General features: G+C 42.0%; 1 protein-coding gene across 1 annotated transcript; it reads left to right on the top strand.

The window, feature by feature from the left end:
* Nucleotides 1–5,034: 5,034 nt before the first annotated feature.
* LOC309354752 (vomeronasal type-2 receptor 26-like) lies at nucleotides 5,035–23,237 on the top strand (the record flags this gene model as incomplete). The annotated part of the gene is made up of 6 exons (XM_081885023.1): nucleotides 5,035–5,213; nucleotides 14,807–15,098; nucleotides 16,530–17,384; nucleotides 19,280–19,495; nucleotides 19,969–20,095; nucleotides 22,336–23,237. Exons 1-6 carry the CDS (start codon nucleotides 5,182–5,184, stop codon nucleotides 23,235–23,237), a joined length of 2,424 nt encoding a protein of 807 aa, XP_081741149.1. The 5' UTR covers nucleotides 5,035–5,181.
* Between the last annotated feature and the right edge of the window lie 38,660 nt (nucleotides 23,238–61,897).

Below are 61,897 nucleotides of genomic sequence, written 5' to 3'. Positions count from 1 at the left end.
TTATGTAGGCCACCTTATCAATATACCCACCTTATATATAAATACAGTAATAATTGATTGTTAATAAAAGAGGCACAGAACACATTGGTAATAACTAAACTAAGTATGGAATATCCTTCTGAAAAAGAATCTCACACTTCTTTCAGCATAGTCCCTAAGCATTACCAACACATCTTAGCTTTGGCATTCACAGTCAAAGAGATCAATGAAAACCCTCACCTCTTACCCAATCTCACTTTGGGCTTCCACATCTATGACAGCTATTTCAATGCAAGGAGGACTTACCATGCTACCATGCTACTTTTATCCACAAAGGAGAGATTTATCCCTAACTACATATGTGAGCAACAGAAAAATCTAATAGCAGTCATTGGGGGAGTGGATGCCCCAATTTCCATGAATGTGGCGACGCTCTTGAAAAACTATAAGGTTCCACAGGTAGGTCAACTCTGCTTTCTCTTTCCCTCCCTCCCTCCCTCCCTCTATGTGACCCCCACATTTCCTATTCTATTATTTCAAAACGATATTAATGTGTGCCTTAAAAATACTGAGACTTCCTTTTTTATGAATCTCACATGCAAACTGAGTTTTATGATCCTGTTTCTGATAAGGTTTTTAAGATGCTGTGAGTGCTGCTGTTTCTTTGTGTTACTTTATTTATTTCAGGAGTTTAAATATGCAATTTTGGGTTGCTAGTTGACATGGATGGAAATGATTTTTTTCTCTCAACCTGATTGGCCTTTGGTTGGGGTTTGTTTCATATTTCCTTATTTCACTGCTGTCATTTGTCAAATAACGTGCCTAACTGGGCATTAAGAATTTTGCTCTGAGATGTTGCTGTAATCTAGCAATTATAGATGCAAAGTTTGAGCCAGGAAAACCTCAGTGCATTTTCCTCTCAGTCATAAATCCACTTGATGGATTTATTCTTTCAGCTATGAATCCCTAACTTGAGCATTGGAATAGTCAAATTTAGTTTCCTGACGTTGTATTTCTAAGGGCTGCTAATATAATATTTGGGTGGAATTCACTGACAAAATCCATTCATCAGAGGAAATTAGAGGGGAATGTTTGGTTTTTCTTTTCTTTTTGCATTTCCTTGCTTCCTTATGCCCCCAAACTAGAAAATATCTGCTAGGGGGTGGTCCCCAATCCTCTGCAAAAGATATATTTCATTCTTCCTGGAGATGGAATTCATGCTCTGGTGGATGGCTATCTGTCCTTAGCAGAGGTTCTTGCTTTGCAAAGGGCTTGGACTAGATGACTCTTGGGGTCCCTTCCAGCTCTACAATTCTATGAGATTCTATAGTTGGCTTCCATCAGCAGAGGTGAAAGCACTGACTACCAGTTTCCATGAATGGTTTTGAAAACTTCAATCTGCAACATGCATTCTATTTTTACAACCTTTCTTTCTCTCCCCTAAAATCCCTTTAGCTCATATATGGCTCTGCTCCATTGAAGACAGATGGAATCCCAGGAATTCCTTTCTATCAGATGGTACCTAATCAAGCACTTCAATACAAAGGAATTCTCTCTTTGCTTCTTTATTTCAAATGGATATGGATTGGAGTACTAGTAATGGATAATGAAAATGGTGAAATATTTTTGCAAACTGCTTTGCCAAAATTTTCCCAGAGGGGTATCTGCTTTGACTTTATAAAAAGAATCCCTATGTTTAGGTCCACTTCTGAATTGGATAAAATTCTTGAAGATGGATTAAAAATACATAATGAACTTATGAATCGTACAGCCAGTGTGGTTGTGTTTTATGGTGACTCTTATTCCATGATGACTTTGAGATGGATTCCATATTTTGCAGAACATCCACCAAGTCTACCAAATGGTATAGTGTGGATAACAACAGCTGCAATGGAGCTCACTTCACAGCTCTATCAAAAGAATTGGGACACAGAAATATTCCATGGTGTCCTGTCCTTCACAGTCCATTCCAATGACATGCCAACATTCAAAGCATTTGTTGAGAGCCAAAATCCTTTAAGCACAAAAGGAGATGGTTTCATCAGAGACTTCTGGCAACAGGCCTTTGACTGTGTATTTGCAGATCCAAATATGGAAGATGTGATGGGGAATATTTGTACTGGGGAGGAGAAACTAGCGAGTCTTCCTGCTCCATTCTTTGAGATGAGCATGAATGGCCACAGCTACAGCATCTACAATGCTGTCTGTGCTGTAGCCTATGCTTTACATTACATGTCTTCAACTAGATTCAAATATCAAGCAATGGAAAGAAGAGGTGGATGGAAGTATCAGAATCAACAGTTGTGGCAGGTAACATGCTCAACATTATCAAGAGGCACAGCACCATAAGTGTGCTACAATAGTCATTAATTTGCATAAATACTGTGTCCCCAATTCCTTCCCATCCTATGGTATGTAACATAAATCTCTTGAATAACTCTTCTTCCTTTCCATCCTTAAATTCCTGGATGTTTTCCAAATCACATTTGATTCTCTCAATTCACCAAGTCCACCCAACTGGTCATGCCCTCCAGATGTTGTTGGACTACAATTCCCATCACCCCAGACCACTTTGTACACAGACTGGGGCTAATGGCAGTTTTAGTGAAAGCCCTGCTCCATATTTTGTGATAGGTAGAAATTCTGTTATGAATTTGGTGCAACTAATACATTCTGTTGAATAATTCATCCTGAACCAGGCCTTCAGGGAGCAGATATATATGAATATGTTTGCCGTTTGAAGTCACATATTTTATTTAAAAATAATAATACATAGAAAAAGAAGTTTCAGAAACTAACATGTTTTAAAGTCAGTTTCTAAGAATTCCCCCTACCTTCTTCATTATCAGCTTTATTAAAATTTACTACCCTTGGTATAATTTACTACCCTTGGTATCTTATATATTTGTGTTTTATTTTGCAATCCTACCTTCCGAGTGGGTTCATATACATGAAGAAGTTAGGCACTTGAATCACATTTTTATTTATTTTTTAAAAATACATTCTGGTGTCTGAAGTCGGCTCATTTTCTAAAATGGTGTTGGCCTTATTGACTATAAAAACATTAACAGTGTTTCAACACTCTCTAAAAATAGAAACAGAAGCTTCAGGACCTAACACACTTTAAATTCAATTCATTAGAATTTGCTCCTCCTTTTCTGAATTATAAAGAGTGAGCTTCTTTATCATGAATACTTTCTCACTCAGAAACCATAAACAACGTATGACTTTACTATCAACGATCCAACTGCAGCCTTTTCTCAACTCTTCCCTTCTCCTCTTCAAACCAGCTACATAATTTTCTCAGACGTGTCTCTTTTAACAACAGTTGTGGGGACAAGATTTCCTTTGATGAGAATGGAGAATTAGTGGCTGGATTTGATGTGATCAACTGGATTGTTTCCTCAAACCAATCATTTCATAGAGTGAAGGTCGGGAATGTTGATCGCAACCAAGGGCTGACCATCAATGGGCATGCCATAACTTGGCCCAACCATTTTAACCAGGTAAGCCTCAATGGTCTGGTTTTTAACTTTTTAGAAAATAGAAAAATTACAATGAATGTATGGGGGGAAAGGGGGCTGCTAGGAAAGGGGGCCGCTAGGGGTGCCTTGGAAGATGGCCGACAATACCATCCATCCAGCTTGCACGAGGTAATTAGAGGCTGGTTATGGGGAGTAAATCAGTCTCCCTCGTCTTCTCAGGGGTTTGGGAAGATGCTGCCTTGCTCGTGGTTGCCATAAATCACCCCCAAGTTCGGAAGGAGGGGGTGAGAGGCACTGGGCGGAAAGCCCTCAGGTAGGCTTTGGAACTTTCCGATGCTGCTTCCAAGAGCAAAACTGGTTGTGTTGCTTAAGAGAGAAAAAAATTGGAGAAGTAAACACACATGCTTCGAGTGAGGTCAGGAGTATTTTATCTGCTAAATAATTCCACCACTGAAACGATGAAGAATGGGACGGAAGGAACAGAGGACAGCATCAAAGATTGCAGACATATTGGTATGTGGAACGGAACAGAAAGGGGGGGGGACTTTCTTCTTTTTCAATATGATTTCCCTAACTACCCTCCCCCTTAGAAGAACCGTCACTACAACTAATTGCAAGTGGGATAAAAAATAAACTGGGGGGGGGAGGAATACGAATTAAGGTTTTATTCTGTGAAAGATTTGGAAAGAAGAAAGGCTCTCTTTGTGACGCAGTTACAAAAGTGATCCGACACCAAGAGGCAGACCTTTGCTGCAAGATCAGTAGTCTTAGGGAGGGTGAGCCGTCGTTCTGTTATCAGGTTTGGATCGTAAATTCAAAAGGGCGATAACTCTCCTAGACAGACTAATTTATGATGCAGCGGGTCTGGGAAAATTAACGAGCGGACATTTAGACTGTATTTCATCAGAACAGAAAAAGATGGTGATGCCTGCCCGAACGGGACTCTTGGACTATTGGATCTATGTGAGTGAATTACGAGAGAGCATTACAAAGTTCACACAGAAATATAAACAAGACTGTTTCTTTCAACTCACTTGTGGAGATAATTCGGAGGTGACTGAGAAGAAAAAGGGTAATGACAAGGAAGAAGACAGGATTATGACTATATTGTAAACATCAAAGCAGCAGGAATATAAGATGATTGGACTCCTACTGATCTTGAAGCATGGGTAACCCACACAAAAATTTAAAATTAGGCAAAATATTTGGATTTCATGATTTGTATTGTTATAATTTGGAATCATTTGTATGATGTGATATGATTTGGTAAATGGAAATTTAATAAAAAAGAATTTTAAAAAAAGAATGGATGGGGGGAAATATTCCTGTCTATATTAATTGAGAAGTTGTTTGGAGGAAGTATGAAGAGCAAATCTCTGGACTGGTTTATATATACATGAAATCACAATCTATACTGTTACCCAGGCTCCATTCTTTCCAGAAGATGATTTTTTAACAATCTGTAGTACTATGATGATCATGTTAATATAAAAAAGATTCTAGCAGCATTGGTGATACATTACTGAAAGGAGGCATCACTTAAGAACACCTGAAAGTTGCATTCAATATTCTAATCTCATAATTCTCAAAATTACTATTCTGGGTTCTCATGTTTGGATTAGTCTCAGCCTCTTTCCTTATGTACTGAGCGGTGCCATCCCGGAACTAGGAAAAGAGTGAAAGATGGGGAGCCATTTTGCTGTTATGATTGCATCCCATGTCCAGAAGGGAAGATTTCGGCTCAGGAGGGTGAGTATTCTGCACAAACTGTACAGTTGAAAAGTGAATGGCTTTAGCTGCTATTCAGAGGAATGTCCCTGCAAATTAATGACTATATACCAGGTTTAGCATGTGATTGAAATGTTTGTTAAGGTGGAGCCTGTTGTTGTTGTTGTTGAGTCGTTTAGTCATGACTGACTCTTCGTAACCCCATGGACCAAAGCACGCCAGGCACTCCTGTCTTCCACTGCCTCCCGCAGTTTGGTCAAACTCATGTTCGTAGCTTCGAGAACACTGTCCAGCCATCTCGTCCTCTGTCTCCTTGTGCCCTCCATCTTTCCCAACATCAGGGTCTTTTCCAGGGAGTCTTCTCTTCTCATGAGGTGGCCAAAATATTGGAGCCTCAGTTTCATGATCTGTCCTTCCAGTGAGCACTCAGGGCTGAGTTCCTTAAGAATGGATAGGTTCTTGCAGTCCATGTGACTCTCACGAGTCTCCTCCAGCACCATAATTCAAAAGCATCAATTCTTCGGCGATCAGCCTTCTGTATGGTCCAGCTTTCACTTCCATACATCACTACTGGGAAAACCATGGCTTTAACTATATGAACCTTTGTTGGCAAGGTGATGTCTCTGCTTTTTAAGATGCTGTCTAGGTTAGTCATTGCTTTTCTCCCAAGAAGCAGGCGTCTTTTAATTTCGTGACTGCTGTCACAATCTGCAGTGATCATGGAGCCAAGAAAGTAAAATCTCTCACTGCCTCCATTTCTTCCCCTTCTATTTGCCAGGAGGTGATGGGCCATAATCTTCATTTTTTTTATGTTGAGCTTCAGACCATATTTTGTGCTCTCCTCTTTCACCCTTATTAAAAATTTCTTTCATTCCTCCTCACTTTCTGCCATCAAGGTTGTGTTATTTGCATATCTGAGGTTGTTGATATTTCTTCCGGCAATATTAATTCCAGCTTGAGATTCATCCTGCCCAGCCTTTCGCATGATTAATTCTGCATATAATTTTGAACCAATCAGTTGTTGCATATCCAGTTCTAACTGTAGCTTCTTGTCCCACATAGAGATTCTTGTCCCACATAGAGATTTCACAGGAGACAGATGCAGTGATCAGGCACTCCCATTTCTTTAAGAACTTGCCATAGTTTGCTGTGGTCGACATAGTCAAAGGCTTTTGCATAGTCAATGAAGCAGAAGTAGATGTCTAATCCAGCATATGTTTGCAATTTGGTCTCTGGTTCCTCGGCCCCTTCAAAATCCAGCTTGCACTTCTGGGAATTCTCGGTCCACATACTGCTTAAGCCTGCCTTGTAGAATTTTAAGCATAACCTTGCTAGCATGTGAAATGAGTGCATTTGTGCTGTAGATGGAGCATTCTTTTTTTAAAAAATAAATTTTTATTGAAGTTTCCACAGATTTTTAACACATCAACCAAACACAAAAACAAACAAAAAAGAAAAAAAGAAATTATAAATGATATAAACAATAAACACGTATAAATTCAATTTACACTTTCTTGTGGCTTACTTTCCCGACTTCCTCATACCTTCCCTTTCTGTATTCTAATTTCTGATACAGTTATCAGCAAATCCTTCCCTTACTTTTACCTTAATTTCAATATTATTTGTTTTCTTTAAATTATCCCATACCGCTATTAACCTCTTATTTTATAATCCAGCGTCATTCTAACATTCCTTAATTTTGCAGTATTTCTTTAAATAGTCCTTGAATTTTCTCCAATCTTCTTCCGCCGTTTCTCTTCCCTGGTTTCGGATTCTGCTCGTCATCTCTGCCAGTCCCATATAGTTTATCACCTTCATCTGCCATTCTTCCACGGTGGGTAGGTCTTGCGTCTTCCAGTACTTTGCGATGAGTATTCTTGCTGCTGTTGTAGCATACATAAAAAAATGTTCTATCCTTCTTTAGCACCAATTGGCCAACTATGCCCAGGAGGAAGGCCTCTGGTTTCTTAGGGAAAGTGTACTTAAGTACCTTTTTCAATTCATTATAGATCATTTCCCAGAAAGCCTTAATCCTTGGGCACGTCCACCAAAGGTGAAAGAATGTTCCTTCAGTTTCTTTACATTTCCAGCATTTATTATCGGGCAAATGATAAATTTTTGCAAGCTTGACTGGGGTCATGTACCACTTATAAATCATTTTCATAATGTTCTCTCTCAGTGCATTACATGCCGTGAATTTCATACCGGTGGTCCATAACCTGTAGATGGAGCATTCTTTGGCACTGCCCTTCTTTGAGATTGGGATGTAGACTGATCTTCTCCAATCCTCTGGCCACTGCTGAGTTTTCCAAACTTGCAGGCATATTGAGTGTAGCACCTTAACAGCATCATATTTTAAAATTTTAAATAGTTCAGCTGGAATATCATCACTTCCACTAGCCTTGTTATTAGCAGTGCTTTCTAAGGCCCATTTGACTTCACTCTCCAGGATGTCTGGCTCAAAGTCAGCAGCCACACTACCTGAGGTGTACAAACCATCCATAGCTTTCTGGTATAATTCTTCTGTGTATTCTTGCCACCTCTTCTTGATGTCTTCTGCTTCTGTTAGGTCCTTACCACTTGTCCATTATTATAGTAATCTTTGTATGAAATGTTCCTTTCATATCTCCAATTTTCTTGAACAGATCTCTGGTTTTCCCCATTCTGTTGTTTTCCTCTATTTCTTTTCATTGCTCGTTTAAGAAGGCCTTCTTGTCTCTCCTTGCTATTTTTTGGAAATCTGCATTCAATTTCCTGTATCTTTTACTATCTCCCTCACATTTTGCTTGCCTTCTCTCCCCCACTATTTGTAAGGCCTCGTTGGCTCCCCCACTATTTGTAAGGCCTCGTTGGACAGCCACTTTGCTTTCTTGCATTTCCTTTTCATTTACAGATAGGTAGCCGTGTTGGTCTGCCATAGTCAAAACAAAAAAAAAAATCCTTCCAGTAGCACCTTAAAGACCAACTAAGTTAGTTCTTGGTATGAGCTATCGTGTGCATGCACACTTCTTCAGATACACAGATACACAGATATTCCTTTTCATTGGGATGCTTTTCGTTGCTGCCTCCTGTATAATGTTGTGAGCCTCCATCCATAGTTCTTCAGGCACTCTGTCCAGCAAATCTAAATCCTTAAACCTGTTCCTCACTTCCACAGTGTATTCATAAGGGATTTGATTTAGATTGTATCTTACCGGCCCAGAGGTTTTTCCTACTTTCTTCAGTTTAAGCTTGAATTTTGCTATAAGAAGCTGATGATCTGAGCCAAAGTCAGCTCCAGGTCTTGTTGTTGCTGACTGTATAGAGCTTCTCCATCTTTGGCTGCAGAGAATATAATCAATCTGATTTCGATGCTGCCCATCTGGTGATGTCCATGTGTAGAGTCGTCTCTTGTGTTGTTGGAAAAGAGTGTTTGTGATGACCAGCTTGTTTTCTTGGCAGAACTCTATTAGCCTTTGCCATGCTTTGTTTTGAACTCCAAGGCCAAACTTGCCAGTTGTTCCTTTTATCTCTTGACTCCCTACTTTAGCATTCCAATTCCCAATAATGAGAACATCCTTCTTTGGTGTCATTTCTAGAAGGTGTTATAAGTCATGATAGAACTGATCAATTTACAGTTTCTTCAGCACCAGTAGTTGGTGCATAAACTTGGATTACTGTGATGTTAATAGGTCTGCCTTGGATTTGTATTGAGATCATTCTATCATTTTTGAGATTGCATCCCAGTACAGCCTTCGCCACTCTTTTGTTGACTATGAGGGCCACTCCATTTCTTTTATGGGATTCTTGCCCACAGTAGTAGATATGATGGTCATCCAAACTGAATTCGCCCATTCCCATCCATTTTAGTTCACTGATGCCCAGGATGTCAATATTTATTCTTGCCATCTCATTTTTACGACATCCAATTTACCAAGGTTCATGGTTCTTACATTCCAGGGTCCTATGCAATATTTTTCTTTACAGCATTGGACTTTCCTTTCGCTTCCAGGCATATCTGCAACTGAGCAACCTTTGGGCTTTGGCCCAGCCGCTTCATCAGCTCTGAATCTACTTGTACTTGTCCTCCACTCTTCCTCAGTAGCATGTTGGATGCCTTCAAACCTGAGGGGCTCATCTTCCAGCGTCATAACTTTTATATTCCTGTTGTCTTTGTCCATGGAGTTTTCTTGGCAGGGATACTGGAGTGGCTTGCCGGTTCCTGCTCCAGGTGGATCAGGTTTGGTCAAAACTCTCCACTATGACCTGTCCATCTTGGGTGGCCCTGCACAGCATAGCTCATAGCTTCTCTGAATTATTCAAGCCCCTTTACCACGGCAAGGCAGTGAACCGTGAAGGAGGTGGATCTTGTAGGTAGTTGCTAAAGAAGAAAACGATGTGTGTCTGTAATTATTTGCTACAGAGTCCCTGTCAGGGGAAAAGGTGGGGTATTAAGTACAGCGGCTTTTGTACAGCAGCTAGATAATAGGCAGTATTAGTAACAGTTTATCAGACAAGATAATGTATGATCGAGCTTCACACACACACACACAAATGGAGCTCTCAAAAATGGTTTTCTGACTTATTAATGACAATAAGCCTGGGGGGAAAAAGGTTTAGGAAGGTTAAGAGGAATGTACTTAACTTGGTCCAGTCTTTCAAGAGTGTTTAGATCCTTGAATTGTTGCAAAAGCAGGAGACCAATTCTTTATGATAGGTGGACTCCACAATCTATATATCTGATACAACACACACTGATACAGATACATTTACATGATAAAATACAAATTTACAAAGAAGGAAGGAAGAAATGAAGAATCTAGAAAACCCATGACCAACCTAAGTAGAACAGCACAGACGAAAATAATTGGAATTTCAGAACAAGAAAAGTTTAGGGTTTTTGCTCTATTTTTAATCCATTAACTTTAAAAGGGATGCAACTTTTTGTTCTAGTAGAGGAGGACTTTCAAAATTACTTTGCTCTGCATTTTTCTATTTGAATAATTTTTAGTATTTTAATAATATGAAAATAATATCTATCTACTCTAGTGGTTAGGGACGCAGGTGGCGCTGTGGGTTAAAGCCTCAGTGCCTAGGACTTGTCGATCGAAAGGTCGGCGGCTCGAATCCCTGCGGCGGGGTGCGCTCCCGCTGCTCGGTCCCAGCGCCTGCCAACCTAGCAGTTCGAAAGCACCTCCGGGTGCAAGTAGATAAATAGGGACCGCTTACTAGCGGGAAGGTAAACGGCGTTTCCGTGTGCGGCTCTGGCTCGCCAGAGCAGCGATGTCACGCTGGCTACGTGACCCGGAAGTGTCTCCGGACAGCGCTGGCCCCTGACCTCTTATGTGAGATGGGCGCACAACCCCAGAGTCTGTCAAGACTGGCCCGTACGGGCAGGGGTACCTTTACCTTTACCTTTTTACTCTATTAGTTAAAATGTGAGGTTTTTATCTAGGACAGCAAGGTTTAAAAAATGCTTTAAACACCATACAAAACAGCCATAACTCCTAGCATTATTGTGCTTACAGATTATGCTTACACACAATGTTCCTCACAGATGTTGTTAAAAGTCCAAACACCATTTAATAGGGTATTTTCATAATCAAATGTATTACATTGTACAATAGAATACAAATATAATTACACATGAAAAAAAGCCATTAAAACATAATTCAGGTAGACATGATTGATACGGAATATGTGTTCACTTTCCCTGATTAAGACCACATATTTTCTTTTTCAGATGTGAACGATTGTAATATATGCTCAGAAGAAAAATATCCAAATAATAATCAGGATATGTGTATTCCCAAGGTAACAACCTTTTTGTCCTATGAGGAACCTCTGGGCATCAGTTTAGCCTGCTTTGCTTTTACTTTTTCTGTGCTCACAGTTTTGGTCCTGGGAACATTTTTGAAGCACCACCACACACCCATTGTCAAAGCAAACAACAAAGACCTCACTTATATGCTGCTAATTTCTCTCCTGCTCTGCTTCCTTTCTGCATTGCTATTCATTGGAAAACCTGAAATTGTGGCATGCCTCCTCCGACAGATGGCTTTTGGCATTATCTTCTCAGTGGCTGTTTCTTGTGTGCTAGCAAAAACCATGACAGTGGTTTTGGCTTTCATGGCCACCAGGCCAGGTTCCAGGATGAGGAAATGGGTGGGGAAGAGACTGGCTATTGCCATTGTGGTGTCTTGTTCCTTTATTCAAGCAGGCATCTGCACTGTGTGGCTGGCATCTTCACCACCATTTCCAGATGTTGACATGCACTCAATCACTAAAGAAATTGTACTGGAATGTAATGAGGGCTCCGTGACTATGTTTTACTCTGTGTTGAGCTACATGGGCTTCCTGGCTCTTGTCAGCTTCACTGTAGCTTTCTTTGCCAGGAAGTTACCTGACAGTTTCAATGAAGCGAAGTTCATCACTTTCAGCATGTTGGTCTTTTGCAGTGTTTGGGTATCTTTTGTTCCAACCTACCTCAGCACCAAGGGAAAATACATGGTTGCTGTGGAGATCTTTTCTATCTTAGCATCCGGTGCTGGCCTACTGGGTTGCATCTTTGCACCAAAATGCTACATTATTGTGTTGCGGCCTGAGTTGAATGAAAGGGAACATCTAACAAGAAATAAGACCTGAAGAATTTGAGTGCATAGAATGCATACATAGAGTTCACAAGACAAGAGGTTAAAATTGTGTTGTTCTGCTATGTTATCTTCCTTCCTTTATCATATTGTGAGCTCCTTTGTTAAATAAAATTGTTTAATTGTACACTGCAATGGAAAATAAATCTGTAATGTATCTGTATTTAGATTGTGAAGCATGGCATGGTCGCTTCTATTTAAGCTAAAGAAAAGCTGAGAGAAGAGTTTAGCAGTTAATGATTAAGTGGGGCTAAAATTCATCTGGGTCCATCACAAGGTGTTTAGCTTAGAATCACATGAAACCTCTAGTGTTACAAGTCCATTTGCTTATCTCTCTCCAAGAAAAGAGGCTCAGCCTAATGGAGACTGGAATGGAGGAAGGACAAAGCTTGGAATTTTAGCACTCGAAGATATGTATATTGGAATCCAAGTAAAGTGAGCTATGCTTGGACAAGTGTAGGGTATTATGCAGGTATCTGAAAGTAACTTTGTTTCAAGTTGTTTTGCAATGAAATTCTGCAGTAAATCTTTTGAACCATATTTTTGCACTGAAGAATTTTTATTTCAAGGAGTCAGTTTTTATTCACATGATTTGCCCCCATATGTGCACTGTTAATGGCATCAATAGCCAGGGTTCTGAGATCTTTGGGGGAAGTCCTTTTCTTGTTCTTGCCACCCTCACAGGTTCACTTGGTAGCGAAGCAGGAGAGGGCCTTCTCAGTGGCTACACACAGACTTGGGAACTTCCTCCATAGAGAATTTCCTGGTTTTCCTCCCTTCAGCAAGTGACAACAGGTGACAGCAGGTGACAGCAGGCAGCCAGACGAGAATACATATAGGGGTCTGTCAGTGCCTATAGCTTGATGGATCACAGGTCCATCGTACAAAGTGTCTCATAGCTGTCATTCAAACTCATAACTCTCTGGTAAAGGGGGTGCTTTGAGGGAGTTAATGCTTCTCAAGTGCCCCCTCCTATATTCTGACCAACATCCTCTTGTTTAATGTGGATTTACGAGGCAGCATTTATTGAGACTGCTCATGGTGCAATAGGAAGGAGACGCAGGCATAATGCATCCATGACTACTTTGTTGCTAACCCCTACCACAAAGATTTTAACCCAGTGTTCTCTTCATGCTGCGGGTCATTCCAAACTTCACCATGCCTTCCTATCTAACTAAAGCATGAGGGAAATCTTCTTTCCAAAATATGTGGCAAACAACTTTTCTTAATTCCTAAAGGGCTCCACATCCTCCATTTAGGAATTGTTGTTAATGTAATAATTAACTACACAATTAGCTAGTCAGAAGGACTGTCATTTGTTATTATGTTCAACCAAATCCCTGTGGAACTTCTTTGGCTGTTAGCAGAACAGAGAGCAAAGAGTGTGAAGGTTGTCATAAATATATCCAGTGCAAATCAGAGATATGGAGTGGCACTGGAAACAGACAGGGGTTCACAGATCTGCTCTTGGATTTTCCAGCCTTCAGACTTCTGTACCGACGATGGTGGTTGTAGTCATTTTGCTGATAGCTCTGCTTCCTCCAATGGGATGCCATACTCATGCTGTTCAGTGTAATATCTATTACCCACAGCCTCCACTTCACAAATATCATCAACAAGGAGACTTCATAATTGGTGGAATTGCTTATCATGCTGGTGTCGTCGTCAGTGAACCAGCCTTCAGGGAAGAACCCCTGCCAACATTGACAGAACCATTTGTGTAAAGCCTGAATGATTATTTGCTTTTCTTTCCAAATATTGATTTGTTTTATATAATAAAAAAAAATCCACTGGGATAATTTGTGCAAGAGCTGCAGCCACTGAATACAAAACTTAGGGAGAAATCCTATTCACCAAAAGCTAGTGTAAAGTAAGATGCTATAAATTAATGCAGCATAAAGTTGCACTACATCTAAACTTGTTCAGTAGAAAGGCCCCTGCTTCTACGCCTGACTGAGGGAAAACAAGCCTTTAAAATATGTACTATGCCAGGTTACCAGGTCACACGACCAAGCTGGACATACTTAGGATCTTGCAAAGTCTCCCCTCTCTGATTCCACCCCTGACTTGCTCCTGGAATGCTCCCATTTTCCAGTCTTAGACCAGCTTGGTTCAACCAGTTTCATCACAGTCAGCTTGGTAGAGATGACCAAATTATGCTGATATATGCTCAGCTGAACTGGGATTGGGGACTTAATGCCAACCGAGCGTAATTGAGCCAGAGATCCTGTGCATCCTAAAATGCTCATCCTGGGGGATCTTGCCATAGGATTGTCTCCCCAATCTGCTCCATCTTCACCATGACAGTTTAAAAAAATAAATACATATCCCATCTGTTTTGTTATTTTTTAACTTTATTTTTAAATAAGCTTTATAATGAAATAAATTATAAAAATCTAAAAACTTACTTAAATCAGAATGGAGAGTTTCTGGAGCGCCTTGAGTCAGTATACCTGAAGGAAATTCTCCACCCCCATCATTCAGCCAGGACAATGAGGTCCAGCTCTGAGGGCCTTCTGGAGGTTCCCTCCCTACGAGAAATGAGATTACGGGGAACCAGGCAGAGGGCCTTGTCGGCAGTGGCGTCTGCCCTGTGGAACGCCTTCCCTCCAGATGTCAAAGAAATAAACAACTATCTGACTTTTAGATGACATCCGAAGGCAGCCCTATTTAGGGAAGTTTATAATGTTTGGTGTTTTATTGTGCTTTTAATATTCTGTTAGATGCCGCCCAGAGTGGCTGGGGAAACCCAGCCAGATGGGTGGGATATAAATAATAAATAATTGTTATTGTTGCTGTTGTACTAAATGTGACTTGTGACATAGTTAATCTTTTATATTTATGTAGGCCACCTTATAAATATTCTCACCTTATATATAAATACTGTAATAATTGATTGTTAATAAAGGAAAAACAGAACACAGTGATAATAACTAAACTAAGTATGGAATATCCTTCTGAAAAAGAATCTCACACTTCTTTCAGCATAGTTCCTAAGCATTACCAGCACATCCTGGCTTTGGCTTTCACAGTCAAAGAGATCAATGAAAACCCTCACCTCTTACCCAATCTCACTTTGGGCTTCCACATCTATGACAGCTATTTCAATGCAAGGAGGACATATCATGCTACAATGCTACTTTTATCCACAGAGGAGAGATTTATCCCTAACTACATATGTGAGCAACAGAAAAATCTAATAGCAGTCGTTGGAGGAGTGGATGCCCAAATTTCCATCAATGTGGCAACAGTCTTGAATAACTATAAAGTTCCACAGGTAGGTCAACTCTGCTTTCTCTTTCCCTCCCTCCCTCTGTGTGATCCCCCACATTTCCTATTCTATTATTTCAAGACATTAATATGTGCTTTGAAAATAATGTGACTTTCTTTTTTATGAATCCCTCATGCAAACCGAGTTTTAGGCTCCTGTTCCTGATATGGTTTTTAAGATGCTGTACAGTAAGTGCTGCTGTTTCTTTTGTGTTACTGTATCTATTTTAGGAGGACTTTAAAATGCAATTTCGGGGTGCTGGTTGACAGGGCTGGAAATGAATTTTATTCTCTCAACTTCGCATTTGGTTGGGGTTTGTTTCATGTTTCCTTAGTGAAATTGTGTCCTTTTTTTGTTAGGCAGAAGAACATTGTTTGTATGAAGGAGGAAATGGCTTCAGGCAGGATCAACATAGTATAGGGGAACCCCCATAAGGGGCCTGAGAGCAGGATTGACCACAGCACGCACAAACTTGGGTTGTGTATCTGCCTGGGTGGAAACTCCACCCTGGTTACCTAGTGAGACCTTGATTGCTTGGCTTGCACCACAGCACAGTTGAACCCTGGCCAACACCCATGGGATGGGCTTGGGCTGATCCAAATCCAGCGGATCCATTCCATCATCATGGGGCTTGTGGAATATGAACTGACCCTGTCGCTAATGGCATGCCAAATATTACCCTTTCTGCTGATGTTAATCAAAATTTGGTCTTATTTTATCCTATAACCGTTGTACAGTCTGATTATTTCGCTGCTCTCATTGGTCAAATAATGTGTCAATAAGAATTTTGCTCTGAGAATGTTGCTGTAATCAAGCAATTATAGATGCAAACTTTGAGCAAGGAAATCCTCAGTGCATTTCCTCTCAGTGCATAAATTCGCTTGATGGCTATTGATCATTGTATATTCTTTCAGCCATGAATGCCTAGCTCGAGCATTGGAATAGTCAAATTCAGTACCTGACGTTGTATTTCTAAGAGTTGCTAATATAATGTATGGGTGGAATTCACTGACAAAATCCATTCTTCAGTGGAAATTGGAGCAGGGTGGGATGGTGTTGGCATTTTGGTTTCTTTTGCAATTTTTCTTGCTTCCTTTTGCCCCCAGGGTTGAATATATCTGCTGGGGGGTGGTCCCCAATCCTCTGTAACAGATATATTTCATTCTTCATAGAGATGGAATTGTGAGAATTCATGCTCTGGTGGATGGCCATCTGTCCTAGGTGCCTTAGCAGATGTTCTTGTTTTGCAAGGGCTTGGACTAGATGACTCTTGGGGTCCCTTCCAACTCTTCAATTCTATGAGAGTCTATAGTTGGCTTCCATCAGCAGAGGTGAAAGCACTAGTTTCCAATTTCCATGAATGGTTTTGAAAACTTCAATATGCAACATGCATTCTATTTTTACATCTTTTCTTTCTCTCCCCTAAAATCCCTTTAGCTCATATATGGCTCTGCCCCATTGAAAACAGATGGAAACCCAGGAATTTCATTCTACCAGATGGTTCCTCATCAAGCACTTCAATACAAAGGAATTCTCTCTTTGCTTCTTTATTTCAAATGGATATGGATTGGAGTACTGGTAATGGATAATGAAAACGGTGAAATGTTTTTGCAAACTGTTTTGCCAAAATTTTCCCAGAGAGGTGTCTGTTTTGACTTTATAAAAAGAATCCCTATGGTTATGTCCGCCTCTGAATTTGATGAAATTCTTGAAGATGGATTAAAAATACATAATGAACTTATGAATCGTACAGCCAGTGTGGTTGTGTTTTATGGTGAATCTTATTCCATGGTGATTTTGAGATGGATTCCATATTTTGCAGAACATCCACCAAGTCTACCAAAAGGTATAGTATGGATAACAACAGCTGCAATGGAGCTCACTTCACAGCTATATCAAAAGAATTGGGACACAGAAATATTCCATGGTGTCCTGTCCTTCACAGTCCATTCCAATGACATACCAGCATTCAAAGCATTTGTTGAGAGCCAAAATCCTTTAAGCACAAAAGGAGATGGTTTCATCAGAGACTTCTGGCAACAGGCCTTTGACTGTGTATTTGCAGATCCAAATGTGGAAGATGTGATGGGGAATATTTGTACTGGGGAGGAGAAACTAGAGAGCCTTCCTGCTCCATTCTTTGAGATGAGCATGAAAGGCCACAGCTACAGCATCTACAATGCTGTCTGTGCTGTAGCCCATGCTTTGCATTACATGTCTTCAACTAGATTCAAATATCAAGCAATGGAAAGAAGAGGTCAATGGAAGTACCAAAATCAACAATTGTGGCAGGTAACATGCTCAACATTGTCAAGAGGCAGAGCACCATAAATGTACTATAATAGTCTTTAATTTGCATAAATACTGTGTCCCCAATTCCTTCCCAACCTAAGGTATATAACAGATATCGCTTTAATAACACTTCTTCCTTTACGTTTCCTAAATTACTGAATGATTTCTAAATTACTATTTGATTCTCTCAGTCAGCCAGGTTAACCCAACCGGTTGCACCCTCCAGATTTTGTTTGACTACATTTCCCATCACCCCAGACTACTTTGTACACAGACTGGGGCTAATGGCAGTTTTAGTGAAAGCCCAGCTCCATATTTTGTGATAGGTAGAAATTCTGTTATAAATTTGGTGCATCTAATTCATTCTGTTAAATTATTGAGCCTGAACCAGGCCTTCTGGGAGCAGATCTACATGAATATGTATGCCCCTTGAAGTCACATATTTTATTTAAAAATAATAATAAATAGAAAAAGAAGTTTCAGAAACTAACATGCTTTAAAGTCAATTTATTAGAAACTGCTGCTCCTTTTCTGAATTACAAAGAGTGAGGTTTCTATATGTTCATCTTATATATTTTTTTTGTTGTATTTTGCAATGCTACCTTCCGAGTGGGTGCATATGCATTAATGAGTTAGGCACTTGAATCACTTAAAAAAAAAAAAATACTTTCTGGTGTCAGAAGTTGGTCATTTTCTCACCGAGTCAACACAAACTAAAATGGTGTTGGCCTAATTGACTATTGAAACATTAACTGTGTTTCAACACTCTGAAAAATATAGAAACAGAAGCTTCAGAACCTAACGTGCTTTAAAGTCAATTTATTAGAATCTGCTGCTCCTTTTCTGAATTACAAAGAGTGAGCTTCTTTATCATAATGACCGCTCCCTGCTTAAAACGGGGGGGGGGGCGCCCTTTGCATGGATGCGCACAGCCCTAGATCTGGAGCGGCCCCATCAGCATAGGCTTGGCTTTGCCTTCCCTCAGGTGGGATACCTGGAGGTCTCCGCCTACCTCAGTCAGTTGTCCAATCCCACTTGGGGGAAATGTTGCCAAGGAGACCAGGCCAGGGAGGGGAGGGATTACCTGCCCACACAATAGAGGGAGGATCTTACCTGGGAATCCTCACTTGGCTCCAGAGCTTCTCCCACCCTACCCACCCTCAGTTAATGTCTTCTTTTACAGGTTAACTTTTCTTCATAGGTTTTGCAGGTTAACTTATCTTCACAGGTATGCGGCCATTGCAACGTTAAGGTCGCTGTTAAAGGGCCGGAAAGGAATTTCCCTGGCAGGTTTCGCCTTTCCCGTAGCAAAACGTCACAACTTTGGTGGTATCAGGCCTTGGGCGGAATCCTTTAGTCCATCTTCCTCCTTGCGGCAGCCATACCAGGGTTCCCCGTTAAAGGGGCTTCTGAAGGGAGGCTTTGACCATACGCCGAAAGGTCGTCATTGCTCTCCCCTGCGGCGGCGTAACGGGGGCGGCTATCTCTGCTGGAACATATGTTCTCCAGAGCCGGCCCATCCCCCCCACACACACACTGGATAACCCTGAAGCTCCCTAGGTCCCCGGCTGGGGGCTGGGGAGGGAGAACGCCCAATGCCTGAGCCAAGGTCTACCCACATTTGAAATTTAATAAAGTTGTGGCCAATTTAATCCCATAGCACGTTGTCTTGAGTCGTTATTCCACATGACGGGGGGGGGGGGACCGCTCGGGATCTGGGGACTCCGCCTGTCCTCACAAATACCGTCTAACCCAAAAACCATAAACATTACAAAGAGTGAGCTTCTTTATCATGAATACTTTCTCACTCAGAAACCATAAACAACGTATGACTTTACTATCAATGATCCAACTGCAGCCTTTTCTCAACTCTTCCCTTCTCCTCCTCAAACCAGCTACAGATTTTTCTCAGACGTGTCTTGTTTAACAACAGCGGTGGGGACAAGATTTCCTTTGATGAGAATGGAGAGTTAGTCGCTGGATTTGATGTGATCAACTGGATTGTTTCCTCAAACCAATCATTTCAAAGAGTGAAGGTTGGGAATGTTGATCCCAACCAACAGTTGACCATCAATGGGGATTCCATAACTTGGCCCAGCCATTTTAACCAGGTAAGTCTCAATGGTCACCCACTTGAGTAAGACACCTGGTTCTGAGTAAGCACTTGCACTCTGCCCTGATGTCTAAAATTAGATTAATTATAAATAAGGAAATCCAATAAAATACTGAGAGTCTGGTTTGAAACTTTTTAGAAAATGGAAAAATTACAATGGATGGATGGATAAGATATTCCTGTCTATATTAATTGAGAAGTTGTTTGGAAAAAGTATAAAAACGAAATCTCTTGTCTGGTTTATATATACAAGGAATCACAATCTATGCCTTTAATCAAGCTCCATCCTTTCCAGAAGATGGTTTCTTAACAGTCTGTTGTACTATAATTCTCATGTTGATTAAAAAATATTGCACTTGCTAGCACAACTGGTGATACTTTACTGAAAGGAAGTACACCTAAAAGTTGGCTTCAATATTCTAATCTCATAATTCTCAAAATTACTATTCTGGGCTTTCATGTATGAATTAGTCTCAGCCTCTTTCCTTATGTACTGAGCGGTGCCATCCCGGAACTAGGAAAAGAGTGAAAGATGGGGAGCCATTTTGCTGTTATGATTGCATCCCATGTCCAGAAGGGAAGATTTCGGCTCAGGAAGGTGAGTATTCTGCACAAATTGTACAGTTGAAAAGTGAATGGCTTTAGCTGGAATTCATAGGAATGTGCCTACGAATTAACGACTATATACCAGGTTTAGCATGTGATTGAAATGTTTATTAAGCCTGTGCGTAGTTGCTGAAGAAGAAACTGGTTTGTGTCTGTGATTATTTGCCTCAGAGTCCCTGTCAGGGAAATATGTTGGGTATTAAGTACAGTGGCTTTTGTACAGTAGCTAGATAATGGGCAGTACTAGTAACAGTTTATCAGAGAAGATAACTTCCAAATGTATGATCAAGCTTCAAAAAAAAACACACACACACACACAAACACACACACACACACAGAGAGAGAGAGAGAGAGAGATCAAAAATGGTTTTCTGACTTATCATCAATGGCAATAAACCTGAAAGAAAAAGTTTTAGGAATGAACTTAACTTGGTCCAGTCTTTGTAGAGTGTTTAGATCCTTCAGTTGTTGCAAAAGCAGGATACCAACTCTTTATGATAGTTGGATCCCACAATCTATTCATTTAACACAACACACAATGATACAGATACATTTCCATGATAAAATGGAAATTTACAAAGATGGAAGGCAGAAATGAAGAATGAGCAGAATACATGACGAACCTAAGCAGACCAGTACAGATGAAAATAATTGGAAATTCATAAAAATAAAGTTTAGCGTTGTTGCTCTATTTTTTAATCCATTAACTTTAAAAGGGATTGCAACTATTTGTTCAGGTAGAGGAGGACTTTCAAAATTAGTATGCTTTGCATTTTTCTACGTGAATAATTTTTAGCATTTTAATAAAGTGAAAATAATATCTATCTAGTCTAGTGGATAAAATGTGAGGTTTTTATCTGGGACAGCAAGGTTTAAAGAATGTTTCAATACCACACAAAATAGGCATAACTCCTAGCCTTATTTTGCTTACAGATTATTCTAACATACAATGTTCCTCCTCCAAACACCACTTAATATGGCTTTCACCAGACAAGACAGAAAACTTTTGTAATCAAATGTATGACATTCTACATTAGAATACAAATATCATTACAAATGAAAAAAATAGCCATTACAAATGTGATCCTCCTAAATTGAGGTTCCTGGTTGTGCTTGGGACCCTTAACCCACCCCCACGGGGTGTGTTGTTGCCAGGCGTGGCCCAAGCTGTGTCTGTTGGGCCCCAGGATCGCGCTTGGCTGTTTGGGCCAATTGGGACCTATAAATGTGGCAGCACAATGGGGGTGGGGCACTTGCTTCGCGCTGCCAAACACCCGCCCTCCCTCCCTATTTTAGGTGCTGTTTTGGCCTTGCTTTGGATTGGGTCGCCTGCTTTGGAGCAGGGGCTGGGTAGGAATTTTTCCATTTGGCAGATTGGCTTTAGCCACTTAGTTTTCGCTTACCCCCTTAGCAATCATCACAACTTTGTAAGGTTTGGCGGTTAGGCATTAGTTTATAGAAATTTGTGGGAGGGGAGGTGTGGTCATCACCTGCCCCTCCAGAAATAGGGTATTCCGGTAAAGGAATCTGGGGGTCCTGGATCTCGTCCGAAGTCCGCTTGAGGGGCCATTTAAAAACCACAGGAACAACGGGGTGAGCTTCAATCGATCGTCACCAATGTTGCTCCCTCGTTTGGTGTTTACCCTTACAGACTGCCAGCTAGAGAGGCAGGAGTCAGTTATAGTCCCTGACCAATGCCTAGGCAATAAAGGTAAAGGTAAAGAGACCCCTGACCATTAGGTCCAGTCGTGACCGACTCTTGTGTTGCAGCGCTCATCTTGCTTTATTGGCCAAGGGAGCCTGCGTACAGCTTCCAGGTCATGTGGCCAGCATGACTAAGCCGCTTCTGGCGAACCAGAGCAGTGCATGAAATGCTGTTTACCTTCCCGCCAGAGTGGTACCTATTTATCTACTTGCACTTTCATGTGCTTTCAAACTGCTAGGTTGGCAGGAGCAGGGACCAAGCAACGGGAGCTCACCCCGTTGCGGGGATTCGAACCGCCGACCTTTAACCCACAGTGCCACTGGCATCCTGCCTAGGCAATACCACTCAATAAAGTTGTGGCCTAAATTTTGCCCCAAAATTTAAAATTAAAATTTATATGTCCGTTTGAAGTTATTTACTGGGAAAGGGCTTGGGGCCCTTGGAGCGCAACATAATTCAGGTAGACATGATTTCTACAGAATGTGTGTTCACTTTCCCTGATTAAGACCAGGTATTTTAATTTTCAGACATGAACGAGTGTAATATATGCTCAGAAGAAAAATATCCAAATAATAATCAGGACATGTGTATTCCCAAGGAAACAACCTTTTTGTCCTATGTGGAACCTCTGGGCATCAGTTTAGCCTGCTTTGCTTTTACTTTTTCTGTGATCACAGCTTTGGTTCTGGGAACATTTTTGAAGCATCACCACACACCCATTGTCAAAGCAAACAACAAAGACCTCACTTATATGCTGCTAATTTCTCTCCTGCTCTGCTTCCTTTCTGCATTGCTATTCATTGGACAACCTGGAATTGTGGCATGCCTCCTCCGACAGACGGCTTTTGGCATTATCTTCTCAGTGGCTGTTTCTTGTGTGCTAGCAAAAACCATGACTGTGGTTTTGGCTTTCATGGCCACCAAGCCAGGATCCAGGATGAGGAAGTGGGTGGGGAAGAGACTGGCTATTGCCATTGTGGTTTCCTGTTCCTTTATTCAAGCAGGCATCTGTACTGTGTGGATGGCATCTTCGCCACCATTTCCAGATGTTGACATGCACTCAATCACTAAAGAAATTGTACTGGAATGTAATGAGGGCTCCGTGACTATGTTTTACTCTGTCTTGAGCTACATGGGCTTCCTGGCTCTTGTCAGCTTCACTGCAGCTTTCTTTGCCAGGAAGTTACCTGACAGTTTCAATGAAGCGAAGTTCATCACTTTCAGCATGTTGGTCTTTTGCAGTGTTTGGCTATCTTTTGTTCCAACCTACCTCAGCACCAAGGGAAAATACATGGTTGCTGTGGAGATCTTTTCTATCTTAGCATCCGGTGCTGGCCTACTGGGTTGCATCTTTGCACCAAAATGCTACATTATTGTGTTGCGGCCTGAGTTGAATGAAAGGGAACATCTAATAAGACATAAGACATGAAAGAATTTGAGTGCATGGAATGCATGCATAGAGTTCACAGGACAAGGGGTTAAAATTTTCTTGTTCTGCTATGTTATCTTCTTTCCTTTATCATATTGTGAGCTCCTGTGTTAAATAAAATTGTTTAATTGTACACTGAAATCGAAAATAAATCTGTAATGTGTTGGTATTTAGATTGTGATGCATTGCATGGAAACTTCTATTGAAGCTAAAGACGAGTTGAGAGAAGAGTCTAGCAGTTTATGATTAAGTGGGGCTAAATCTCATCTGGGTCCATCACAAGGTGTTTAGCTTAGAATCACATGGAAGGTCTAGTATTACAAGTCTATGCATATGCTTGTCTCTCTCAAAGAAAAGAGCTTCAGGCTAATGGAGACTGGAATGGAGGAAGGACAAAGCTTGGAATTTTAGCACTTGAAGATATATATATTGGAATCCAAGTGTGCTACACTTGGACAAGTATAAGACATTATTCAACTATCTGAATGTAACTTTATTTGTTTCACGTTGCTTCAGAGTAAAGTTGTGTAGTAAATCTTTTGAACCATATTTTTGCACGGAAGAATTTTTATTTCAAAGAGTCAGCTTTTATTCACATTATTTGCCTCCCTATGTGCACTGTTAATGGCCTCAATAGCCCAGGTTTTGAGATCTTTGGGGGAAGTCCTTTTCTTGTTCTTGCCACCCTCACAGGTTCACTTGGTAGGAAAGCAGGAGAGAGCCTTCTCAGTGACTACACACAGACTTGGCAACTCTGTCAATAGAGAATTAAGACAGGCTCCCTCCTGGTTGTCCTTTTAGCAAGTGACAGCAGGCTGCCAGACCAGAATTCATATAGGGGTCTCTCCACCCATTTCGACTCTCTGGCACCGTATCTGCATAACCCAGAAATTCGAAAATATTGATGCGCTTTTACTCTTGTAAGATTGAATGTGTTGCCCTCGGATGTACTTGAGGGATGGTTCCAACAGATTCCACAGGAAAAACGCTTATATCCATGCGGAGATGGCAGTACCGAATCGTTGGCGCATGTCCTTCTGGCCTGCATCTTTATAAAGACTTGAGAAATGAGATTATCACCCCTCTTTTATTGTCCATTCTGGTTGCCCAACCACTACCACAGTGTTCTTTCTCTTGGCAGATCAAGATGAGCAGGTGACAGCAAAGGTTGCAAGGTTTTTAGCTGGGGCAATCAGAATAAGAGATACTATTTGACTATTGATCCAAAACCCTAAAATAAATTTTATGTAATTGACTTTTTATTTCTATTCTTTGTATATTGTATACAGTGGTGCCTCTGAATATGAACGGGATCCGTTCTGGAGCCCCATTCGCATCCTGTAGCGAATGCAACCCGTGTCCACGCATCTGCGCATGCGCAGGTCGTGAATCACTGCACCGCGCTTGCATGTGATGTCATTTTAACTGCCTGCGCATGTGCAAGCGGCGAAACCCGGAAGTAATGTGGTGCCCAACCCAAAAGCATTCAACCTGAAGTAACTTGAACCTGAGGTATGACTAGTTGTTTTATTGCTATGGCTGATGACTGACGCATATTAAGGTTTATTCATTCATTCATATATCTAGGGGTGAGTCAGTGCCTATAACTTGATGGATCACAAGTGGCATAGATCTTACTTAGTGTCTCATAATTGACATTTAACTCATAGCTGTCTGATAAAAGGGGTGCATTAAGGGGATTAATGTCTCTCAGCTGCCCCCCCCCCATTATATTCTGACCAACATCCTCTTGTTTAATGTGGATTTACGAGGCAGCATTTATTGAGACGGCTCATGGTGCAATAGGAAGGAGACGCAGGCATAATGCATCCATGATAGCTTGTTGCTAACCCCTACCACAAATATTTGAATCCAGTGTCCTCTTCATGCTGCGGGTCATTCCAAATTTCACCATGCCTTCCTATCTAACTAAAGCGTGAGGGAAATCTTCTTTCCAAAATATGTGACAAACAACTTTTCTTAATTCCTAAAGGACTCCACATCCTCCATTTAGGAATAGTTGTTAATGTAATAATTAACTACACAATTAGCTACTCAGAAGGATGGTCATTAGTTATGATGTTCAGCCAAACCCCTGTGGGACTTCCTTGGCTGTTAGCAGAACAGAGAGCAAAGAGTGTGAATGCTGTCATAAATATATCCAGTGCAATTCAGGGATATGGAGTGGAACTGGGAACAGACAGGGGTTCACAGCTCTGCTCTTGGATATTTCAGGCTTCAGACTTCTGTACTGAGGATGGTAGTTTTAGTCATTTTGCTGCTGCCTCTGCTTTCTCCCATGGAATGCAAGACTCACACTGTTCAGTGCAATATCTATTACCCACAGCCTCCACTTCACAAATATCATCAAGAAGGAGACTTCATAATTGGTGGAATTGCTTATCATGCTGGTGTCGTTGTCAGTGAACTAGCCTTCAGGGAAGAACCCCTGCCAACATTGACAGATCTATTTGTGTAAAGCCTAAATGATTGTTTGATTTTCTTTCCAAATATTGTATTAATTTATTTTATACAATAAATATTGCCACTTAGATAATTTGTGCTAGAGCTGCAGCTAAAGAACAAAAAATATAGGGAGAAATCCTATCCACCAAAAGCTAGTGTGAATTAAGATACAGCAAATTAATGCGGCATAAAGTTACTCCAGATCTAAACCCTGTTCGGCAGCAGGGCTCCTCCTGCTACTCTGTCCATGCCTGGCTTAGGGAAAACCTGCTTTTAAAATATGTATTATGCCAGGTTACCAGGTCACATGACCAAGCTGGACATGCTTAGGATCTAACAAAGTCTCCGCTCTCTGATTCCACCTCTGCATTGCTCCTGGAATGCTCCCTTTTTCAGTCTTAGACCAGCTTGGCTCAACCAGCTTCATTACAGCCAGCTTGGTTGAGATGACCAGGTTATGCTGATATGCAGTATGTTTAACTGAACTGAGGTTGGGGACTTAATGCCAACTGACCATAGTTGATCCAGAGATCCAGTGCATCCTAAAATGCTGCTCCTTGTGGATTTTTACCACAGGGTTGCCCCCTCAGTCTGCTCCATCTGACAGCTTTAAAAAAGAAACACCATCCTATCTGTTTCGTTATATTTTAACTTTATTTTCGAATAAGATTTATAATGAAATAAATGATAAAAATCTAAAAACTTATTTTAATCAGAATGGAGAGTTTTATATTGTAAATGTGACTGCTTACATAATTAATTTTTTATATTTATATCCAACTTATGTATAAATACTGTAATAATTGATTGTTAATAAAAGAGGCATAGAACACGTTGGTAATAACTAAACTAAGTACGGAATATCCTTCTGAAATAGAATCTCACACTTCTTTCAGCATAGTCCCTAAGCATTACCAGCACATCCTGGCTTTGGCATTCACAGTCAAAGAGATCAATGAAACCCCTCACCTCTTACCCAATCTCACTTTGGGCTTCCACATCTATGACAGCTATTGCAATGCGAGGAGGACTTATCATGCTACCATGCTACTTTTATCCACAGAGGACAGATTTATCCCTAACTACATATATGAGCAACAGAAAAATCTAATAGCAGTCATTGGGGGAGTGGATGCCCCAATTTCCATGAATGTGGCGACGCTCTTGGAAAACTATAAGGTTCCACAGGTAGGTCAACTCTGCTTTCTCTTTACCTCCCTCCCTCTATGTGACCCCCACAATTCCTATACTATTATTTCAAGACATTAATGTGGGCCTTAAAAATACTGAGGCTTCCTTTTTATGAATCTTACATGCAAACTGAGTTTTAGGATCCTGTTTCTGATATGGTTTTTAAGATGCTGTGAGTGCTGCTGTTTCTTTGTGTTACTGAATTTATTTCAGGAGTTTAAATGTGCTATTTTGGGTTGTTAGTTGACATGCCTGGAAATGATTTTTTCCCTTTCTCAACCTGAATGGCCTTTGGTTGGGGTTTGTTTCATATTTCCTTATTTCGCTGCTGTCATTGGTCAAATAACGTGCCTAACTGGGCAATAAGAATTTTGCTCTGAGAGTGTTGCTGTAATCTAGCAATTATAGATGCAAAGTTTGAGCCAGGAAAACCTCAGTGCATTTTCTTCTCAGCCATAAATCCACTTGATGGCTATTGATCAGTGTATATTCTTTCAGCCTTGAATCCCTAACTTGAGCATTGGAATGTTGTTGTTGTTGTTTAGTCGTTTTGTCGTGTCCGACTCTTCCTGACCCCATGGACCAGAGCACGCCAAGCACTACTGTCTTCCACTGCCTCCCACAGTTTGGTCAAACTCATGCTGGTAGCTTCGAAGACACCATCCAACCATCTCGTCCTCTGTCGTTCCCTTCTCCTTGTGCCCTCCATCTTTCCCAACATCAGGGTCTTTTCCAGGGAGTCTTCTCTTCTCATGAGGTGGCCAAAGTACTGGAGCCTCAGCTTCACAATCTGTCCTTCCAGTGAGCACTAAGGGCTGATTTCCTTCAGAATGGATAGGTTTGATCTTTTTGCAGTCCATGGGACTCACAAGAGTCTCCTCCAGCACCATAATTCAAAAGTATCAATTCTTCAGTGATCAGCCTTCTTTATGGTCCAGCTCTCACTTCCATACATCACTACTGGGAAAACCATAGCTTTAACTATACGGACCTTTGTTGGCAAGGTGGTGTCTCTGTTTTTTAAGATGCTGTCTATGTTTGTCATTGCTTTTCTCCCAAGAAGCAGGCGTCTTTTAATTTCGTGGCTGCTGTCACCATCTGCAGTGATCATGGAGCCCAAGAAAGTAAAATCTCTCACTGCCTCCATTTCTTCCCCTTCTATTTGCCAGGAGGTGATGGGCCCAGTGGCCATGATCTTCTTCTTTTTTTTATGTTGAGCTTCAGACAATATTTTGCACTCTCCTCTTTCACCCTCAATAAAAGGTTCTTTAATTCCTCCTCACTTTCTGCCATCAAGGTTGTGTCATCTGCATATCTGAGGTCGTTGATCTTTCTTCCGACAATCTTAATTATGGCTAGGAATTCATCTAGCCCAGCCTTTCGCATGATGAATTATGCATATAAGTTAAATATGCAAGGAGACAAAATACAGCCTTGTTGTACTCCTTTCCCAATTTTGAACCAATCAGTTGTTCCATGTCCATTTCTAACTGTAGCTTCTTGTCCCACACAGAGATTTCTCAGGAGACAGATGAGGTGATCAGGCACTGCCATTTCTTTAAGAACTTGCCATAGTTTGCTGTGGTCGACACAGTCAAAGGCTTTTGCATAGTCAATGAAGCAGAAGTAGATGTCTTTCTGGAACTCTCTAGCTTTCTCCAAAATCCAGCGCATGTTTGCAATTTGGTCTCTGGTTCCTCTGTCTCTTCTAAATCCAGCTTGCACTTCTGGGAGTTCTCAGTCCACATACTGCTTGAGCCTTCCTTGTAGAATTTTAAGCATAACCTTGCTAGCGTGTGAAATGAGTGCAATTGTGCGGTAGTTGGAGCATTCTTTGGCACTGCCCTTCTTTGGGATTGGGATGTAGACTGATATTCTCCAATCCTCTGGCCACTGCTGGGTTTTCCAAACTTGCTGGCATATTGAGTGTAGCACCTTAACAGCATCATCTTTAAAAATTTTAAATAGTTCAGCTGGAATACCATCACTTCCACTGGTCTTGTTATTTGCAGTGCTTTCTAGGGCCCATTTGACTTCACTCTCCAGGATATCTGGCTCAAGGTCAGCAACCACACTACCTGGGGTGTAAGAGACATCCATATCTTCTGGTATAATTCCTCTGTGTATTCTTGCCACCTCTTCTTGATGTCTTCTGCTTCTGTTAGGTCCTTACCCCTTTTGTCCTTTATTATGGTAATCTTTGAACGAAATGTTCCTTTCATATCTCCAATTTTCTTGAACAGATCTCTGGTTCTTTCCATTCTGTTGTTTTCCTCTATTTCTTTGCATTGTTCATTTAAGAATGCCTTCTTGTCTCTCCTTGCTATTTTTTGGAAATCTGCATTCAGTTTCCTGTATCTTTCACTATCTCCCTTGCATTTTGCTTGCCTTCTCTCCCCCGCTATTTGTAAGGCCTCAGACAGCCACTTTGCTTTCTTGCATTTCCTTTTCATTGGGATGGTTTTTGTTGCTGCCTCCTGTATAATGTTGCGAGCCTCCATCCATAGTTCTTCAGGCAATCTGTCCAGCAAATCTAAATCCTTAAACCTGTCCCTCACTTCCACTGTGTATTCATAATGGCTTTGATTTAGATTGTATCTTACCGGCCCAGTGGTTTTTCCTACTTTCTTCAGTTTAAGTTTGAATTTTGCTATAAGAAAGCCTTTCCTACTCCCAGGAGGGAAGGGGTTTGAGCGGGAGACGATTCCTGCATCATGCAGGGGGTGCTCTGCCCCCTGCTTCAACTCCAGGGCTGGTGTCATGCCCCTCCCTGGTTGGGCACCCAATAGGGAAGCTCGGCGGGGGCGTGGCTTGCTGCTCAAACGCAGCCGCACCAACCTTCCGCACCATTGCACACACATTTTCTTCGAGTCAAGAGGCTGTTGTCGCTACGCTCACGGAAGACACTGAAGTACTTTGCCACGAGGCTTGGAGGGGGGTATTGTGTTCTCTTGCTACTGGACAGCTTAATCTGAGCTTAATCTGTGTTGTTGGTGTTTCGGGGGGCAAGGTGTGGCCATCGCCTTCCCTGACAATTTTGGGTATTCTGCTAAAGGAATCCAGCGGTCGTGGATCCTGTCCGATGCCTGTGTGGCGGGGGGCCATGGCATGACCCTTGGTGAGATCAGGAAGAAAGCCTATAGTTGGATTAGCATCAACAGGCTTCCCCTACTGGTAGTTAACCCCTCCTCAGACTCACCCCTCTACGAGTGGGTGGAGTCTAATGTTCCATGGCCCAATGCCTAAGCCAATACCTTCTCACATGCTGTAATCAATAAAGTTGTGGCCTTTACCTTACCTATTAACCTTACATTCTGTGTCCATGTGTCTTTATACCCTAAGCGGGGATCGGGTCCTCGAAACACAAGCTTATGATCTGAGCCAGAGTCAGCTGCAGGTCTTGTTTTTGCTAACTGTATAGAACTTCTCCATCTTTGGCTGCAGAGAATATAATCAATCTGATTTTGATGCTGCCCATCTGGTGACGTCCATGTGTAGAGTCATCTCTTTTGTTATTGGAAAGGAGTGTTTATGATGACCAGCTTGTTCTCTTGGCAGAACTCTATTAGCCTTTGCCCGCCTTCATTTTGATCTCTAAGGCCAAACTTGCCAGTTGTTCCTTTTATCTCTTGATTCCCTACTTTAGCATTATTCAATTGTATGAGATTCTATAGTTAGCTTCCATAAGCAGAGGTGAAAGCACTGGTTTCCTATTTCCATGAATGCTCTTGAAAACTTCAATATGCAATATACATTGTATTATTACAACTTTTCTTTCTCTCCCCTAAAATCCCTTTAGCTCATATATGGCTCTGCTCCATTGAAAACAGATGGAAACCCAGGAATTTCTTTATACCAGATGGTTCCTCATCAAGCACTTCAATACACAGGAATTCTCTCTTTGCTTCTTTATTTCAAATGGATATGGATTGGGGTACTAGTAATGGATAATGAAAATGGTGAAATGATTTTGCAGACTGCTTTACCAAAATTTTCCCAGAGAGGTATCTGCTTTGACTTTATAAAAAGAATCCCTATGTTTAGGACTGCCACTGAATTTGATGAAATTCTTGAAGATGGATTAAAAATACATAAAGAACTTCTGAATCGTACAGCCAGTGTGGTTGTGTTTTATGGTGACTCTTATTCAATGATGATTTTGAGATGGATTCCATATTTTGCAGAACATCCACCAAGTCTACCAAATGGTATAGTGTGGATAACAACAGCTGCAATGGAGCTCACTTCACTGCTCTATCAAAAGAATTTGGACACAGAAATATTCCATGGTGTCCTATCCTTCACAATCCATTCCAATGACATACCAGCATTCAAAGCATTTGTTGAGAGCAAAAATCCTTTAAGTACAAAAGGAGATGGTTTCATCAGAGACTTCTGGCAGCAGGCCTTTGACTGTGTATTCTCTGATCCAAATATGGAAGATGTGATGGGGAATATTTGTACTGGGGAGGAGAAACTAGAGAGCCTTCCTGCTCCATTCTTTGAGATGAGCATGAATGGCCACAGCTACAGCATCTACAATGCTGTCTGTGCTGTAGCCCATGCTTTACATTACATGTCTTCAACTAGATTCAAATATCAAGCAATGGAAAGAAGAGGTGGATGGAAGTACCAGAATCAACAATTGTGGCAGGTAACATGCTCAACATTATCAAGAGGCAGAGCACCATAAGTGTACTACAATAGTCCTTAATTTGCATAAATACTGTGTCCCCAATTCCTTCCCATCCTAAGGTATATAACATATATCACTTTAATAACTCTTCTTCCTTTCCGCCCTTAAATTTCTGGATTTTTTCCAAATTAATGTTTGATTTCCTCAACTCGCCAATTCCACCCAACTGGTCATGCCCTCCAGATTTTGTTTGACTACAATTCCCATCATCCCAGAACTCTTTCTATATTGACTGGGGCTAATGGCAGTTTTAGTGAAAGTCCTGCTCCATATTTTGTAATAGGTAGAAATTCTGTTATTAATTTGGTGGATCTAATTCGTTCTGTTAAATTAAGAGCCAGTGTGGTGTAGTCATAAACTGGTGAACCGGGTTCGCGTCTCTGCTCCTCCACATGCAGCTACTGGGTGACTTTGGGCTTGTCACACATCTTTGAAGTCACTCAGTCCCACTCACCTCGCAGAGTGTTTGTTGTGGGGGAGGAAGGGAAAGGAGAATGTTAGCCACTTTGAGACTCCTTCGGGTAGTGATAAAGCGGGATATCAAATCCAAACTCTTCTTCTTAATGAGCCTGAACCAGGCTTTCTGGGAGTGGATCTACATGAATATGTATGCCCCTTGAAGTCACATATTTTATTTAAAAATAATACATAGAAACAGAAGTTTCAGAAACTTCAGAAACATGCTTTAAAGTCAATTTATAAGAACTCTCCCTGCCCTCTTCATTATCATCTTTATTAAAATTTACTACCGTTGGCATAGGTTTCTATATTGTCACGGCCACCCAGGACGGGTCCCAGCTCACAAGAGACCTCACTCCGTTGCAGTTTATTTACAGGAAAAGTTTATTGAAGATTTCTGCTTCTCGTACAGTTCAGCATCGTGGCCGTACGTCTGTCACGTTAGACCGCTGAAGTCCCCTCTGACTCCTCCACTCTTCCACACCAACTTAATAGCCTGGCTCTAGACCACCTCTTCCTCTCCTTTCTTTTCCGCAGGGTCTTCCTGCCCCCCTGGGTTCCCTCTCTCCGTGACTCGCCTGAGGCTGAATCCTCTGCCGCCTCTTCCCCCCTCCTTCTGGCTTTAGGGCCGGGCTCCTCCCCTGAGCTCTCTCCACTTCCGCGCGCCTTTACGTTTGAACTTGGCGCGCGTACGTTGCTGCTGACCTTTCTTTCGACCGCTACACCACCCCTTGTTCTGCTCTCCACCCTTTCCGGCTGAACACCTTGCTCCAACCCCCTTTCTCTGTTCTCTCCTAATCCTGCTCCCTCCGAGAGGCTGACGACTCCACCCCCTTTACTCCGTTCCGGCTGAGACGCCTCTTGCTGCGTCTGTCTTCCACTGGGCTCCTCTCCGCTTCTCCCTTCTCCTCCCTTTTGCTTGATTAAGGTAACCCCCTTTTGAGAATCCTCTGACTCGCTGCTCAGACTCGTGGATTCCCTCAGAATTCCGTCATCTTCTTCCTCATCCTTCTGCCCCTCCTCCCACTCGCTCTCCGTCTCCTCTGTCATCTCCTCCTCTCTCCCAGAAACCCTGACATCCATCCCCCCCTCGAAGCCCCCCCTTCCCCCCTCCCGCTCGCCGGGTGCAGGTTGAGGAAAACGTGGTTCTTCCGGGGTCGGTTCAGGATACAAGTTGTCCACTTCAACGTTCTCCTCTGTCATCTCCGTATATGTGTGTTCGAACTCGGGTTCCCCACCCACAGACCTCACAGTCTCTTCCTCCATCACTGCTTCTCCTGGCGCTGCCTGCCAAGGACCTACCATCCATCTCTGACTCCATGCCTCCCTTGGCTGATCCACCCACCAACAAGGGCCTGTCTCCTCCCCCCCCAGTCTCGGATCCCTGGTCGGGCTTGTTTCGGGCGTATGGCCCTCGGGCGAGGAGAAACCCTCGAACGTGCTGTCTGACAAAGTGGGCGTGAAAAGCCAATCATCAAAATACTCCTCGGGCATGGGCTTGTGCGGAAAAAGTGCATGGAACTCCTCCTTCAACAGGGGTTCGTCCAACGCGTAACCCGGCACCCAGCTATTGGCAGAGGCCGGAGTGCCTTCCCTGGCTAGAAAATATTCAACTCCCTCCTCCCCCCATCTCGAGTCCAGTATCTCTGTGACCTCGTTAAGAGGTTCTGGTCTTGGCGATTCCCCCCCCTCAGGCGCCCTCCTACGTGGCTCTGGGAGTGCTCCTGACTCTTGAAACCTGTGTGGGGTTTTGTAGGGAGTGAGCACCGACCTATGAAAGACCGGGTGCACCCTGGAACCCTCCGGAAGGGCTAGACGAAAAGCCACCGGATTGATCTTAGCCTCAACTTGATATGGCCCTAGCTGCCTGTGTCCTAACTTCTTCTTGGCCAATGACCTGGCCGGCATCGCGTGGGCTGCTAACCACACCCAGTCCCCAATCTGGATGTCCTCTCCCGCCCTCCTGTGCTTATCGGCCTGCACCTTATACGCCTGTTTTGCCAGCTCCAAATGTCTCCGCAGCTCCTCGTGCACCTCTTGCAACTCCGCTGCAAACTGGTCGGCATCTTGAGGCCCCCCCCCTCCTGGTGCCGCAAATCTCGGGAAGGTTCTGGGATGACGGCCATTGTTCGCGAAGAAAGGCGTCACCCCGGTGGATGCGTGTTTCGTGTTGTTGTAGGCGAATTCAGCCATCGGCAGATAGTCCACCCACGCCGCAGGTCGCTGGTTGGCGTAGCACCGCAGGTACTGCTGCATGATCGCGTTGACCCTCTCCGCTTGACCGTTGGTTTGTGGATGTCTTGCCGATGTCAGGTTGATTTTGACGTGCAAGATGCCCAGAAGCTTTCGCCAGAAAGTGGAAACAAACTGGCGCCCCCTGTCGGACAAGACGGACTGCGGAAGTCCATGCACTCTGAAGACGTGATCGATGAAGAGCTTTGCGGTCTGTTCTGCCGTCGCCACCTTGGCACAAGGGATGAAATGCGCCATCTTGGTGAACAAGTCCACCACCACTAACACCGCCGTCTTACCTCTGGAGCTGGGCAGGTCCGTAACAAAGTCCAACGCTACCCTCTCCCACGGTTGCTGCGGTGTCTCCAGCGGTTCTAGCAATCCCGCCTGCTTCTGGTGCACTGGTTTGGACCTCTGGCAGATATCACACCTGGCGACGTAGTCCGCCACCTCTCCTCTCATCTGGGGCCACCAAAAGTCTCTAGCCACCAACTCCATCGTCTTCTCTTTGCCGAAATGGCCTGCACTAGGGGCGTCATGCAATTGTTGCAGAACCTTGGCTCGAAGATCGTCGGTGGGCACGTAAAGGGCACCCTTACGAGTCAAAAGTCCATCTTGCAATTGGAACTCATCGTTGTCTCGCGACCCTCCGCGTAGCTCCTCCATCTTGGACTGTGCAAACTGATCCCTTTGCAACGCGCGGCGCACCGCGTCCAGGTCGACTGCGATGGTAGCGCACGTCCACGCCTGCGGTGCGAAAATGTGCTTTGCTGCGATTGGAGCTGCTTCCTCCAAGTATTGCGGCTTTCGGGACAGCGCGTCTGCAATAACATTGGAGTCTCCTGGGATGTATTCTATTTTGAAGTCGAAATCCGCAAAGAACTCCGCCCAGCGCATGTGTCGCTGGGTCTGTAACTTAGCCGTCCGCCAATACTCTAAGTTCTTGTGATCCGTGCGGACTTGCACCGTGTGCTTGGCTCCTATTAAGAAGTGTCGCCACGCTTTGAAAGCTGCATGAATGGCCAACAACTCCCTGTCCCATATGGTATAATTGCGCTCCGTCTTGCTGAGCTTCCGGGAGTAGAACGCACCCGGTCTCCAGTTGCCTTGTGAATCCTCTTGCAAAAGAACGGCCCCAACCGCTCTGTCTGACGCATCGGTCTCTACCCGCATGGGTCTGCCGGGATTCACGTGGAGCAGCTGCTCTTCGGAGGCGAAAAGACCTTTAAGCGTCCGGAAGGACCGCTCCGCTTGTTCGGTCCAGACGAACTTCTTCTTCTTGGAACTGAGGGTGTCAGTGATAGCCGCCGTCGCGTTCGCAAAACCTTTAATAAACTTGCGGTAAAAATTGGCAAAGCCGATGAACCTCTGGACCTCTTTCCGATTTCGAGGGCTTTTCCAGTCCAACAGCGCTTGAACCTTAGCCTTGTCCATGGCCAGTCCCTCGTCGGACAACTTGTAGCCAAGGAAATCAACCTCTCTGACATCAAACTGGCATTTTTCCAACTTGGCGTACAACCTGTGGTCCTTCAGCCTCTGCAGGACCTCCCTCACGTCCTTATCGTGATCCTCCGGCGATTCCGAGAAAATCAGGATATCGTCAAGAAAGCAGACACACTTCTTGTAGAGGAGACCTGCTAGCACGTGGTGCATAAATGCTTGAAAAACGTGGCTGCCATTTTGGAGACCGAAAGGCATGACTCTGTATTCGTATGTGCCCAGAGGGGTGAACATGGCGGTCTTCCACTCATCTCCTTTCCGGATGCGGATGAGATTGTAAGCTCCACGTAGGTCCAGCTTGGTGAAAATCTTGCCCCTCCTGACGGTCGCTAAAAGGTCGTCAATCTTGGGCATGGGGAAAGCTTTGGGCTTAGTCAAGCTGTTTATGAACCTGTAATCCACTATAAGCCTTTTTTGGGGCGTGTTTTTCTTCTTCACAAAGAACACAGGGCTGCCACCCGCTGCTTTAGATTCCTGGATGAAACCTCGCTTGAGGTTATGGTCTATGAACTCCCGAAGCTCTTGCATCTCGTCTTCCGACATGGAGTACAGCTTGGCAGCAGGCAGTTGCGCCCCTGGCACTAAATCAATCGCGCAGTCGTAAGGTCTGTGAGGCGGCAACTTGTCAGCTTCCTTCTCACAGAAAACCTCCAAGAAGTCCTGGTACCTGTGAGGCACTGTTTGCACCATACCCAGATGCAACTGCTGCTCGGCTTCTCCTCCCTGATCGGTCTGAAAGCAATGCTGAGCACAATACGATGAACAAAAGGTGATCTGCCGCTGGTACCACGCAACCGCGGGACTGTGCCTCTCCAGCCAACTCATGCCTAACACGATGGGTGTGTCCGATAAGTGGGTGACATTGAAACTAATAAGTTCTCGATGGTTGCCAATCTGCATCATCATGGGAGGGGTTTGCTGCACCACTTGCCCCCCCAGCAACTTCCTGCCGTCTACCGTGACCACGTTTAGAGGCGTCGTTGCAGGCAGGAGCGCCATGTTGTGCTGCTTAACGAACTGCAGTCCCACGAAGTCGGCGTTGCTTCCCGAATCGATCGTTATTGGAACCTCGAGGAGTCTCCCATCAGGCAACTGGAGTGTTGCTGTGAGCAGAACTGCCGGTCTGGGAGGCAAAGGGTCCACGCTCTGCAGTGATGCTGGGGGCTTGTCTACAGATCCGCCTGGCTGAGCCCCAGTAGCTCTGCTTCCAGCCAGGCACTGTCGTTTCCCTGAAGCTGCTCCCCTGGTTGCACCTCTGCTGTTACAGTTGCCAGTGCTGCAGTGTGCTTCTGGAGCCTCTGGGGGCACTCTTTCGCCATATGGTGCGCACTGTCACAGATGTAACACTTCCTGGTTCCTCTAGGAGGCTTCGCTTTGGCTGCACCAGGGACAGGGCTCTGGGATGGCTTCTGAGCCCTAGCACCACCAATCTCCATTGGCTCCTCGCTGTCCTTCCCCATTGGCGAGGGGTGCGCACGGCTGAAATCCCTGTGCACAAAAGGGAGAGTCCTCGCTTGCGCACGCGCTTGGGGCCCGTCCTCCTCGTGCCACGGACGTCCCTCATGTCGAATTCCAATAGCTAAAGCCCGTTGCACCACGTCTTCTAGGGTCTGGGGTCTGTCCCCCCTAGCGATCTCATCCTTGATGGGGGGGCTCAATCCCTCCCAAAAAAGATCTCTGACCGGCTTACTGTCCTTTGGCCAATCTAAGGCGGTGAGCAATGCAAAAAATTTAGAGTGGTATTGGCGCACAGTCGCTTTCCCCTGCCTCAGCCCGTGCATTTGACAGCGCGCAATGTCCACATCCACAGAGGATTGAAAACAAGAATCCATCGCTTTGATGAACGCAGTTGAGTTGCGACGGGCCGGTCCATCTTCGCGCCACAGATTGCGTAGCCAAGCCCTGGCCTCCCCATGCAGGTGCGAAACAATGAACCCCACTTTCTCCTCCTCATCTTTAAAATCGTGACGGAGTAAATGCAGTGCATATACGACGTCCGCTCTGAAATTGGGATAGTCTTGCAAGTTGCCATTAAAATGCGGAACCAGGGCACCCCCCCTCCGTCCAAGCGCAATGCCCTCCGCTCTGGAACCTGGGGCCCCCGCCCTGTCCGCGTGTTCCCACCTTGCCTGCAAATCCTGGCACGTCTTCTCCAAGTCGTCATTCTTCTTCTGCGAAGCAATGACTGCCGATGTGAGAGCGGTAACCTGATCCCGCAGTGCAACCAGCTGCTCCTCAGCGCTCATGGCTGCTCCCGTTCGTGAGCTTCGCAAAAAAAATTTTTTGCTTTTAGAGAGGGGACTTACTGTCACGGCCACCCAGGACGGGTCCCAGCTCACAAGAGACCTCACTCCGTTGCAGTTTATTTACAGGAAAAGTTTATTGAAGATTTCTGCTTCTCGTACAGTTCAGCATCGTGGCCGTACGTCTGTCACGTTAGACCGCTGAAGTCCCCTCTGACTCCTCCACTCTTCCACACCAACTTAATAGCCTGGCTCTAGACCACCTCTTCCTCTCCTTTCTTTTCCGCAGGGTCTTCCTGCCCCCCTGGGTTCCCTCTCTCCGTGACTCGCCTGAGGCTGAATCCTCTGCCGCCTCTTCCCCCCTCCTTCTGGCTTTAGGGCCGGGCTCCTCCCCTGAGCTCTCTCCACTTCCGCGCGCCTTTACGTTTGAACTTGGCGCGCGTACGTTGCTGCTGACCTTTCTTTCGACCGCTACACCACCCCTTGTTCTGCTCTCCACCCTTTCCGGCTGAACACCTTGCTCCAACCCCCTTTCTCTGTTCTCTCCTAATCCTGCTCCCTCCGAGAGGCTGACGACTCCACCCCCTTTACTCCGTTCCGGCTGAGACGCCTCTTGCTGCGTCTGTCTTCCACTGGGCTCCTCTCCGCTTCTCCCTTCTCCTCCCTTTTGCTTGATTAAGGTAACCCCCTTTTGAGAATCCTCTGACTCGCTGCTCAGACTCGTGGATTCCCTCAGAATTCCGTCATCTTCTTCCTCATCCTTCTGCCCCTCCTCCCACTCGCTCTCCGTCTCCTCTGTCATCTCCTCCTCTCTCCCAGAAACCCTGACATATATGTTCATCTTATATTTTTTTGTTGTATTTTTAATGCTACCTTCCAAGTGGGTGCATATACATTAATGGTTAGGCAGTTGAATCACATTTTTATTTATTTTTTAAAAAATGCATTCTGGTGCCAGAGGTCGGCTCTGACTGCGTCAACCCAAACTAAAATGGTGATAACCTTATTGACTATTGAAACATTAACCGTGTTTCAACACTCTGAAAAATATAGAAACCAAACCTTCAGAACCTAACATGCTTTAAAGTCAATTTATTAGAATTTCTACCGCCTTTTCTGAATTACAAAGAGTGAGCTTCTTTATCATGAATACTTTCTCACTCAGAAACCATAAACAACGTATGACTTTACTATCAACGATCCAACTGCAGCCTTTTCTCAACTCTTCCCTTTTTCTCTTCATACCAGCTACATAATTTTCTCAGACGTGTCTCTTTTAACAACAGTGGTGGGGACAAGATTTCCTTTGATGAGAATGGAGAGTTAGTGGCTGGATTTGATGTGATCAACTGGATTGTTTCCTCAAACCAATCATTTCATAGAGTGAAGGTCGGGAATGTTGATCCCAACCAACAGTTGACCATCAATGGGGATGCCATAACTTGGCCAAGCCATTTTAACCAGGTAAGCCTCAATGGTCTGGTTTGTAACTTTTTAGAAAATAGAAAAACTACAGTGGATGGATGGCAAAGATATTCCTATCTATATTAATTGAGAAGTTGTTTTGGGGAAGTATAAAAACCAAAACTCTATATCTTATCTGTTTTGTGTATGCATGAAATCAGAATCTACGCCCTTAACCAGGCTCCATCCTTTCCAAAAGATGGTTTCTTAGCAGTCTGTTGTACTATAATTATCATGTTGATTAGCAAAATTAGTGAAACATTACTGAAAGAAAGCATCACTTAAGAACACCTGAAAGTTGCCTTAAATATTCTAATCTCAAAATTCTCAAAATTACTATTCTGGGCTCTCATGTATGGATTAGTCTCAGCCTCTTTCCTTATGTACTGAGCGGTGCCATCCCGGAACTAGGAAAAGAGTGAAAGATGGGGAGCCATTTTGCTGTTATGATTGCATCCCATGTCCAGAAGGGAAGATTTCAGCTCAGGAAGGTGAGTATTCTGCGCAAACTGTACAGTTTAAAAGTGAATGGCTTTAGCTGGAATTCATAGGAATTTGCCTACAAATTAACGACTATATACCAGGTTTAGCATGTGATTGAAATGTTTATTAAGCCTGTAGGTAGTTGCTGAAGAAGAAACTGGTTTGTGTCTATGATTATTTGCCTCAGAGTCCCTGTCAGGGAAATATGTTGGGTATTAAGTACAGTGGCTTTTGTACAGTAGCTAGATAATGGGCAGTACTAGTAACAGTTTATCAGAGAAAATAACTTCCAAATGTATGATCAAGCTTCAAACAAACAAACACACACACAGAGAGAGAGAGAGAGAGAGAGAGAGAGAGAGAGAGAGAGAGAGAGAGAGAGAGAGAGAGAGAGATGAATTTCTGACTTATCATCAATGGCAATAAGCGTGAAAGAAAAAAATTTAGGAATGAACTTAACTTGGTCCAGTATTTGAAGAGTGTTTAGATCCTTCAATTGTTGCAAAAGCAGGAGACCGATTCTTTATGATAGGTGGACTCCACAATCTATCCATCTGACACAACACACACTGATACAGATACATTTCCACGATAAAATGGAAATTTACAAAGATAGAAGGAATAAATGAAAAATTAAGAGAATACATGACCAACCTAAATAGAACAGCACAGACAAAAATAATTGGATTATTTTTTTTTAAAAAAAGTTTAGAGTTTTTGCTCTAATTTTTTTAATCTATTAACAGGGATTGCAACTTTTTGTTCCAGTAGAGGACTTTCAAAATTACTATGCTTTGCATTTTAATAAAATAAAAAGAATATCTATCTAGTTTAGAAGTTAAAATGTGAGGTTTTTATCTGTTACACCAAGGTTTAAAAAATCCTTCCAACACTACACAAAATAGCCATAACTCCTAGCCTTATTTTGCTTACAGATTATAGTATTCTAACACACAATGTTCCTTGCAGATGTCAGTTAACACTCCACACACACACTACTTAATAGGGCTTTCACCAGACAAGACAGGAAAAATTCATAATCAAATTTAATATGTTCATTGCATATTAAATAATAACAATTAAAACATAGTTCAGATAAACATAATTTCTACAGAATATGTGTTCACTCTCCCTGATTAATACCAAATATTTTCTTTTTCAGACATGAATGAGTGTAATATATGCTCAGAAGAAAAATGTCCAAATAGTAACCAGGATATGTGTATTCCCAAGGAAATAACCTTTTTATCCTATGAAGAACCTCTGGGCATCAGTTTAGCCTGCAGTGCTTTTGCTTTTTCCTTCATCACAGCTTTGGTTCTGGGAACATTTTTGAAGCACCACCACACACCCATTGTCAAAGCCAACAATCGGGACCTCACCTACACTCTCCTCATTGCCCTTCTCTTCTGCTTCCTTTGTGCATTGCTATTCATGGGAAAGCCTGAGAAGGTGACATGCCTCTTCCGACAAACTGCTTTTGGCACCATCTTTTCAGTGGCTGTTTCTTGCGTCTTGGCAAAAACCATGACAGTGGTTTTAGCTTTCATGGCCACCAAGCCAGGATCCAAGATGAGGAAGTGGGTGGGGAAGAGACTGTCTATTGCCATTGTGGTTTCCTGTTCTTTTATTCAAGGAGGCATCTGTACTGTGTGGTTAGCATCCTCACCCCCATTCCCAGATGTTGACATGAACTCAATGGTTCAAGAAATTGTACTGGAATGCAATGAGGGATCCGTGACTATGTTTTACTGTGTCCTGGGCTACATGGGCTTCCTGGCTCTTGTCAGCTTCAGTGTGGCTTTCCTTGCCCGGAAGTTACCTGACAGTTTCAATGAAGCCAAGTTTATCACTTTCAGCATGTTGGTCTTTTGCAGTGTTTGGCTGTCCTTTATTCCCTCCTACCTCAGTACCAGGGGGAAATATATGGTTGCAGTGGAGATCTTTTCTATCTTAGCCTCTGGTGCTGGACTCCTGGGATTCATCTTTGCCCCTAAATGCTATATTATTGTGTTGCGGCCTGAACTAAATAACAGGGAACATTTAATAAGAAATAAGACCTAGGGAATCTGAGGGCCTTCAATGTACCTTATTTTGCTTGTTTGTTAGTTTTTTATTTATAAAAAATGTTGAAGTATATAAATTTTCCCATAGCCTCCCACATTTTCTGAACATTTAAATTTTATTTGGAGAATTTAATTAAGATTTTGCAGCCAAAAAGGGAGGGGGAATATATGTATCCTGCCCCTGCATTTATTATTCAGGCAACTCCCCATTTACTTGGGGGTTGCATTACTTTCTTTCCTGTAGCCCTTTTGGACCCCTTAGGGTGTTGTTGTTTTTTTAATGTTATGAAGTCAGCTGAAAACACCCACCCTTTGAAAGAAACACTGAGGACTGGGGGCAAGAGCTGATCATGAAGCAGCACAGAACCAACTTGCATGATGTCAGTATTTCATTCTCTCATCACAGGATCATGTGAACCTCTGATTACATTCCATAACACTGTAAGTGTGGGAAAGGAAATCAGAGTTTCTGTTCCCACACTTACAGTGTTATGTAATGTAAACAGAGGATCATGTGATCCTGCGATGAGAGTATGAAATACGGAGCAGTCACCGTTCGTGATTGATTCTGGTGCGACACGACATCTGTGTAAAGACAGAAGCCTGTTTATTGAGCTCCAGAAGCTCAATAAACAGGCTTCTGTCTTTACACAGATGTCGCATCACACCGGAATTGATCACGAACGATGACTACACACGCTGACTGGAACAAAGTGTGATCAAGCATCCTATACCTCCAGGTATAAGGCTGTATATAAATTCTAATAATAATAATAATAATAATAATAATAATAATAATAATAATAATAATAATAATCTTGAAGGTCTGTGTTTTATCTTGGTGTTCTGATTTTACTTATCAGAGATAATAAAGACCTCATCCATTTTCTTGAATGGTGTGTTCTCTAAACTATTAATCCTATTACTCTGACTGCTGATGTGGGATACATGCCATGAGATTAAAAATCCTTGTTAATATCCAGAACTGTGCATGCATGTGCACACACACATACACCACAGCTCCAATGTAGCACGCAGCAAAACTACTTTTTATGCACCAACATTATCTAGGACATGTTTCTAGGAGTCACATGTTTCTAGGAGTCACAAATGATTCCTGAGTGCAGGGTGGGGACCACAGTTGGACAAACTACCCCAGAAGGAAGGAGCATGACATGTCCCCCACCAGAGGTGTTATCCATGCCTTAACATCCCATACAACCCCCATTAAAATATAGTTGCTATAAACACAATTTCTACACGATATGTGGAGTTTTTAAAAAATATATTAAGACCACCTATTTTCTTTTTCAGATATGAATGACTGTAACATATGCTCAGAAGAAGAATATCCACAAAATAATCAATATATGTGTATTCCCAAGAAATTAGCTTCTTGTCCTTTGAAGAACCCCTGGGAATCAGTTTAGCATCTTCTGCTCTTTCCTTTTCTTTGATCGCAGCCTTAGTCCTGCAAACATTTTGAAGCACCACCACACAGCCATTGTCAAAGCAAACAACCAATACCTCACCTACACTATTCTCCTCTCCTTCCTGCTTTCCTTCCTTTCTGTGTTGCTATTCATCAGATGGCCCGTAAAAGTTGTTTGCCTTCTCTGACAGATTGCTTTTTGTATCATCTTCTCAGTGACTCTTACTTGTGTGCTGGCAACAACCATCAGAGTAGCTTTGGCTTTCATGGCCGCCAAGCCAGGATTCAGGATGAAGAAGTAGGTGGGGGAGAGACTGATCATTGTTTTTTCCTGCACCTTTATTCATGCATGCATTTGTACCATGTGGCTGGCATCTTTACCACATTCTCAGATATTCACATGAACTCAGTAGTTCAAGAAATTGTACTAGAATGTATGGAGGGATCTGTGACTATGTTTTATTGTATGCTGGGCTACATGGGCTTTGTTGTGGCCTGAGCTAAGCAGCAGGGAACATTCAATAAGACATAAAGCCTGAAAGGTTTGTGTATATGCATCGTCTGCGATAGCTTCAAATCTAGACAGCAGAGCACTGAGCCATTTCCCTCTCAGCAGCTACACTGCATAAATATTTGCACAGGTCTCCTGATTTTTCTAATTTGGAAAAAATATATTGGAAACACAAACTAAGATATATCTAAAATTTAAAACGTGTATGTATTCACCCTTTGCATTTCACAATATCTTTCTTCAGCCTCTCATTATTGTGGATTTTTGAGAGGATATTTACGCAAAAGGTGTAACCACACTCACTGTGGCCACACTCACATGCACAAGTGCCATGTTGGTAACTGTCATAAAGTATAGAATAAAATGTCCCTATCTTTCTGTTTGTGACTCCAAGTTCTGCCATCCCTTCTTAGCTAAGAATGAATATTTCAGTTCTGCCATCCCTTCTTAGCTAAGAATGAATATTTCAGTTCAAAAAGTGTGACAAACAACCTGTCCTAGTTCTACAGGGACTTCCCATGTTATACTTAGCAATTAACTTCAGAATTATCTTTTCAGAAGAACAGAAATTAATTCTGTTGTTTATCCAAATCCCTGTGGATTTTTGGTGGCCACTAGCAAAACAAAGAACAAAGACCATGAAGAATGTCATAAATATACCCAGTACAATTCAGAGGTAGCACGAGGGACTGAGAACAGGCAAAGCTCCACAGCTTCAGGCCTCTGGGAAACATAAAATGTTCAGTTTGGACAGTTTTAGTTGCAGGTGCTGTAATGATTGTTCTGTTGAAGAACGTAGGAGATTTTGGATGTAGATGGAATATTTTTCCTTGTACTTAGAATGGCAGTTTTAGTCATCTTGCTACTGGTCCTGTTTCCTCAAACAGGGTGTGAAGATCCCGTTGTTCAATGCAGTGTCCATTATCCACAGCATCCAGTTCACATGTATCATCAGAAAGGAGATCTCATCATTGGTGGCATTGCTTATCATGGCAGCTTTGTCACCAGTGAAAGCGAATTCAAAGAAGAACCCCTACCAACATTATCAGAATCGGTTGTGTAAGACCTTAATGGTTGTTTATGTGCCAGTGAATTCTGTTTTAGTAAAGTGGATGGTGTGAGCAGCTTTTGCAGAATGAAAATGTTGCTAGTATGAATGTGTGTGAGTGTGTTAAATAACACCTTTTAAAAAAATGGAAGGGTTATGGGTGCTTGTATAGTCCAATTTTGTTCAGTGGAGGACATCTTGAAACTAGGGCATCCATAACAGAAGCTGTCCAGCCTCAGCCTAAATACCTCCAGCCAAGAGCAGCTCACCACCTCCCAGTCTGTTCCTCTCCCAAACAGCTTTTACTGCTTGGTTTCCCCCCTAAGATTAGCCAATATCTACTCCTTTGCAGTTTCCACCTGCCAGCACCAAACCAGGCACGGCCAAATCCGGCTCATGGGCCTAATCTGGCCTGCTGGTTGGTTAAATCCGGCACTTTATTTCCTGGGTTAAAATCCTAAAACTAGCTCAATCCTAAAAAAAGGTCAACAACTCTGGTCAGCCCTCACGCAGGTTCACTTCATCAAAGTTTGGACAACCCTGTTCTAAGCCTTCCCACTGGAGGAAGCAAAAATACCGGTAAAAGATTGCTCCACTTTCTGTAAATGGTGCTTCAAGAAATATAACATGTAGATAATGTAATCATTAATTGATAGACTGAGTCATTAATGAATCAGATACTGAGCACATGTGAAATATCTTCATGATACAGAATCTCAAATTAATTCTAGTGTAATACCTAAGCATTACCAGCACATTGTGGCCTTGGACTTTGCAGTAAAGGAGATCAATGAAAATCCTCAGATGTTACCCAATATCACTTTGGGCTTCCACATTTATGACAGCTATAACAATGCCAGGAGGACCTATCAGGCCACAATGCTGCTTCTGTCAACACTGGAGAGATTTATCCCGAACTACATTTGTGATAAACTGAAAAATCTGATAGCAGTTATTGGGGGACTGGATTCTGAAATTTCCATGAATATGGCAACTCTCCTGAATATCTATAAGGTTCCACAGGTAGGACAGGTTTCCCCACCACTCTATTCTGTGTGTCCCCTTTGCAAAAAGTGTGTGTGTGTTATGGTAGTTTAATTCACACTTTCCTGAATCCTACACCTTTTCCACAGTGTAATTCAAAGATATCAGTGTATCCCTTCACTTTTTATATTTTTATATTTTTGAATAATACTTTTACTAGTTGGCTGTTACTTATATTCTTTTATGATACTCTTGTTACTGATGTTTGTTTTGTTTTACTTATATGGTTGTTTTTTAATTTAGAGACAGGGAGAGAGAGATAAAACTGCTGCTTATTTTTCACTTATAAAGAAGAAAAATTGTAAGTTAGATTGAAGGGAATATTCACATCATGTACTGTATTCCCCATTTACACAGCTGTACAAAGAAATCATAAGCACTCTGAAATTGCTTTTGCTTTATTCTGAAAATATGTTGGTGTAGTATAATTACAAAATAAAAATCTTGAGCTAAGAAGTCCTCAGTGCTTTCTCCCCTTAGTCATGGACCTGTAGGTCAGCCATGGATCAGTCTATAATCTTTCAGCCCCAACTCCTTATCAAGAGAAGGGAAATAAGTAAGTTCACTTCACTTAACGTAATGTTGTAAACATTGCCAATATAATGTATGTTTGGTATCAACGAGTGGAACAGGGAATATGACAATCATTCATAATTCTTTCTGCTCCTTTAGTCCCCTCAATCCACAAGCGTGCTTCTGAGGGGAGGGAGAAATCCACAACATTGGTCTACTTCCTATTTTTCTGAGAGGTAGCATCCATCAGTAGGGGCGGACAGCCCTGCATTCCATACTATAGGCACTATTTTGAATCCACCAAATTACAATATAAAGTACGCTATTGTCATTTCCCCCCTCCCCATTCTCTCTCCAGCTCATCTATGGCTCCATTCCACTGATGAATGATAAAAGTCTAGGCCTTTCCTTCTACCAGATGGTCCCTAAGGAAACCCTTCAATATGCAGGGATTCTCTCTTTGCTACTACATTTCAGGTGGACATGGATTGGAGTCTTTATAATGAATGATGAAAGTGGTGAAAGATTTTTACAAACTGTATCACCAATGTTTTCCCATAGTGGAGTTTGCTTTTCCTTCATACAAAGAGTCCCTATGTTGACTTCCATTGATGAAATTAAAGAAATACTTGAAGAGGGGGCAAAGATACATAATGAAGTCAGGAATAGTACAGCCAATGTGGTTGTTTTTAATGGAGAATCTATTTCCATGTTTTTTTTGAGATGGCTTCCATATTTTGCACAACATCCACCAAATCTACCAAAAGGAATAGTGTGGATAACAACAGCTGAAATGGAGCTCACTTCACATGTCTATCAAAGGGATTGGGATACCCAAATATTCCATGGTGTCCTGTCCTTCACAATCCACTCCAATGACTTGCCAAAATTCAAATCATTTGCTGAGAGCCAAAGTCCTTCCAGTGCAAAAGCAAATGGTTTTATTAGGGACTTCTGGCAAGGGGCCTTTGGCTGTGTATTCCCAAATCCAGATGTGGAAAATGTTGAGGGGGATATTTGCACTGGGGACGAGAAACTGGACAGCCTTCCGGCAACATTTTTTGAAACCAGCATGTCTGGCCACAGCTACAGCATCTACAATGCTGTTTATGCTGCTGCTCATGCTTTACATCACGCACTGTCATCTAGACTCAAACACAGAGCGATGGAAAATAGAGAGGGACTGAAATGGCAAAATCAACAGTTGTGGCAGGTAACGGACTCAACATGTTCAAGTGGCAGAGAGGCACAACCATGGTACTGTATGCCACAATCTGTATAATAAAACTAACTCCCCGCAACTCTTCCAGTGCTCATCTTTCAATCTTTCTTCATATTCAATCAACTAGTGTTGAAATAATAGCCTATCAGTCTACTCTGATTCACTCTTTTTTGTCAGTGTACTTAAGTGTATAAACAATGTACACTTTTGCTGATCAGTGTAGGGTATTCTTCTATGATCTCTGGGTATATTAATGTGAGGTATGTAGCTTTTATCTTCCTGGGTTGTGTGTATCACACTTTTTGGGCCTCATAATGAGATACCGTCTTGCTCATGGGTAGTAAACATGATGCCCTTCATACATTGTTGGATTGCAAATCCTATCATCCATGACTATTGACAATACTATCTGGGGTGCTGAGAGCTGTAGTCGAACAGTATCTGGAAGCGAATACCAAATTGGCAAGCATTGGTCTAGCTTGTGCTTTCTTCATGAGCGGTGGACTCATAATCTGTTGAACCGGGTTCGCGTCTCCGCTCCTCCACATGCAGCTGCTGGGTGACCTTAGGCTAGTCACACTTCTCTGAAGTCTCTCAGCCCCACTCACCTCACAGAGTGTTTGTTGTGGTGGACGATGGGAAAGGAGATTGTTAGCCACAACAGAGACTTAAGGACAAAAGCTTTCACAGGAATAACTATGATAGGGTTTGAACAGGTGGACAGGAGGAAATATGTTTGCTATTAAAGGATTCCTCTTTTATCCCTAGTTTTTTTATCAGTAAAATAAAGGTGTCAATTCTGTTAAAACTTTGGTGCATTGATTGAATTCCTGTCTTTCTGTAGTCTTTTCTCACTAGAAAACCATAGACATTAGACCTTAAGTTCTAACTTCAGCCTTTTCTAAACTATTGATTTTTGCTATTCAACCTAGTTACATCACTTTCTCAGAAATGTCTCTTTTAACAACAGCGGTGGGGACAAGATTTTCTTTGATGAATATGGGGAGTTAGTGGCTGGATTTGATGTAATCAACTGGATTGTTTCTTCAAACCAATCATTCCACAGAGTGAAAGTTGGAAGGGTGGACCCCAACAAAGTATTCACCATCAATGCAGATGAGATAACATGGTATAGCACGTTTAACCAGGTAGGATCCAACTGTCTGCAATTTGAAAAGACATTCATGTTGGAATGAATACTGATGCTCTGTCCTGATGTGTAAAATAATTTTAGTCAGACAGTGATGAAACACTATAAATTCTGGAGGCAGGGGATTTCACTGAGAATGCACAATTGATGAACTGTTGGGAAAATGGGATTCCACAAGAGGCTATCATTCCACAATTTGTTGTTGTTGTTGTTTAGTCGTTTAGTCGTGTCCGACTCTTCGTGACCCCATGGACCAGAGAACGCCAGGCACCTCTGTCCTCCACTGCCTCCCGCAGTTTGGTCAAACAATTCCACAATTAGCCATCTTGAATTCCAAACTGGGAGAAAGTTGGGCTATAGCGAGATCAAACAAATAAACAAACAAACAAATCTTTCTATATTCTTGCCTTTATTCATGGAGAAAAGGTTCAGAGAAAATTGTATATAGAATTTAATCATATCTCTATTGGTTTAAATATACATAAGATTCTAATCTAAGTCGTTTTACATTCAGTCATGCTCTACTGGCAATGTTCAGTTCAAGCAGAAATGTTATATTTAGTGCATGTCAAATATCTGAATAAAATATGTTTGTGTGTGAAAACAAAATATTTATAAATTTTGAATTATTTATTGAATAAAAGCACATACAGAAAGTAACATAGGGAATCAATATGCAGGTAATGTCATTCATTCATACACACACACACACACACACACACACACACACACACCATGCATTACTGAAAGGAGATACAGTCAAACCTTGGTTTTTGAACTTCTTGGTTGCCGAATGTTTCGGAAGCCAAACACTGAAATCCCAGAAGTGAATGCTTCCATTTTTCGAACGCACCTCAGAATTCAAACGGCTTCTGAGCAGCATTTTTCTTTTTTTCTTATTAATTGAACTTGCTGACAGCCCTTTGATCCTCAGTTTTTAAAACTTTCAGAAGTCAAATGGATTTCCGGGATGGATTAAATTCAAAAACCAAGGTTCCACTGTATAATTTAGGACAATCAGAATATTTTGGGGTCTTTTTCTTAACTCACTGTTCTCAGCATTATTATTGTGCTCTCTCACTTGTGCCTTAGTTGCAGCCTCTTTCTTTATGTAATGAGAGGTGCCACCCTGGCTTTAGGAAGAAATTGAAAGAGGGAGAGCCATTTTGCTGTTATGATTGCATCCCCTGTCCAGAAGGGAAGATTTCAGATCAGGAGGGTAAGTATTATGTGTATATTGTACAGTGTTGCAAAATAGAAGGGATCTGCCTGAAAGACAGAGGAATGTGCCTGTAAATTTAGGACTCTATCAGGATTACTTCAATTTTCAAAGGTGAACAATTGAAATGTTTGTTAAGTGTGGCCTGGAGCGAGCTGCTGAAGAAAAAACAATCAGGCGTATGTGATCATTTGCCTCAGATTATTCAAAGCAGGTTCTGCTAATAAAGTACAATAGCTTCTGAGTAGTGATGGGCAGTTCTGGTGATAACATAGCAGAAAGGATAACTTTCAGGGGTAAGATTGAGCTTTGCATGACCAGGCAGTGACAGCCCCAGCCCCCAGGGACCATAAGGAAGGAGTAAAGACTCTGACAATGTTATATGGAATTAAAATTAGGCCACAAGTTTATTAAATTTCCAAATGTAGGAAGACCTTGGCTTAGGCCTTGGGCATGTCTCCCTCCCAGCCCCCCAGCCGGGGGAAACTGGGGCTCATCGGGGTAAATGGGATATGGGGTGCACTGTGAGACATAAGTGTAGCAGGCAGCCAAGCCCATAGCCCTGCACGCAGGGTAGTTCACTGACGACCTTTCAGTGTACGGCCAGTGACATCCATATATATATAACCCCTTTAAGAGGGGGACCCTGGAATCGCTGCCGCAGGGGGGTGAGTTACCACTTCATGTGTGCCCCCCCATATAGGGAAGAAATTACTAAAGGATTCCACCCAAGGCCATAACTCCCAAAGTTGTGAGAAATTGCTAAAGGGAAGACAAAACCTGCCAATGCAGGAAAATTTCTTGCAGGTCCTTCAACAGCAACCAGTCAAAGACCATAGCAGCACCCACTAAGCAGGAAGAAAAAGTTAACCTGCAAACAAGAAAACATTAAACTAAGGGAGGGTAGGGAGGGTGAATCTCCAGAGCTGACTGCCTGGCTATTGTTGGCTCCACCCCCTATTTATAAATGGGCCTGGCCCCACCTCCCAGCAAGAAACTTGATTACAGAGGCTGGGCATGAATCTCCAAAATTAACACTGAGAGGCAAGCCAGCCCCTGTTTGCCAGTAAAGTCCCTGGGAACTGTAGCACCAAGTGCAATCCCACAAAGGGCACCCACAGTGTAAAGTGTGAGTGCTCATTACCCACACACTGATGTCTCAAACATAGTTTTCTCATTTTCATCTGTGGTTACTGCCAGACTAAAAAAAGCCGTAGGAAAGGTGTGTGCTTTTCTTCCAGACTTACTTATGCTTTTATTAAGTTGATCCTTAATTACTATGGCTGTGAACCCCAACACCCCTAATCTGCCCTTTGGGTCCAATCAGGGATCCCAATCAGGATGGTCTACTCTGGGGCAACTCAAGTATCACAGGATCCATCTCAAATTAGTTTGGTGAGGGACTAATGTTTAATTAAACCTACAGCTGGTGGAGAGGAGGAAAAGGAGGTGCCTTCTGCCCTCCCAGATAGGAGCAGAGGCATTCAATTTTGCAGTGTATTCCTTTTCAAGGGACTCATCTGCAGGGAAGCTGCTTGTAAAGGAGGACCCTACGCCATGCAAGATTGATGACTTTGTGCAACAGCTTCTGGGTGGTGGCATCAATCCCACAGATACTGCTTCACAAGCAGTTTCTCTGCAGGAAACCGCTCAATACCTCTGCCAAACAGTTCTTGCACAGAGTCATCTTTCCTGTGCTAGATTTATGCACGGGTTGAGCGGGCTGCAGCCCTGGGCCTCACTTACTGAATTCGTTGTCATGTTTTACCTTTGGACCCCTTGTGCTAGTCCAATTTCATAAAGTTAGCAAATTCCATTGAGCACAGCTGCAAAAATCTACAGCCCACCATTGCAGGCTAATTTTCACTCAGACTAATTTGATGAAATTGAACAGCAAGCAAAATTTATTCTGCTGAATGTTGAGTACAAAACTGTGAAAAGAAGGCAGTGAGTACGGAGGGAGGTGCAACAATGATGGGACAGCATTCACAACCTTAGACAAACTTTCTCCAAGAGACAAGTTTAGGGAGACCTAGACATTTTTGGTGAACCTACTAGCAACCAAGGAAAAGATTCACAGTGGAGTTAAGATGTTGATTCAAGAGTTTACAAAGGATGTTGACCTTAATCTAGCCAATGAACTTTTGCACTGCCACCTGTATGTCAAACAAACTCACATTGAAAAGGAAAATTTCAGCCACCAAGATATGTATCAAACAATATTAATTGAGAAAATTCAGACACCTTTTCCAAATGTGGAAACAATTTTCAGATTGTTCCTGTGTTTAATGGCTACAACCTCTACTTGCAAAAGATCATTTTTTGACTAAAAAGGATAAAGAATGATTTACAGTCAACAATGTCCCAAGATTGGTTGTCTGATCTAAGCATTCTTAAACCACAACTTTCTGGTTTTAAAAGATATAATTGGTGAATTTGCACCCAAAAGAGCTTCAAAATAAAGTGTTCTGACTTTGTAGATATTGTAAGGAACACGGGTAGCTCTGTGATCTAAGCCACCGAGCTTCTGGAGCTTGTTGATCGGAAGGTTGGCAGTTCGAATCTGCACAATGGGGTGAGCGCCCATTGCTCTGTCCCAGCTTTTGCCAACCTAGCAGTTGAAAGCATACCAGTGCAAGTAGATAAACTGGTCCTGCAGAAGTGGGAAGGTAAATGGCATTTCCATGTGCTCTGGCACTCATCATGATCCTCCATTTGCCGGTAGCAGCTTAGCCATGCTGGCCACATAATTGTTCTTATACCTAGAACAAACCAACTAAGTTTGTTCTCGGTATAAGCTTTCATGTGCATGCACATGAAAGCTTATTCCTAGAAAAAGCTTAGTTGATCTCTAAGGTGCTACTGGACTATTTTTAAATTTTTAATTTTGACTACTTTCAATGAGTAGATAAAAAAGTAGGTTTTGTTTATCATGATCAAATGCAATTAAGTTTGGGCCTCCCAAGGTCTCTTAGCCCAGGACCTTCTGTTGTTTTAATCTGGACCTGCACCAGTGCCTTTCCTGCAGGCAGCAGCTCCCTTTGCAAGCAGCTCCCACACCCCACAGAATCAATGCATGCCCTCAACAGCTGGTGAGCAGAACTATCACTTCTGCAGGGCATCAGGCAGGAAGGAGTGTCAGACAATATCAGAATCAGGCAACATCTTTCAACCCAACTTGTCCAAGGCCCAAATCCCTCTCAAAGTGCCCAATTTGGCTCAGTACTTGAACCTCAGCCAAATCCAGAACACAATCATATCAATGACAACAATGTAGCTGAGTTTTTGAAGAATGCTTGGATCCTACAATTGTTGTGCAACATGGAGTCCAGTCCTTTCTTATCACAGGGCTCCAGGACTATTTAATTTCATCATCTACCTATTTCTCATACATATATAAAGTTCTGGAAACTTAAGAAAGTCGATACCCCACTAGAGGTGAATCTCTAAAAATGGTACTCTATCAGTTTATGTACATGTGAAAATTTGAGCATTTTGATAAGATGGAAATTAAAGCTATCTTAGTGTAGTGGTTAGAATGTTAGTTTTCGAACCTGGAAGACACAGAATTTAAATTCTTATTAAGCAGCAGTTGAATTAGGCATACCTTCTAGCCATCATTTTCATTAAGAGAACTCTAACACAAACCATTGCTTACAGATAACATTTATGGTCCCAAGCTTTAAATAAATTTTTATCAAACCAGACATAAAACCTCCAAAAAAATGCATTATCATGAATATTCCAAACAAATATCACAATACATATTTTCTTTTTAAAGATATGAATGACTGCAATCAATGTTCAGAAGAAGAATATCCAAACAATAATCGGGATATGTGTATTCCCAAGGATATAAGCTTCTTGACTTATGGAGAACCTTTGGGGATCATTTTAGCTTGTTTTGCCCTTTCTTTTTCTTTCATCACAGCTCTGGTCCTGGGAACTTTTTTGAAGCATCACAACACACCCATTGTCAAAGCCAACAACCGGGACCTCACCTACACTCTTCTCATCTCCCTCCTGCTCTGCTTGCTTTCTTCACTGTTGTTCATCGGCCGGCCTGGAAGGGTATTCTGTCTCCTTCAACAGACTGCTTTTGGCATTATCTTCTCAGTGGCTATTTCTTGTATACTGGCAAAAACTTTCACAGTGGTTCTGGCTTTCATGGCCACCAAACCAGGATCCAGGATGAGGAAGTGGGTAGGGAAAAGAATGACCAATTCCATTGTAATTTCCTGTTCCCTTATTCAAATAGGTATCTGTACTGCTTGGCTGGGATCCTCACCCCCATTCCCTGATGCTGATATGCACTCAATGGCTAAGGAAGTTGTACTTGAATGTAATGTGGGATCTGTGACTATGTTTTACTGTGTCCTGGGTTACATGGGCTTCCTGGCTCTTGTCAGCTTCACTGTGGCTTTCCTTGCCAGGAAGTTACCTGACAGTTTCAATGAAGCCAAGTTCATCACTTTCAGTATGCTGGTCTTTTGTAGTGTTTGGATATCTTTCTTTCCAAGCTACCTCAGTACCAAGGGAAAATATATGGTAGCTGTGGAGATCTTCTCTATCTTAGCCTCTAGTGCTGGACTTCTGACTTGCATTTTTGCCCCAAAATGCTACATTATTGTGTTACGGCCTGAGCTGAACAACAGGGAACATTTAATAAGAAATAAAGGAAGCCTGCCAGAATAAGGGATTTATTTGGCCAATGTTTGTGCCTGTTTATCATATAGAAAAATAGTAGTCCACAGCTGGGATGCTATGTCTGACAAGGCACTGTTTGAAACCAGCTGTAAATCATAGAGTAATTTTTGCTTTATCTCTGGTTAGTCTGCAAAGAGCGACCCACAAGACAGTGCTGGATAATATGTTAAGCACAGTTAGGCTTAGCTAAGTGCTGTGCAGCAGCTGAATGACCGGAGAGGAGCTATATAAAGAATATATGCACTTCCATTTTAATGTGGACAACCATCTCCTTGCTGTGAAGGCCATGCCTGTGTGCTTTGAGCTGGGGCACGGGGAAGTGGCAGGCTGCTGTTAGCCAATATCTTTCTTCAATAAAGCACTAGAACTGATCATTCAGGTGTTTTGGGCTTCTTCCTTTGAACTCCTACACCCTGCTCTGGCTCTGGGGCTGCGATAGCACACTGGCATACACAAGTGCCATATGGGGGACACTTATCATAAAGCATTGAATACAATGTCCCTATCTTACTGTCAGTGACTCCAAGTTCTGCCATCCCTTCTTAGCTAGTTAAGAAATAATATTTCAGTTCAAAATGTGTGACAAACTTTCCTAATTCTACAGGGACACCCCACCTTAAAAGTAGCAATTAACTTCACAGTTACCTTGTCAAAAGGGCAGAAAATAATTCTGTTGTTCATTCAAATCCCTGTGGATTTTCCTCCCCAGTGGCCACTAGCAAAACAAAGAACAAAGAGCATGAAGAATGTCATAAATATACCAAGTACAATTCAAAGGTAGGGCGAGGGACTGGGAACAGGCAAAGCTCCACAGCTTCAGGCCTCTGGGAAACATAAAATGTTCAGCTTGGGCAGTTTTAGTTGCAGGTGCTGTAACAATTGTTCAGTTGAAGAACGTAGGAGATTTTGGATGTAGATGGAATATTTTTCCTTGTACTTAGAATGGCCATTTTAGTCATCTTGTTACTGGTCCTGTTTCCTCAAACAGGATGTGCAGATCCCGTTGTTCAATGCAGTGTCCATTATCCACAGCATCCAGTTCACATGTATCATCAGAAAGGAGATCTCATCATTGGCGGCATCGCTTATCATGGCAGCTTTGTCACCAGTGAAAGCGAATTCAAAGAAGAACCCCTACCAACATTATCAGAATCGGTTGTGTAAGACCTTAATGGTTGTTTATGTGCCAGTGAATTCTGTTTTAGTAAAATGGATGGTGTGAGCAGCTTTTGCAGAATGAAAATATTGCTAGTATGAATGTGTATGAGTGTGTTAAATAACACCTTATTTTTTAAAAATGGAAGGGTTATGGGTGCTCATATAGTCCAACTTTGTTCAGTGGGGGACATCTTGAAACTAAGGCATCCATAACAGAAGCTGTCCAGCCTCAGCTTAAATACCTCCAGCCAAGAGCAGCTCACCACCTCCCAGTCTGTTCCTCTCCCAAACAGCTTTTACTGTTTGGTTTTCCACCTAAGATTAGCCAATATCTACTCCTCTGCATTTTCCACCTGCTATCTCCAAGCCTTCCCAATGGAGCGGGGGGGGGGGGGAGATAAAGAAGAAAAGACTGCTCTACCTTCTTTATTATATTATATGCTCTACCTTCTGTATATATTTAAAGACAGCTATCATGTCTTCCATCAAACTTTTTTTCAAGCTGTGAATACCCAGCTCATTTAACCTTTCAGTGTAGTTCATTTTAGCAAATGATATTGAAAAAGATACCGTAGTCTGAAAGTATTGTTATGTGGTAGTGCTTATCTATTACAGCAAAAGGTGCTTCAAGAAATAGAACATGTAGATAATGTAATCATTAATCATTAGACTGATTGAGTAATTAATGAATCAGATACTGAGCACATGTGGAATATCTTCATGATACAGAATCTCAAATTAATTCTAGTGTAATACCTAAGCATTACCAGCACATTGTGGCCTTGGACTTTGCAGTAAAGGAGATCAATGAAAATCCTCAGATGTTACCCAATATCACTTTGGGCTTCCACATTTATGACAGCTATAACAATGCCAGGTGGACCTATCAGGCCACAATGCTGCTTCTATCAACACTGGAGAGATTTATCCCCAACTACATTTGTGACAAAATGAAAAATCTGATAGCAGTTATTGGGGGACTGGATTCTGAAATTTCCATGAACATGGCAACTCTCCTGAATATCTATAAGGTTCCACAGGTAGGACAGAGCTCTCTCTCTCTCTCTCTCTTTCTGTGTGTGTGTGTAGGTTTGTAGCATGGGAGTTTAATTCACACTTTCTTGAATCCTCAACATTTTCTACAATGAAATTTAAAGTCATCAATATGTCCCTTCCAAATAATGAGACAGAATTAATTTTGGAAGAATATTTTTACTATTTCGGTGTTATTTATATTCTTTTATGATACTCTAGTTGCTGATGTTTGTTTTGTGTTATTCCTATGGTTGTTTTCAATTTAGGAAGACAGAGGGAGAGAGAAATGGACCTGCTGTTTATTATTCACTTATAAAAAAGAAGAATATGACCATAATTCTTTCTGCTCTTTTAGTCCCCTCAATCCACAAGCGTGCTTCTGAGGGGAGGGAGAAATACACAACATTGGCTCATGTCCTATGTTGCTGAGAGGTAGCATCCATCAGTAGGGGCAGACAGCACTGGATTCCATTCTATATGCACTATTTTGAATCCTTCACGTTGCAACATAAAGTATGCTATTGTCATTTCCCCCCTTCCATTTCCCCCCTTTCTCTCTCCAGCTCATCTATGGCACCATTCCACAGATGAATTATAAAACTCTAGGCCTTTCCTTCTACCAGATGGTCCCTAAGGAAACCCTTCAATATGCAGGGATTCTCTCTTTGCTACTACATTTCAGGTGGACATGGATTGGAGTCTTTATAATGAATGATGAAAGTGGTGAAAGATTTTTACAAACTGTATCACCAATGTTTTCCCATAGTGGAGTTTGCTTTTCCTTCATACAGAGAGTCCCCATGTTGACTTCCATTGATGAAATTAAAGAAATACTTGAAGAGGGGGCAAAGATACATAATGAAGTCAGGAATAGTACAGCCAATGTGGTTGTTTTTAATGGAGAATCTGTTTCCATGTATTTTTTGAGATGGCTTCCATACTTTGCACAACATCCACCAAGTCTACCAAAAGGAATAGTGTGGATAACAACAGCTGAAATGGAGCTCACTTCACAGGTCTATCAAAGGGATTGGGATACCCAAATATTCCATGGTGTCCTGTCCTTCACAATCCACTCCAATGACTTGCCAAAATTCAAATCATTTGCTGAGAGCCAAAGTCCTTCCAGTGCAAAAGCAAATGGTTTTATCAGGGACTTCTGGCAACAGGCATTTGGCTGTGTTTTCCCAAATCCAGATGTGGGAGATGTGGAGGGGGATATTTGCACTGGGGACGAGAAACTGGACAGCCTTCCGGCAACATTTTTTGAAACCAGCATGTCTGGCCACAGCTACAGCATCTACAATGCTGTTTATGCTGCTGCTCATGCTTTACATCACGCACTGTCATCTAGACTCAAACACAGAGCGATGGAAAATAGAGAGGGACTGAAATGGCAAAATCAACAGTTGTGGCAGGTAACGGACTCAACATGTTCAAGTGGCAGAGAGGCACAACCATAGTACTGTATGCCACAATCTGTATAATAAAACTAACTCCCCGCAACTCTTCCAGCACTCATCTTTCAAACTTTCTTCATATTCAATCAACTAGAGTTGAAATAATAGCCTGTCTACTCTGCTTCATTCCTTTTTTTCAGTGTACTTAGGATTATAAACAATGTACACTGTTACACTTTTACTGATCAGTGTAGGGTATTCTCCTGTGATCTCTGATCTCTGGGTATATTAATGTGAGGTATTTAGCTTTTATCTTCCTGGGCTGTGTGTATCACACTATTTGGACCTCATAATGAGATACGATCTTGCTCATGGGTAGTAAACACGATGCCCTCTATACATTCTTGGATTACAACTCCTATCATCCCTAACTATTGACTATACTATCTGGGGTGATGAGAGTTGTAGTCCAACAATATCTGGAAGTTAATACCACATTGGCTAGTATTGGTCTAGCTTGTGCTATCTTCACCGTAAAGCTCTGCATAAACTTAATCCAGTATTTTTTTCTTCACTCTGGCATCAGGGAATGACTATTTAGAATCCTGCTGATCCTGTTGATATTTTGCTGTTTGTGTTCAGGATTATATGAAGTCCTTTTTTAATGAAACATTCTGTTTCATAAAGGCATTTTAATACATAAAAAGGCAATGTGTGTGAAACTGCAGAAAAATAATGAATAGTGTATTCCATTCGGCTTCAACCTTCATAGTAGCAAGTGTATTAACATTACAATCATACCTGCATACCTGGGAAATAAACCCCTTGAATTAAATGGGTTTTACTTCTGGGTAGGATTTCGATTATAGCCTCTAGCAACAATTTACCCATACACAGAGTCAACAATCAACACTTCAGAAAAAAAGGGGGGAAAGCAATGAAACCCCCGTTGGGACAGCAATTATACATTGATGAATATGTAGATTATGTAGATTGCAACACAATATTTGCATATTACGTACAAACCTTTTAAAAAATGCAGCAGAGACTTAAGGACAAAAGAGACTTAAGGAATAACTATGATAGGGGTTGAACAGGTGGACAGGAGGAAATTTGCTTGCTATTAAAGGTTTCCCCTTATATCCCTAGCTGTGTTGTCGGTAAGATAAAGGTGTCCATTCTATTAAGACTTTGGTGCATTAATTTAATTCTTGTGTTTCTTGTAGTCTTTTCTCACTAGAAAACCATAGACATTATACCTTAATATCCAAGATCTAACTTCAGCCTTTTCCAAACTATTGCTTTTTGCTATTCAACCTAGTTACATCAATTTCTCAGAAATGTCACTTTTAACAACAGCGGCGGGGACAAGATTTTCTTTGATGAGTATGGGGAGTTAGTGGCTGGATTTGATGTAATCAACTGGATTGTTTCTTCAAACCAATCATTCCACAGAGTGAAAGTTGGAAGGGTGGACCCCAGCAAAGTACTCACCATCAATGCAGATGAGATAACATGGTATAGCACATTTAACCAGGTAGGATCCAACTGTCTGCAATTTGAAAAGACATTCATGTTGGAATGAATACTGATGCTCTGTCCTGATGTGTAAAATAATTTTAATCAGACAGTGATGAAACACTATAAATTCTGGAGGCAGGGGATTTCACTGAAAATGCACAATTGATGAACTGTTCCACAAGTGGCTATGATTCCACAAGTAGCCATCTTGAATTCCAACCTGGGAGAAAGGTTGGCTATAAATAGATCAAACAAATAAAGAAACAAATGTTGCTTTGTTCTTGCCTTTATTCATGTAGAAATGGTTCAGAGAAAAATTTATATAGAATTTAATCATATCTTGATTGGTTTAAATATACATAAGATTATAATATAAGTCATTTTACATTCAGTCATGCTCTACTGGCAATGTTTAGTTCAAGCAGAAGTGTTACATTTAGTGCATGTCAAATATCTAAATAAAATGTGTGTGTGTATGAAAACACAAAGCTTATAAATCTTGAATTATCTATTGTACAAAAGCACATACAGGTAATGTAGTGAATCTATCTATATCTATCTATATCTATATCATCTATATCTATATCATCTATATCTATATCTATATCTATATCATCTATATCTATCTATCTATATCTATCTATCATCTATCTATCTATCTATCTATCATCTATCTATCTATCATCTATCTATCTATCATCTATCTATCTGCATGATGTGGCATCATAATCATTATGTTTATAAAGAAAATTTGCCCTTTCTTGTAGCATAAAGCGTGCATTACTAAAAGGAGATACAGTCAAACCTCAATTTTTGAAAGTCTTAGCTGCTGAATGTTTTAAAAGCCGAATGCCGAAATTCCAGAAGTGAATGCTTCCATTTTTGAACACGCCTTGGAAATCAAATGGCTTCTGAGCAGGGTTTTTCTTTTTCATTTGAACTTGCTGACAGCCCTTTGATCCTCAATTTTCAAATGTTTCGGAAGTCAAACAGACTTCTGGAATGGATTACATTCAAAAACCAAGGTTTGTGTGTGAAAACAAAAGGTTTATAACTTTTGAATTATTTATTGAATAACAGCACATACAGGAAGTAACATGGTGATTCAAAATGCAGGTAATGTCATTCATACACACACACACACACACACACACACACACACACACATAGTGCATTACTGAAAGGAGATAAAGTCAAACTTTGGTTTTCAAACATCTTCGTTGCCGAATGTTTCGGAAGCCAAACACTGAAATCCCAGAAGTGAATGCTTCCATTTTTCGAACGCGCCTCAGAAATCAAACGGCTTCTGAGCAGCATTTTTCCCCCCTTTGAACTTGCTGACAGCCCTTTGATCCTCAATTTTCAAATGTTTCGGAAGTCAAACAGACTTCTGGAATGGATTACATTCAAAAACTGAGGTTCCACTGTATCACTTAGGAAAATCAGAATATTTTGATGTCTTTTTCTTAACTCACTGTTCTCAGCGTTATTATTGTGCTCTCTCACTTGTGCCTTAGTTGCAGCCTCTTTCTTTATGTAATGAGAGGTGCCACCCCGGCTTTAGGAAGAAATTGAAAGAGGGAGAGCCATTTTGCTGTTATGATTGCATCCCCTGTCCAGAAGGGAAGATTTCAGATCAGGAGGGTAAGTATTATGTGTATATTGTACAGTGTTGTGAAATATAAGGTGTCTGCCTGAAAGACAGAGGAATGTGCCTGTAGATTTAGGACTCTATCAGGATTACTTTTCTCAATTTTCAAAGGTGAAGAATTGAAATGTTTGTTAAGTTTGGCCTGGAACAAGCTGCTGGAGAAGAAACAATCTCATGTATGTGATTGTTTGCCTCAAATTATTCAAGGCAGATTTTACTAGTAAAGTACAATTGCTTCTGAGTAGTGAT

This window comes from Podarcis melisellensis (genome assembly GCF_964234715.1).
Source record: "Podarcis melisellensis genome assembly, chromosome: 13".
NCBI classification, from domain to species: domain Eukaryota; kingdom Metazoa; phylum Chordata; class Lepidosauria; order Squamata; family Lacertidae; genus Podarcis; species Podarcis melisellensis.
Note: the sequence above shows the minus strand (reverse complement) of the source record. Positions and strands in the feature narration are given on the sequence as shown.